The sequence below is a fragment of the Embiotoca jacksoni genome, unplaced genomic scaffold (assembly GCF_022577435.1).
Source record: "Embiotoca jacksoni isolate LCO1_2020_lvr unplaced genomic scaffold, fEmbJac1.0.p SCAF_5, whole genome shotgun sequence".
Lineage (NCBI taxonomy): Eukaryota > Metazoa > Chordata > Actinopteri > Embiotocidae > Embiotoca > Embiotoca jacksoni.
The window spans coordinates 15,167,506-15,232,454 of record NW_027185403.1 but is presented as its reverse complement, the minus strand read 5'-3'; the positions used below and the strand labels follow the sequence as shown (position 1 = coordinate 15,232,454).

The following is a 64,949-nucleotide window of genomic DNA, read 5'->3' as shown; positions in this document are numbered from 1 at the left end:
AAAACAGTGATGTGAATTTTTGCATACGACATACAGAACTATATAACAAAGGGACATGAAAGTGTCCTTACAAATCCCTCAATTTACAAAGTTTACAGTTGTGTATAACAACCCTCAGATATCGGTTTCCATGCTTTGAGCCGTTTAAGTGAGCAGATAGTTATAATCCAGGAAGACAAGTAAGCACATTATTCTGACAGTCTTTCCTCAAACCGTCACCCCCGGCAGAAAAAAAAAAAAAGGAGCTGACGCTTCACATCAGACGGCCTGACGGACAACCGTGTGTGTAAAATCCTTCAGTTACTCCTATCTACCCATCAGCAGAGCACAATCTGACAGACATCATGTAGCATCATGTAACTCTGGACCGCTGACATCTACAAGCAAAACAGAGCTGGTGCATAATGACTCACTTCCAGCTATCACATTTCAGATCTAGGAGAGCAGTTTCATCATGCGCTTTGCATATTTGCAAATCAATCATCAAGGTCATCTTACTGGCATAATTGACGCTTCTTGACATTTTGTAGGTTTAAAGTGGATGGATGGAGAACGGCAAAACATACTTGCCAGCTGATCCATGCAGTTAGACAAGGAATCCAGCCCTCTCAGTATGTCTTCCAGATCGGTGCAGGCAGGGGGAGTAGCTGGCTCCGCACCCGTCTCTGTGTTTTCCATCTACAAAGGGATACAAGTTTTTGCCAATTATCATTATATATGACACACAAAATTCAACAAACCTGAAACGCGATTCTGACTGCTGTTATTTTCCAATCAAAAGTTAGTTGAATGAAAAAAAAAAACTTGACCACACATTTAAACAGAACAGAAAACAGTCCAATTTCAATGAATTCATTTATTGAATTGAACAGGTTAAACAGAGCAGAACAGCGCAATACCCACAAAACAGGTGTAGGCCGTGCTCACAACAACAGATTACCATCAGTAACCATCAAAACCTTTTGAATACAATCAAGTCAAACAGAGGCAGGTGATGAATACCCAGTGCTGCAGCAATTACAATATTAACTTGAACGCAATACAATCACAGTTTTAATTGAACAGCGCTGAACTCCGCACTAGTACAGTGAAAACTCGGACGGTAACGTCAGATTTGAGCCAGGGTTGTGGCCGCAGTGTCGGGACAGTTGTCCGCGTGTGTCTCTCGGTGGACGTCTCCGCAGACAGCCTCTCTGCACCCGTGATACGCTTCTTCCAGGTCGCTCATCGCGGCTGCCAGCTCGGGGCTGGTCCGCAGCGCGACCACGTCATACGCCATCCAGGTGAGCTGCACTGCAGGTGGACCAGAGAAGAACACCGCCGCAGTCAAAAACTGGACGTTTACATCTGAATTCCCATTTTTCCCGCCACATTAAACGAGGCTTCAGTTTTCTCACCCGACATCTGCTCGATGTCTTCAGTCAATCTCTCCAAATTCTTGTTCAACTCCGACAAGTCGTCGTCGTCGCTGGTTCCCGGAAGTTGGGAGGGCAAAGACGAATCGGACATCTGAATTACAGACAGGTGCGTGGATTTAATCCCCTCTTTCGCTCGTCCCACAACATACAAACTAACGTTAGAGTGCAGCAGGTGTGAATCTGTCCCGGCAGCAAAGGTCTGCGGTGAGTTACCTGTCTGTCAGCGACGACATCACGGACAAGTTAACAACGTGACTTCTTCTAAACATTCAAATGTGTCGAGAGCGAAACGCGGCTCCCGCATTTATTTGCTGGGATTTTATTGTACTTATAAGCTTCATAAATATTATTCATTTTAATGAAGTAATGTTTAAAAACCAACGACGTGAATTTACCTTCAGAATTTGTTTGATGTTTTGAAAAACGGAATTCTCGCGCTGATTTGAAGGGGGGGGGGGGGGGGGGGAGAAAAAAACACGCATGCGCATTGTCAATTTATAAAGTCTAACTTCGAGCTTTTTGTATTACGACCGCATACAGTCTGTGATTACAACTCCGTTAATATGTGTAGGTAGGATACTGTATACACGGTGGTGGTAAGAAGTTGGATAATCATTATGTATTTATTTAAATGGAGGATTAAGTCAGATCGAGGGAGAATTTAATAGTTTACGTTCAGTTGACACTAAATTTGATTTTAAATAATAGTCCTGTTTCTGTAACGCTGATTTTAGCCCATTTGTTTCAGTACTATATATATATATATGTGTGTGTGTGTGTATACACAGTATATACTGTGCATTTTATATTTAATATTGTTTTACTGCTATTTTATTGCTTTTTATTATTCTATTATTATCTTATTGCTTCCTGTGTGCTGCTGTAGCGAAAAAAAAATTCCCTTGGGGATTAATAAAGTAACTACCTACCTACCTACCTACCTACTACTGCAGTAGGCAAAACTTAATAAGTAAGTAAGTAAGTATTGTGTTGCTCATCATATTGTGTTCTTTAGCCTATTTAAAGTAGGATTTCAAAATGGAAGAAAATACCAAAGAAGTATTTCAGTATTAAATACTGAATATATCCAAATAACAAAAAAATGACCACGATGTACATAACTTGTCTCTCAGAAGGTTGTAAGTTTTCTCACAGGAAGGAAAACAATTATTAAAATGATTAATCTAAACAGGCCAAACAATTTTTTTTTTTTTGCATTTCTATTTTTCTTATCTTCTTTAATTTCAGTCTATTTAAAAATGCTTGATAGTGACAAAAAAATAAATCAGATGACTGAACTCAATTAATGTTGGATGAACAGCTTGAATGGAAAATTATGTAATTGAAGGTGAACAAAACCCCTTGAGGGACTGAACTGGCTGACAGCAGGAAAAAAAGAGGGCGAAAGCAGGAACAGACTACTTACCTGCAAAAACAACCAATCAAACCAGAGAAAGGAGAGAGGGGGCGTATCCAGGAAAAAGATAAAGCATGTGTGACAGGTGACATCTTGACACAAAGCAAGGGCAAACAGACAAGGGGTGGAGAAGAGTTGCCAACTGCTTGAAAGCTGAGAGACAATCATTTGGATGAGCTGACATTCAAGTACAAAGGACTGAACAAGAAAAATACTTTCGTGGGCCGAATCACATTGAGAAGAGTTTGGCATAGAGACGAAGGACAACCAAGGACAAAGGGTTAAGAAGAGGCTGAGAGGTGAGGAGAAACTTGACGATGTCTTCATTTGAGGCTCAGGGCCAGTCTCCTCCTCGGTGTGGCCCTCAGTTCCCAAGCCTCGGCCAGGAGCCCCCCGAGCTCAGCATGTACGGTGACTGTTACTACCCTCCTCCGTCACTGCCGAGTCCTCAGCGCACCACTCCGACGTCCTACGACCTGAGCGACTACACCACCTCCCCAAACCCTTACCTCTGGTTCAACGGCTCCGGGATCAACACACCACAGTACCTGGCTGCCACCGGCCCACCCGGTAACCCCGGCCCTCCATTTGTTCCTCAGCACTACGGCATGCAGAGGCCTTACCTGGGACCAGCTGGAGCTGCAGGTCCAGGAGGGGAACTGAGCTGGTTCTCTCTTCCCTCACAGGAAGACTTGATGAAGTTGGTCAGGCCTCCTTACTCCTACTCTGCTCTGATCGCCATGGCTATCCATGGAGCTCCAGACAGGAGACTGACACTGAGTCAGATTTATCAGTACGTCGCTGATAACTTCCCTTTCTACAACAAGAGTAAAGCAGGTTGGCAGAACTCCATCAGACACAATCTGTCACTCAATGACTGCTTCAAAAAAGTACCAAGAGATGAGGACGATCCAGGTAATTGTTTAAAGTCATTCTTGTGTTTTTATGGCAGTGCTTTGAATGTTTCTCTCTCGCAAACACGTGCTTTTATGATTAATTACATTTTCTTACACATTCTATAACCTAAACTGAATCTCCCCCTCTATTTTCTCTCTGATATTATAGGTAAGGGAAACTACTGGACACTTGACCCAAACTGTGAAAAGATGTTCGACAATGGAAACTTCCGCCGCAAAAGGAAGAGGAAGTCTGATGCCATCCCAGGTGGTGAGGCTGGTTCAGGGGCCCCAGAGTCAGGTGACAGCGAGAGGGACAGCCCCAAACACTCCGGCAACCCTGCCCTCAACATGTCCCCCACAGCAGACAGGATTCCCTCACCGTCACTGTCCGGTGCGGCGCCGTGCCTGAGCAGCTTCTTGTCTGAGATGTCTGGAGTCTCTGCTGGAGGAACCAACGAGTTGGGAGGTGATGGGTTAAACAGGCCACTGCAGATTAACCTTGCTTTGGATGGGCCTCATAGACCCGCACAGCCAGGAAGCTTCAGTAGCTACTCTCCCAACTCAGGTGGCCCAGAGTGGGTACCACAAGTGCCAGCTCCCCCTGTTCTCTCCTCCTCACCCAACCACTCTTCCTTAGGTTACACCAGCCCCATCCTCAGCCAGTACAGTGGCTCCAGCGGGCATTTCTATCCCACACTGGGCTCGACAGGAATCATCTATCATCGCGAAGGCACAGAGGTGTAACAAGACATTAAAAGGGGAAAAGTTGTGTTTGAAAAGACTCTTGACAGGAAATTTCATCTGTCTGGTTACTTTTGTTTGAGAGAGGTTCTGTTGTGAAGGACAAACCGCGCGCGCGCGCACACACACACAAAGTATGTTTGCGCTGACTGAGATGGTTGAGATCACTATAGCGTGTGACAGCAGAATAAAAAGGCTTTAATTCCCACAGGAACAGCTTAGTCAGCTGCGGTGGACTAAGATAGTCACTCCCATGAAACCGCATTCAGTCTCACTATCAGATCCTAAGTCAGCTTTTATTCGAAGTAAAGCTTGTCTCTATCAGATCTGACTCATTATTAACAGATCCCAGATCGGATCTGCTGACACCAAGCCATTCCACTCTGCTATCTGTGATTATTTGATGGTATCACCCTTACAATGCTCAGACAGCACATTTAGAGGAGTAGTTAAATGACACCATTGTCTACATGCTGTGTGTATTTGCTGCTGTAAAAGAATAAACAGCCAGTGAAAGTTGGACTTTTTTTTTTTTATTGTGCTAAAAGGTAACCTGACTGATTAATTTACAGTCTTGGAGTGTGATACACAGGTGATAATTATACTTTGTAAATATGTTAATGTGTTGTGTAATGTTATACATGTAGATTGCTGGTTAGTTGGTACAACTTTTATTGTGCAAAATGGATTTGTAATGTATGGCACGCCATACATGTTGTCTTTTTGATAAGAATAAAAGGTTTTAGAGTTACGGTTGTGTTTTTCACTTTATTTTTAAGAAGATTAAAGGGGACGACTCACCATCACCCCCACCTCCACCCCTTCACCACCCCAACACACATAAACACGGAGAAAGACAAAGTGAAGACAATAAGCGCTTACTGACAGAAAAAAGTCCTGTCAGAAAAGCGATGACCAGTAGTGTGTAATCTGCATGTCAGTGTAACATGATCTCTGTGTGATGGATAGTTAACTGATTCTCCTAAATGGTGAAAATCCACATTCCCATGCTGTCCCTCTCCCCTGCGCTAAACGGTGAACTCCCTCTCCCTTCACACCGTCCTTACAGAGATACTGCTGACTGGATATTATCAGTTGTATTAGGGGAAAGGGGACCAACTGTTAAATAGGCTGTTAAATAAAGATGCTGATTCATGATTTAACTCCTAAATGAAACAGCCATGCATTACAGTTTCTATTAATTCACAAGTGCTGGATGATTTTACCACTATATACTAATTCAGATTCAAAACTGTAGAGCAAATAAAGATCCTGTACAAGTAAATGGCATTCATAAAGTCAAAGTTGACGGCTTTACTGTCATACAGAGAATAAATTCATAGTTTACTTTCTTTTGTGACAACCACTCATACTGAAGTACTTAAGGGGAAAGTTTGCATACACGAATATAGCATACAAAGAATAAAAATAATGTAAGGTAATAGAAAAAGCTCTATGATATAAATTAAAAAAAAAAAAAGATTTCAAAACAGATTTCAAAACTGCATTTGTAAAGTCAGATGTAGCTATATAAGAAATTGGTAACATGCTGCTGTAATATGACTTGGTATGGCAATAATATCATGTGCACATTCAAACACTTGGAATAGACCCTATATGTATTCTGTATAGTCCTTTGCTATACTGGTTAAACAACAAAAATAGGCTGACAGTGGTTAAAAGTATCCCCCGATCATTTTGGCTCACTGTTATTTAAATACATATAGACCCGTTGACCGATGACACCCTGAGGCCTTTATTTACCCTGAAACACAGGCAGCATGACAGTCATTTACACTAAACACAAAGAAAGAAAGAAAAAAGGTGAAAGAGAACAGAAACCTCAAACCCAGATCAAGTGGAATTTAACATCCTGGAACAAATAACAGGAGTGTATTAGGGGTAGGAGGTCAACCTGCCAAAATTTGCATAACTGATCTTAAAACAAGAGCCCGGGTTTATTAGATGTTTATGTCAGATTTACAGGCATATCTGGCTTAACAGTTTGAAAGGTTCTATCTCATAGCACAGTCCAGTCAAGTAATCATGACTGGCATATACAAATATTAGAACTTTGTCTGCAGATAGAGAGAAGACACGGGAGAAAGGTACAATAAAAATCATTGTACCAACATGTCACACTTCCATCCCAAATTGTCTAGGCAATTTGAATAGTTTGTGCAGCCAATTAATTTACTTTTTTTCCCCCTCCATATCGTGTTCAGACTTTGTGCTGGCAGGTGAAAAATGTGCCATCAAGAATAAGGGAGGCTTCTCGCCTCTATTCTATTTCGAATGGATCTGCCAACAGAAACATTGTAGGGCTTTTGTCTCAGAGACTTAATTAACAGCAGACATCATCTTCTGCCATCTTATTCAGACAGTTTCAAACTGATGCAAATTTGTAACTGTTCAGTGGGGGACTGTGGGGTTGCAGATGGAGCTTTCCAGATAAGAAACGTTAAAAAACCTGAGGGATTTACCTGATCGACTCCCTGAAACCAAAGTCACTCTGCTTCTATTGAAACTCATAACACTATCAGTATTTTGGAACTTCCCTTGACTGTTTTTCTGTTTCTCAATCTGTACGGAGAATTTTCTTTATGTGGGCAATTAACCTCATTCACAGATTACGCACTTGTTGAACTTGGTATAACGTCCAGTTATTATGCTATTTTCCTTCTGGCATTTCTTCTCATCTGCTTTCATCTTCTTCCCAGTACAGAGAAGCACTTCCACTTGACTAAAACTCCCATCAGCTGTTATGATTTTCTATCTTTACCATGAAGTGCAAAAATAAATATTGCTGCAAAATTAAGAAGGCATGCAATTGAAGTCCAAACTTAATCTACATATATCAAGGGACTCACAAGCTCACTTTATGATTCAGGGATACCCAGCACACCATCCATCAATCATGTGTTGCTGTTGCTATGGATCTTCCTTGCCTCAGGCGATAGAATTATTGCTCAACAGTGATACAATTAAAATCTATAAATCCTCATCTCCACCTGCCGCCTGGCTCGTGGCAGTCTTCCACACACCTGTCAGACTAACGGAACGCACCCACATGCACACACACGCACACACGCACGCACGCACGCACACACACACACACACACACACACACACACACACACACACACACACAAATGAGGTGTGTGTGCATTTGTGCAGTGCAGGGCATACAAGCGTGTAGTGTTTATAATATAAACTCAGACAGAGAGCGATTACACCAGAGCTGTTACGCTTGAGAGATTTGTGTGCGTGTGTGTAAGAACTGTCCTGATTCTTGATCTGTTAAAAAAAAAATCCCACCTCCCTGTGTGGTGGATAAAGCCACAGTGACAGGTAGTGAATATAAGTTCATGTTATTCCTTCAAAGTGAAGGGATGCTCGACTTCACTTTGAGTAACTGCTACCTAAACAGAAAGCTAACTGTCCTGGTACCGAGTCAACCCAAAACACACACAAATGCGCCTTCTGTATTTACAAAAACAGTCGTGTCCTATCAATGCTGTTTAGTAAACGGCAGCAGAAAACGTCAAGCCTGGAGACATGTTGTCATGCCCACTGCCACGGCACTGCATTACCAGCTTGGTGTTATGTGTAAACACCGACACACACTCCAGACACACGTATACAGGTGATGAAAGGTATGAAGAAGGGTTTGACAAGTCTGAAAGTCATTAAACAACTTTTTCAGTTTTCTCTTTAGAGGTCAGTGGAAAATGCCAGACTTCGTGCAAGTTCTATTGATCACAGAATTCAAGTGTAGTTGGCAGAGGTTTGACACACAGAAAATGCTCCTACATGTAAAATCTTTCCATTTTTAAATTAACATTTGGACAGTTCAATGCAACTGATCCTAATAACATTACTTAAAACTAAAAGAAAACCTCTTTTCAAATATTTAGACATGCGGCAGCTTCTCATCACCAACGTCCTGCGACCTGTAGTCCATAGAAAAAGTCCCAGTTTGCGCAAATTCCATCAGTTTTCCATGAAGAAGTGTAAAAGCAGCAGTGCATCCCAGTGTCTCAGAGTCCAGAGAATAAGGCAGCGAGTGATCTCCTCTGCCTAAACATGGTTTATATACACGATTTGGGGAAAAGTGAAGTTTGAAGACAAACACAGAATGCACTGAGACTGTGTATATATGAATCATTGCTATTTCACCCTAAAATATTTTCCATGTCAACATGCAGTAAACATGGCGATATGAACAGGGCTTTGCAGTGAGGGAGGGAGAAGAAGGGGGGAATAAAGTGGATACGTCTCACATCTGCTGAGCTGAATGAGGAATCCAAGAGCCTGCTTGTCATGTAACTCTAGTATCCTTTTTTCCTTTTTCCTTTTTCCTGGTTTTTGACGAATGGCTCACTGAGCATTTTACAGTTTACCTGACGGGATGGGCTGATAGCACATGCAGCATTGAGCCAGGCCAGAGTTGTCTCAGCCAAAATGTTATTCACAATGATTTGGAATTAAAAATAAAATCCATCATAGTCTTTTTCAGTGATGCTATAGTCACATGGCTCAAGGGATGTGTCAGTCCAATCCTTTGGATCTAACTGAAATATCTCAACAACTATACAAAGCATTGCCTTTAAATTGTGGTCCCTTACAGAAACAACACGAGTTTACCATGTTTTCCACATGGGACACCCGGGATGTATGACACATGTTTACCGCATGTTACAACATATGATAACATGGGGAAAATATGTGTAAAGGTTTTCGCATTGGAATCTACGTGAGCGTCACATATTAAACCATGAAAATGTTCCAAACCTGTTCCCCATGGACAAAACACATGTATCACATGTGCACAGTCACGTGTATTTGGTCACGTGATCACATGAGTTTTTGCATGTGAAATGTATGTGTTTTTTTCGAATTATCTTGACAGTTATGACATTCATAGTGCCCACAGGATTATGGTCCTGATTTTTCATATAGTGCCCCTTGCAGATCCACGTTCATTCTTCACAAATTTACACTATAAATAAGAGGGAGGTCACATCAAGTACAATACAACATTCCTGTAGGACAATCAAGACCAACGAGAACAATGCTTGAAAAATGATGCGGTAAGAATAAAGAAAAAAGGAAGGAAGCGTTCTCTCTCCCTACATATATAGAGGTACTTCAGTTATTATCGATATATTGTGGCTCCCCAGCAATACCTGGCAACCCTGATGACGGCAAATAGGAAATATACTGTAATATGACAAGTGCCATTATTATTGTTCACACAGAGGTTTAGCTAATATTACTCCCTCTGGAGCAAGACATGAAATTCCTTTCAGAATACAAAGCTGAGCTGATTGCATTCAGGTCTTCTATGGCAGCTAAATCCTGCAGATTGTACGGAGCTGTAGTTTAGCATGCAGAGGGAGGACTATATCTGTTTAGTAGACAGTGTGTATTAATGTCTCTTTGGCCGCAAACGTTTGGCCAAAGAGACTCAGATTTATATCCATTTACAATGTTTGAAACTGAAATAGGCAGCATGACAAAGACCCAGATTTAGATGATGAATTGCTTCAAATGAAAATCAAACCCTCCAAAATAAGAGGGAAAAACAAATAAGAATAGATCAACATCCAGTCTGCAAATGTGGTAATTAACCTTGAGACACTTTCATAATTTTGCCACAGGCAGATATGGCTTAAGCAAGTCCATGCTCATGCTTAAAAATGCTAAAATAGTAATTAATTCGGTACAGAAACAAACAATCACAGGGTGACAAAGCAAATCTGTAACTTAAACCTCAATGTTTTTAATTTTCTAAAAATAAGATGTGGTTTTGTTTGTATTATGATTATTTGTTGTTGTTTTTTTCTGATAATATTTGTAGTTAGAGGTCTCTTCTCTGTGTATTTAGACACAATGCATTCAGTAATGAATTTGATACACCTCAAAAATGATATTTACAACAATATTACTTTTTGCTCATTGCATTATCTAACAATGTACATAAACTTTTATGGATTCATGAAAGTTTAATTAATGTTTCAACTGGTTAAGAGTTCTCCACGCTTCACATTTGGTCACTGTGGGGCCTAAGTTTGTTGATAATCATCTGTGCTTTGTATTTTCTCATTTTTAATGTTTAAAAAAAAAAAAACCAAAAAAAAGATACAGTACTTTTTTACTTTGAATTTAACCGTTCTGTGTTCTGTATTTTTCCACTTGTATGGAACAAACAAACAAAACTTTTTTTTTTTAATTGAATTTCTCCAGAAACGTGTGAGGAAATTGTCAGCACTATGACAGGGAGAAGATTGTAACAAAAGTCATGTGATATCTTTTTGTCTTTGTAGGATGTTTTTTTCCTTTTTGTTATTATAAAACATGCCGGAGACTATTTGTCTCTGAAGCCTGATGTATTAGAAATATGTTGTATTTTGTTGTCGGTGAATCGTGGGGCATTTGTTAAACATGTTTTTGTTTGTTTGTTTGGTTTTTGGCAGAAAATGAGCAGCATACCTGACGGTGACTGACAAACGTGAAAAGCTGTATATGTGCATGCTGAATGCTTATTGGCTGGTCTGCCGCATTGGTCACACTGACAAATCAAAGGAATTACTTGAGCGTGTATGAATACCGTAAGATTCATATTAATGATGAATGAGTCTGTCTTACCCAGCGAAAATGCATCCACAATACTATTGCTTCAGCTTCTTTACTGCCAACCTGTGCTTGCACATAGGTGTCTGAGACAATATGTGTCACCACAGAGGGCATCACTTCTGATCAAAAGGCCTTCAGTGGGAAGCCGTTCTGTGTGTCAGTGTTTGCAGGTTGCCGGAGATGGATTACATGTCACATTCACTGTGAGAATAACAAGAAATGTTCTGACAAAACTGTTGCTGCTGCATGCTCAACAGCGTCAGACAGGCAAATCTTCCATACCCTCATATCCCGTGTGTTATGACACACTGTTCTGACTTCAGTGACATAAAAAAGTCCCCTGACTGTACTGGTTCTGGTTAGACGGCTACTTCGACCCTGTTTCCATGATATGTGGGATTTTCCAATACATTTTTAGAGTCCTCAGTTAAGAAAAATATCCTTTATACTTTAAAATTTAGTAAGAGGATATGTTTGCTAAATATGTAAAGATGTACAAGCTTGTACAAGTCCAAGTTTTGTTTGAGATATATAAAAGACAAAGTAAAAGTATTTTTTCTTGTCGTTTTGTTGTGTTTTGACATGTACTGACACTTATCTTGCTGAAGTTAAATGTCTAACATCTGCCCCCGGGTTGACTGTTGAACAGCAGTTTTATCATTTATTTATTTTGACAGTAGATTGCCAGTATTTAATAGGCCCATATGAGATTTAACAAGGTAAAAAGGTTTTTGTTTGTTTTCTTTCCTTCTTTTTTTTTTTTTTTTTCGTCTGTCATGCCACTAAACTGTTAAATGCTCAGGATGAGTCATCTAAAGAATACTTTTCCATTTAATATTGGTAAGCAGGTGAGTAAATGTATTCACAATGTACTTGAACAAAATTCACAAATTATGTTGTAAAATATAGTAAATAGATTTCACAGTTAAGTATTAAAAACACAATGCTGAGTTTTAGGCAGGGTCCTTAAGGAGTGTGTTTACATACACATTAGTAAAGTGTTTAGGATTGGATTTTTGGAGTATCGTAGTTTTGTGTAACACGAGTCATATCTTCATTTTGTTTTGATAAGCTACCTGGAGTAGTCAGATAGAAACTAAACTGTTGCATGTAAGCACCTTATTCAGGTGTCTGAACATTCTGTGCCGGTGACAAACATAGTGGTTGAAGTGTGAGAAATCAAAGCACAAGCATGTACACACCTGAATTAGCTGTGGCAGTTTTTGAATTATTGAAGGTTACAGTTTTTGCATTGTATGGTTTCTCTCAAAATCACAGGAAATGTCTTATATCCAGTCTCTCTTTATCCATCCTGTAGGACCACAAAACACACAGAAAGAGTTATTTAAGACATCCTCAGACATCTGATATGAATATGTATCTAACTATGGGTTTTTGAGTAGCATAGCGGGGCTAGTTGGAACTTTATTGACTCCTCAGATCAATACAAGTGCAAGTTACCTCCGTTCAATACCAGCAGTTTGTTGTAGCTCAATCAGTCATATGGTTAATAAACACCACTTACTTGTCTTTACATGAGGTGGAGCAACCTGACCAGGTGTTAAAACAGGTATCTTCAGTGGAAAGAGACCATCTAGTGGTCACTGAAAGAACTTTTCAAGTATACACGAGACATTCAAGAGCAGTGAAGCAGATTAGTGCGTTTAGTGCGTGTTTACATGAATGTCGACCTCTGGCAATATTAACTTGGTGAAATTTTAAATAATGATGTGCTGTGGCGCCATATTAAAAGGGTACCATGCTACAATATGTGTCCCTTAATAAGGTTACAAAAGCCACTGACCTGTTTTAAAAAGTCCATCTCCTTTTTCGTTACTTTGCAGATGTGTCGAGTTCAAAGTGAGAATCAATTGGAAATTAATTGTCTGTTTTATCCGAGTGAAATGAACATTTCACACATGACTAATCTGGAAAGAAAATCAATACACTGGAAGACTGGACTCCTTGTATTGCAGCTATATTGAGTCTATAAAAACATCATAAACCAGGATATCAAAGAAATGCCAACTGGGACATATTGTTGTGAATGTATTAAAGATGCATTGTGGGTGAAGAAGAATATATGATCCACACAGTGATGTTTGTGTTGATAAATTATTATTTGGGGGCATTTATTCAGTGCTGTTTGTGAGACTTATACAAGTAGATATAGCTTAGTAAACTGTTCGATCAGCATGTGGATGCAAGGTTCGACTTAATGTCTGCATCACATGTACTGTTCCCTGCACTGCTATCACACTTTTCTTATTGACTAATTTACATATAAATAAGGCACACTGAAACATTCAGAGAACATTGCAATATTGGAGGGTCATTTGAGCCTTGAGGACGATGAGGAAAATTAGGTAAGAGAGGGAGATAGGATGAGGAGACTAGAGGATTAACAAGTGTGGGTGAGGGAAAGAGAAGTATTCACAACTATCCCATGAGGTGCAACTGAGAAAAACAAATGGTTGGGGGGGGGGAGGGGGGGATTCAAGCGGGACAATTAAAACCCAAAGAGGATGAGAATTTACATTGACAAAGGCCACTGAAGTGTGACCACCTAGAGAAAACACCAGGGAGTGCAGGTTGCTCCCAAAAGTGGAATAAATGAATTTACTTTCCACATTAAGGTTGTTAAAACAGAATATATTTCCCCAAGACTATAGTAGGACTCCAGTGCACACCTAAGTAGACTGCTAGCAAATATAGTCTGTAAACAGCATGCTGACATCCACAAGAGGTAATTACCAAGTGAAGTGTAGCACAAATCACTGTCACTCTGAATATATGTTGCAAAGAGAGTGACTGCATGTGTTCACCATTTATAATTAGTCAAGTCCAACAAACTGGTGTCCTCTCTCCGTTCATACTGGTGCAGAAATTAAAAGAACTACATAAAAAACTACAAATGACAAAACAAACAAATTCTGCTCTGAAGCTTTTACCCTAAACTTGATCAAACTTTGTAGATTGTCACACAGGTCTGATTGACTTTAAACCACTTACATGGTAACAGTGTTTGCAGGAAACATTTTGCATCAGTAGAAATTTCTATTTAAAATCCAAATAAAACCCCATACTGTGTATGACCAGCAGTCATTGAGATAATAAAGCTGTCTAGGTTTCCCAGATTCCTGAAAAGTTGTTTTTTCGGTTCTATAGGAGGTTGTATAATACATCATCCGTATAACATGTGGGAGAAGCTGAAGGGGAAAGGGAATTTGTTCATGTATTCACATCAGCATTCTCAAAATGTATTGTGGCCACAATGAGGAAGGAAAGCTTGAGAGTGACTATATGAGTTTTAGTGCCCATTATCCAGCAATTGTCTATTTAGCTGAAATTCTTGCATAAGTCATTACACATGAAGGAAACGACTGTGCGCCTAATTATTCATACTCTGATGTCTGTCCAGGACAGACATGCAGCTTTAGCCTCCTGAACCTTCTTCTTCCCAATGGGCTTTCCTTCAATTCCTAAATCAACTGGTGCATACTAATTGGTGTGTCTTCATCCCCGTGGCAAAATGTGCATATGGATGCATGTGTGCATACATGTGTAAATGTATGTGGGTCGGTGGAGGAGTCTACTTGACCATACCAATGAGTTGGATCCTACAGTTATAGGACAAATCCTTTCAGTTCACATCAGTACAGTAGATCTATTCAGACAGAAACACACACAAACACACATTCACTTAACTCCAACCCTATGACCAAATCTCAAAACCACAAGGTTTAACCTGGGGAGATTTGCATTTTTCTCCTCTTGAGCAGTCCTCGTGGACATTCAGGTTAAAGACCCCACTGGGTGACACACACACACACACACACACACACACACACACACACACTCCAGGAAAGTGACTATAATGTCATTCCTAATGAGGATACATTTAAATGCATTTTCCAGCATTGGCCGTTATTCCCTCTCTGTTTTCGATCATCAAAAACTATGCTTTTCACAAATAATCTCCAGAGTGCATGCTGAGAGCCCAGAATCGTGCAACTTAAAACACAAGCAAAATTATGAAACACTGAGAAAATATCATCACTGTGGTGGCGGCGTGTGGTTAGCTCAGTTGCAGGGGGTAGAGAGTGGGAGGAGTGGTTCTGGGAACGGTGCCGGGAAGGTGTAATGAGCACGGCTGAGCCAAATACGAATTGATGAGCACAGCTGAGCTGGAATGAACTGATGAGCTCTCCCCTAATAAAGGGGAGCAGGGAGAAGGAGGAAGGGAGGAACACGGTGGCACAGAGACATTGTTGTGTGGGCCGGGCAAATAAAGGCATTTTACACCCGAACGTCTGACTGAGCGCGCCGTCTGTCTCCAAGGAACCCCCACGGCAGCTCAGACCTGCTACAATCACCAAATCAAAAACACATCATTTAGAAAATGTGCCGCAAATGGCGAGAACACAACCAGAGGCAGAGAGACAAATACAGAAACCAACCAAACACAAAAAAAACACAGAAACATTGCAGCCTGACCAGCAGATGTGGAATCATTTCTAAGTTATTCAATCAAAATGTTTAAACAAATACACAACAAAAATCTACACTTTTGCTAATTTTCCAACACAACTGTTTGATTATAGACTCCAGGAACTTCCTGAATCACCATAGCAACAACAAGAAGTAATCATGTTTTTGAATTTGGTTCTGTTTTCGCAATTCTCTACATTTTTCCTAATTGCTGTGCATTGTGTCATTAATGTGGCCAACATGTTCTGTTCATGTTTTGCACGTTTGCTTTTGTTTGCTGAGGTTGCAGTGTTTTTGAGCTCTTAGGGCCACCATAGGATGACATTTATAGTAGTATAATAGTATCATAGTATAATAGTTTGGACAGAAAAAGATTGCTTTAAAAACAAAAAAGTCACATTTTGTCATCAACCTTTCACCAACATTGCTGGTAACTTGTTCTGAAAAGCCAACTTTAAGTTTCCTCCGACTCCTTTGCACTGCTTTTTGCCTTTAAAGCAAATAAGAAATATGTTTTTAAAAGGCATTTTCTACTGCAGCACACAAATTAATAACAGTAGGTGGGTGGTAGCATTCATAATACGACTGTATTTGATCAAGCAGTTCTCATTAGTGATAGAGCTGTTTTGCAGAAGCTGTTATTGAGACTCAAAATAAATAAGTGATCACAAAGAGAAAAAGAGATCACAGAATTATTACTGTTGTCGGTCATGACTCTCTTATCTGTCCATTAAATGTATGAGGGCAGCCTGAGAGTCTTTCTTAGTATAAAGACTGGAAACAGAAGGAAACAGCTAATTTGCTGCCAGCAGTGTAACCCACGGCAAAAAAACAAATAAGCCTCCCCCACTGTTTCAAACTATACCTTTCAACCAAAATTTAAACAAATGGAAACACTTTCCGTCAACCGACCAATAAGAGATCTTTTAATGTTACCGTTGTTGTTACACATCATCTTTTCAATAACAAACATAATTTTCTATCAACAAATTTGCAGCAAAGCACAAAATCTGTCATTTCTTGGCACTGGGATTATCACAAAATTAAAAACATTTGTGATGACAATTTAGTTGCAATATAAATCAATCAAAATTAGCTGACAGAAAAATAAGAAACAGCTATTTTACAAAATAAAAAAAAAAATTGAATAATGAAATCAAACAACACAAGACAAAGGCAGAGCACAGGCGTCCTGAAGCCTTCTTTCCTGCTTCTCAGTGTTGGCCTGTTGGCTGATAGGATGACGGTGATAGGGGAATAAATTCCCTGCTCACCTCACCTCCCTCCTGGTGGAATTGAATGAGATGCCACCCAGGACCAGACGATAACCACTCCTGACACTGCATTCATCTGAATTTTAAGTTGAAATACGAAAGGAACAGGACATGCTCCGGGGAGAGGGGGTAATTCTGGAAGGAGACAATATGGGTCAGTGGACTGATTTATAAAAGATAAGTGCCATGAGGACGGAAATACGTCTGAGATAAGCAAATATTATGAATCCATAGATGCACATCCAAAGAAAAATTAATGAATGGAGAGAAAAGAAGTTATAATCTGGTTGAGTTGAATTGTTATAATAAGCATAAACCTCATCGTCATGGTATATTTTATAAAGATAAGATAAGATAAGAAAGATAGAAGAGATTTTTGTTACAAAAACTGTAAGTGTTGACAGCCTTCACCTGTACTCTTCCCGAGTTGCTGCCAAGGCTATGGCTGATTAGATGACACAAATCAGCATTGAATCCCCCGAGATCTGCCGGGTTGGTTGATGGTTTCACACTTCAGTTAATAAAAATGGACTGAGCACTTAAAACACAGGACAAAATGTTACACTTGATTGATCAAACAAGGATTGACCAATGAAAAGACAAAGAAAAGTGAGAAGAGGTAAAAGACACAGAGAGAGATGGAGTCAGAGAGTGTAGATGGTTGTACTCGGCTGTCTTGACACTTGAGTGACCGTGTTTGGTGAGTCTCTAGAGGGACGACGAGATTTTTCTCTCCATCTTACTGTAAACATGGCTTCCTGGCAGACTCTACACTTCATAAACACTTCAATCCATGTGTCAACAGAAAGATAGGTTTAAACAGGATTTAGAGCAAATACAGAACTGAATGGGAACTTTGTTTGTTTGTTTGTTCCTCATGTACTAAAGTCTCTGTATGACAAATAAGCGCTACAGTCATTGTAACACAAAGGGCTCTATCTTACTGCTAGCGCCAAGTGCAGCGCAATTGTCTAGTGTCAGTCCAGTGCAATTGTCATTTTCCCATTCAGCACCCACATTGTTTAAATAGCAAATGTACTATTACCCATCTGAGCACCACTAGGTGTGTTGGTGTTAAAATGAGGTGTAGTTAGGCACATTGCTGTCTTGAAGTGTTTCTGCAATTGACCAACAAAAACCTGGTCTGAAGTCAATGCCACAGTATTTTACTATTATTTTAAGGAGAGTAACATGCGGCTACATTGGTGGGTGCACAGCACACATACGCTCTGCTTGCTACACGCATGCAGCAGTGCACCAACATGCAACAGATTCAAAATAATAAAAGTTTCTAATGTAGAAGATTATAATTGTGTTCGTCACTCTTCTCTGTACATTGGCAGATCTGCTAAGGTGCAAGTGCCCCCTTTCTTAAAGGGAGTGGAAGATGACACACTGACTGGTTTATTTTATATCATGCCCACAACACACTGATGATTAATTAGAGCATTAAGTACCACCTCTTTGAACCATGCTCCTTACTTTGCACTCAGATTGTCTGTAGTTTAACCAGCAAAGGTGGATATGGATAAGACCTAAATGCACCACACTTACAGAAAAAACACATGAATTCCACATGCAAAAACTCATGTGAGGACATGTGACCACATAAACATGCTTGTGCACATTGGAAACATGGTTTTGGAACATTTTCACAGTGTAATGTGTGAAGCCCATGTAGGTTCAAATGTGAAAACTTTTCCACATGTTTTCCCCATGTTATCATATATTGCAACATGTGTCATTAAAATAAAGCCCAAAGACAGAAAACGGGGAAACAGCGACCTTGGCCCTGCTCAAACGAAATAAAATTTGCCAACCAGCACATAAAGCCCTGTAATTGCCAATTTATATCACATATGTTCTACTGTACAAAAGTAGAAAAAATAAGCATGCTTCCAAAATGTCAACAGTCAGAGTATTTGTCTAACCTTACAAGAGAGCTGTCTCATTAGACAGCATAGCAGTGTCAGAAAAGAAGAGAAAAAGAAGAAAAAGGTAAATAAGCTTGATTTAATGCCACAACCATGACAGCAAAGTCAATAATGGAAACAGGAGGATTAATGGAGGTAGGATGCAGACTGGTTGAAATGGCGGTGTTGGTATTGACCAAGTTTCCCCAGCAAGGCTAATAACGGTAAGAATATGTTTGCTGAAGCACAATTATGCATTCAGGAATGTCTCCCACCTCGGTTTAACATTTCATAGTGTTTATTATCGTAATATTTCAGCTTCTTTTTTCCCCCACACCACATCCTCATGCATTAACTAGCCCCAATGGTGCCACGTAGTTTAACATTTCCATGTGCATTTAAAAGCATTTCCTTGCAAATGTAAAACCCTGTTTTACCATTTTCTTCTCGTCCAAGTTAAATGATTGTGGAATCATCTCTTGACAGAAGAGATTGACTGATTGAATGAAAGATTGCATGGTCTAATTGGCCCTAAAGTGATTCAGATTCCCAGGTGGCTGGTGTGATGGCTTGGGGAATAATGGAATCAAACAGCTCTGCTGGAGGAATGTAAAAAATAGAATTTCTTATAGGATAGAAGGACTTTCATTCCTGGTGGGTCTTGATGCATCCTGGCCATAATATAGGAGCTTTGAGTCTTCTCTGCTGCTGGCTCCTCTAACAAGTAGAGTTGACCTATCCCTATAGGTCAGAGCAGGCTGAGCTGTGTGGGCAGGAGAGAGTAGTTTTTGTACACTGCGCATACACACAGTCCCAATAAATGCATTGCGACTTGATGTAATACAGTGTAAAATCCATATTATTATTGAAACAACACAAAATTTTCCTATTAACAAATGTACAAATATATCCCAGAGGATAAAAAGACCAATGCTAGTTTGAGAAAGACAAGATTTGAGACGGGTAATTACTTCTTATTATCTAGTGACTAAGATTAACAGTCTGTTAAAATCATGCAAATTTTATTTGCGCTACCAGCTATATTGCAGATCAAAGAGTAAATGACTCATTAGTTCAGGTGGATGCCTGACTTTCTAACATGTCACAATGTCAGTTTGGCTTTCTCAAGGTAGTTATCGCACATCATTCACAACGACATGGAAAAAAAACAGAACTCCAGCTGTCTTCCAGTTTTGGAGATACGAGGGGTTAACACTTAAATAACCTTGCAGCCATTTTAAGTGGTCGCTGGCTTAAGACAGAAAACAAGATGTTAACATTGAGGGAGTAAAAAGCTTATTTCACTCGGGATTTCTCTTTTGAGCACTCTTCTGGGCTAAACTCCAAATCCCTAAATCATCATGAAAAAGCAGTGGCACAGCAGCTCTTCTGATAGTTTCCTATGTTTGTAGCATGGGTCTCATCCCCAAAACAGTGTCTATATGAATATATTATACTCTGCTTCATAACTTCCACACTCCTCCACAGACTCAGTCACTCCTCAGTGTGTGCTGTTGGCCACACAGTACATAATTCATTGCGTACACAAGGATAAAAAACAAAAACAAAAGTGACCTTACATGAATTTATTCAGAAATGTTCTCACCTATTCACTGGTGTTTGTTCTTTTTGAGACAAAAAGAAGACTTTCATAACTTTCGACACTAAAAACTACTCTGAGTCAAACAAACTTTGCGGAGTGAACCTAATCTTTATTCTACGAAAGAGTAAACTGGTTGGTTTTATTTTGTTCGGCTAATGGTTGCAACTTCTGTTCAAATTGATTTGTGTGGAAAATTCTGATATAAAACACAGAATTATACGTATGAACAAACCTGAAAATATCACAATTGGGTCTAAATTGCAAACCTACAGAGCCCCGAAGTGGCCATAGAGAGAACAAAGAATGTAATCAAAAAATACAAAATCAAGGCCACGATTTACTATAGCTGTAATGCTAGGGATGAAAAGGATTTTTGTTAGTAAAAGGCAATAAAGATGATATTGAGAGCTTTTGGATTATATCACTGGCAACATACAACTTTGAGGATGCTATCGACTTTATAATCAATCGAGTCAATTGACAGTTGGAGCAGGTGCAGTGCACTTCATGCTGAGAGGAAAATCCTGTCGTGCTGTGCTGTCTCTATATAAAAACGTATCTCGTGTGCATGAATTAACTGAAACGAGCAAATTAATGAATTAAAAGGTGGTAACGAAATGCTATTTCATGTACACGATTTGGTATCTTGTGGCCTCGATTTAGTATTTCTTGCGCACAATTAATTTATTCTTTTCTCTCTATGGCCACTCCCTATGGCTCCCTACAAATCATTTGAAGTTCATGTATGTCAAATTAAGGAAAATCTGCTGAAAGAAAGCATAGATCAGAATGGCATTTCATCATCCGGGGCGGGCTCACCCCGCCCCTTTCTGGGGGAAAACATTGACAGCAACGGAGAATCTGAGGTAGTTGAGACTTATCTTCAAATTTCTGACTTAAACTAACCGGTTTAAAGAATAACGCTATGCCAAAGAGTTGCTCTATAGTTAGTTTCACCAACAATGATGTGAAAAACTTTTATTTTCGTTTTTTCCCCTGTCATGTCCTAAAAAAGATCATGATAGAAGGGGTCTATAGACTTCAGTCTACCACTCTATAGAAGGTAAGACTGAAATGACGTGACTAAGGAGGGATCAAATTCAACTTTTTTTTTTAATCTATTCAGCGTGTTCTATGGCAGACAGAGTGGAAATATGACCCCTAGACATAGTGCGGCTGTCATTTTTAAAGTAATTTTGATCCGGTGGTTTACAATGGATTGGTTTTGTAATGCTATTTTACATTGAAGTCTAAGGAGAGAGTCATATGTTTTCCCCCAAAAGGGGGCAGGTATGTTTCTGAAAGCCAAAGTTCCCGGATGTGCCGGTCTGATTTATAGGCATGTAAAAGACCAGTAAATCATTGGCGTCTACAAAAAATATGTCAAGTTTCTGTTATTTCACTGTTATTTCAGTGACACAATGCTGCTGTCAGCGCATTGATTGTTCAACCCTAACCTATATTGATTCAAGTAATGCAGAAAATTGCAGGTGCTAATGTAAACTCTGATGTTGCAAGTGTAAATCTATTAGCATATAGGCTAGTCTGTCTGAGCCAGCGGTTCTCTGCAGCTGTAATGTTTTCATGATGTTTTTAATTGTGTGAGGGTCTACTTTTAATAGTTACAGATGCACCATATACAGTTGTGTTTAGAATTCCTTCAGGTTGATTTTTTTGCTCCCAGTCCCAAACAGCATGATGTTGCATGCTCTGTGAGCATTGCTTCTTAAAGAAATTTAATTATACTTTTGTGGATATACTGTTCTTCAGAAACTCGACAGCAAACATTACACAAGAGATCACACAAGAGAACGGGATGAAAAGACTTCACTGAAACTTTCACAGCAAAGAGATGAAAGGAAGAACATTGTGGAAATATAGCGGGAGCTAATAAGACAAGACTGTCTGAGTGATTTTTGTGTTTAACAAGAACTAATACACTGAGAAACAAGGGAGTGAAGACTGGAGCGAGTTGATACTTTGAGACCAATAAGCGACAGAATGAGGATACAAAGAGACAGAGTAACTGCACACAAATTGAATTGTCATGATCTTTCAGGACAATTTTGTGCAGTTATTTTGTGCATAGCTGCCTTGAGCTGTGTGCCACAGGTAAAACCTGGGCACAAGCAAGGAGCGTGGACAAATAGACCTTATTAAGGATGCAAAAAATGTTCAATTACAATTTCATGCTCATATCTGAAGTGAGATGACAAACACTTTACCCGCCTCACAAGTAGACACAGCAGTCACAGGGAGACAGCTGTCTGAGGGCGTCTACGCCACATTAATTCAAACGTGTTCCTCCTGGACACGGCAGCCGTCACAGTCATTTAAGAGAGATTCATCTCTGTGCCTCTCATGGGCAGTCCTGTGACATTTCCATTTGTCACATGGCAGCAAATCACTGGGACAATGTGCAAGCAGTAACGTTTCCATTTTCTGGTGCTGCAGCAAAGATCAGGAGATGAACATTACTTGAAAATCCTCAAAATGCTCATACGTACTGATAAACCGACAGAGATAGGAAAAAAGAAAGAAAGAGAACTTGATGGGGAGGCAAACAGATTCAGAGAAATATGTTTTTTTCAAATGGGGACTGATGGGAAAGAAACCAAAAGGCAGACTTAAGTTTTTGGCTCGATGGAAGATGATAGAAGATGGATGTATGAGTAGATAGCTGGATGGATGGATGGATGAATGGACGGATGGAAGAGGAAGCAAGAAATTGAAGGTTGTAAAGGTAGCTTGATTAGTTGTGGACGGAGCAACAGAAAAAACAAGAGATGACTGACAAGTGATTAAAGGAAGATCACTGTGGCAGCAGGATACTGTCAGCAAGGTTAAGTGATTGCTTTTAAAATGAAAAATGAACTAAAGGAGTGATCAAAGGGGACCTGCTAGTTGTATAAAGAACTGAGGGAGAGTGAGACTGAAGGAAACCAACAGAATAACATTCAACCCACAAGCACAAAAATGTGCATCCAAAACATCTGAGGATTATTATAATGTGGAGTGGGTTGTATCAGTAATTCATAAAGCCACAAATTAACTATATAAAGTCTCCCCTAAATTGTTAGTCATGAGATTAGCAATTTATTAAAAAGGAATGCATTTTATTCAAATGTAGGTTGTGTCCCATTAAGTTTTTCTATTCCACTTGTGGTAAATTGCTAATATATTAGCAAGCTAGCATTAGCTTTGTCAGCTACAGCTGATATTGCTGGATTAGTAACACCGACTCAAAGGTTTTGTGGTGCAATATGTCAGCCCAGTATCACACCAAAGCATGTAAAACACCCATCAGTCCACATGAGGATAACGTATCAGTGTGCCCTAGGTGTGAAAAGCACATGCATGTATGACCAGCCTGTGCAAAGAGAGATTAAGTCCACTTAGGGACAATGTTGGAGGTGATTGGAGGACTTTCACCTGGGTGACTGGTGTTAAAGTCTGCAAAAAAAGCAAAAGCCAACAAGGATGAACATAAATTACCTATATAGTGCAACATATTTAACTTATTTAATGGATGTTAAGTATGTTAAATGACATACATAACATGACTAACATAAACCATGATGTTTTCCTAAACCACGTGGTTTTGGTTGTCCAAACTCAAGACACCTTACTTTCCATGACTAGGTGAAACAAAACACTCACACCCTGTGGTGGGCTCATGGGGGTAATACAGACTTTGGTGTGATACCCGGTTGGACACGTTTAAACTTAGTTATGTGTTCATTTCTACTTAAAAACACTTTGTCTAAGTAAGAACCTATGCACAACCTACGGCTGCTGGTCCAGAAGGCTATTTGTTTGGCTGTTAGAAACCTACTAATGCCACTGGTGCTTCAGCCAGTCTCAGCCCTCATCAGCTATTGGCCCTTCTTTAAAGCCAGGACATTAGGTTTTAACTACAGCCAATACCAGACTTTTTGATGAGGTATGTGTAGTTTTTGAAAGATGTTAAAGTTAAATTGACCCAGAAAAGCAGCCATAAGGGAACATGAAACTTATAAATACGTAGTCAGAGAAGACTTAACAAGCAGAGACAGATTGAACATTTAACATTTAACATGTAAAGTAAGCTAGCTCATAAAAAAGTGAGAAAGATTGAGACACATATGAATAAATAAACAAGGAATTTCCAGGCCTGTAAGTAGTGCCAGGAGCAAACTCAACATAGGCAAATGTGAACGAGAAATGAACATGCAAACACGTAGGAGGAGGCAGTCAGCTGGATGCTGACGAACACCAATCTGTCTAACATAACTGCTGTGGCTATAATTACTCATTAGCGCCTTAACTGACAGATAAAACAGTAACATCCTCTCCTTCAGGTGCCTCACAAACGTCTCCATTTGTCTCTTTTACCGTCAGGGACTGTGTGAACTCTGATTCACGCGATTCTCAGGGTGGATGTAAATCTGATAATCTTATGTGCTCCTCGCCATCATCATTAGGAGTAAAAGACAAGTCTATTCATTCCAAACGTGCAGTCATGACAGCGTGAAATTAAGAATAAGAGAGCTTTTCAGTGTGCTCCTGAAATATCGCATATAAATAACCTTGGAGAGTAACATATCAGCTTGTTAGTGACCAGTTGGCATCATTAGTGAATTCTGGGGGAGAGCAATGTGCTGCAGCAGGTATTAAATACTTACACTGAAATCTCATAAGGTGTTGCTTGGCAGTATACCCCGAAGGTTTTCTCACACAAACTGGAGCTCCTACCAGTGGGCTCTCGGGGGTCAGGCATTATAATTGGAGATGAAGCTCAGCTACAGAGCCAGAAGAGAGCGAGGGGATCATGAAGATTTATAACACAATAGCAGTGCTAGAGATGAATGACTGACCATTTAGCACACAGCGCATTGGCATTTGGGCTGTAGCTGACTGCTGTGTTTGTAAGTCATCACTATTACATTTACCATTATCAATACCAGCAATCAGCTCAAGTGTACTTCAAGCATTAATATAAAACATGTTAACGGTGAAATTCATACATTTTTAAACAAAAAGGACATGAAGACTGGTATAAAGTATTTAACGGAAGTCAAGTCTACAAAGCTTAGAGGCAACTATTTCAGGTGAAGACACTGATGCAAGGGAACGTATTTGCAGGTGAGGACATGGAGGCGTGAAGGAATGAGATGGAGGAGAGCCGCGAAGCCCACGAGGAGGTGGCGTGTCAGTGTAAATTGATAGTGAAAGGGGGGTAGATAGAGATACGGGCCAAAATAATGTGTGTGTGTGTGTGTGTGTGTGTGTGTGTGTGTGGAGGTGGGGGTCAGTGAAACGAGATGAGCAAATGAGATGCTGAGTGGCATAAACAGAGAAGGGGGTGGGGGGGGGGATGAGGAGGAGGGGGATGGGGAGGCGGTTGCACAGAGGCTCTGTGGGGAGATGAATGTAGCTGTGCAGAGAGACGAGGGGAGTTGCACAAACAGTAAAGCAACCAGCAGTTAGCCCACACACCAAGAAGAAAATATTAGACGCAACTGTGGTTTTGTTGGTAGATGGAAGAAACACCGGGATATAATCATAAATAACAGAGGAGGGGGAACCAATCTAAGCCACTGCCAACACTTGGGATAGAGGAAGAGCAAGAGGAGAGGAGGTGGAAACAAAGGAGAGCTGAGAGGGGAGAAAACCACAAGGTGAGTGTGGCAAGACCGAAGCAGGTAAGAGAAAGGAAGAGAGCAAACTTCACAATGAGAAATTTGAATGTAAACAATGTGAAGGGATGGAGACAATTTCAGGGCAAAAAGGTGAGATGTTCTTTTGGATGTGCATACAGAAAAAAGAGAGAAAATGAAAGGGGAGGAAAACAAAGAGAGTGTTGGCAGCTATTCTGTAGTTCAACATACGGCTTAATGGGGGGGAAAAAAAGCAAGGGGAGGCTGGAAGAGGGGAAACGTGCATAACGCAGCGCAAAATAACAAATGAGACTTCAGCCTACAAGCTAAAGAGCAGCAAAGGAGAAGAAAAAATAAAAACAGATTATTATATTTGCATGAATTAGTAATAAGTGTCATGCAGAGAAACAAATACAACCTAATAACATTCTTTGGCTCTTTAACTTCCATTTTGGCTATTAGGGAATGAAAATAAATATAAATCATCATTTGGCATCACAATTCTGTGTAAATAATACACTGAATATTATATATATATTTGTTTAGTTTCTGGTAACATGCAAATGTAATGTTTGCAAAGATTGCTTTGGGAATAGCTGAATGACAAACGTATGGATGTCATATTTGGATGACACGAAGTGGCGAATACCAGACAGGGAGCCCTTGATGAGTTGGTGACAGACTTGGTCATCAGGGAGGCTTTGTGAATAAACCATGAGGCAGTGGTCACATAAATCAGCAGGTAAATGTCATACAGCAAAGAAACATGTAAATATGGAAATGCATTCTGATCTCATAAACAGTCTTCAATTGTTTCTGTGTGCATGTATGTGTGTGTTTGTATGAATGTTTGTGTGTGTTTGTGTGTCTGTGCACATGAGTGTGTGAGAGCCAAATGGAGCAGCTAATAATATATTAATGGCAGCAGGGAGACGGGATCAATACAAGTTTCCAGCGCATTTTACAAGTATCGGGACCCTGTTTTATAACATCAAAGGGTGAGAATGGCTGCTGCGCTGCAGATTTCCCCTGAGGTTTGTGATCACGTTCGGTTAGGCGCTGCCATCCTATGGTGAAAATGTGTCAGACCACACAATGTAATTGGGCAGGAGAATGACTTGTGGACAGCAGGTTTATGTGTTCTCTCTCCGAGCAGCGTTGCTGACCTCTGCCCGCTGACCCACGATGTGCGTCCTGGTGCACGTGCTACTGATCCTCTTCCTGACCTTCTTACAGGGGTGAGGGACCTGAGATTGAAAACAAATGTAGTGTTAACAACAGATATTGACATTTACATTGATTTAATGCAATTGGTTTGTTCCGTGTTCTGCACCAACACTTGTTTTCCATTTTCCATCTCCTGTAACACTTGTTTGTCATCTCTCTACTTTTATCAGTAGTTGTATGTTCCCTAGCAACCACTGGGGTGAATGGAACGGCTCTCAGCTTCAGCCAACAATTCAGAAGCTCATGAAGGGATACAACCGCTACCTCAGACCTAATTTCAATGGTACAAAGTAGCTTGAGAAGTCAATATTGAGCTTAAGTCCTCTCAAAGCAGTCTCTGCTTGTTTGTCTCTTTATTGGAAACTGACATGTTACCAAAGTGTCCTGTGTCCCTGTCTCATAAAGAGGGTCCTGTGGAAATTGGAATGAGCCTCGATATCGCCAGCATTGATGCCATCTCTGAAATCAACATGGTATGCAACTCTTCCTTCTATTTTTGTGTCAGTGGGTGAATGAGGGAGCTGATGACTGAATACAAGCCTTATCTTCTTCTTCTTAGGACTACACTGCGACCATCTTCCTCCGTCAGCGCTGGCGTGATGCCAGGCTGGTATTCCCCGGAAACGAGAGCGTGAGTGTGGACGGACGCCTGGTGTCACTGCTTTGGATCCCCGATACCTTTATCCCAGACTCCAAGCGCTCCTTCCTGCATGATGTCACAGTGGAAAACCGCCTCATACGCATCTTCAGCAATGGAACTGTTCTCTATGCCCTTCGGTAAATTTCTTTATTGAAGGGTTTTGACTTATTGATTTGACATTTACTGACCTTGTTAATGTGTCAGAAAATAATCTTTGCAAAATCTGCTGAGCTTGTTTCAGGAAACACACAAACACACAAAAGTAGAAAAGCAAACAAGCATATCTAATTTTGTTTTCATGATTACTGTCGTAATCAACCATGAACTGGCTTCAGGTTCTACTAAAAAAAAAAAAAAAAAAAAAAAAATCACTTATGTATCATCAGCCAGTCATATAACTTAAGGGCATTGAGCTACATTTCAGTATGTCTCCCTTCAAACACTTACGATTTTGTCAGTGAATATTTGCAGAGTCCCTTTTGGCCACAGAGAAAAACAAAATAAATATCTGTGCTGCTGTTTCATCTGTCATGTCACAATGCTACAGAACTTTACTGGAGCAAGTTGGCTTAACTGAGGACAGAAAGGGCAGCTTCGTGCAGGGGGCTCTGGGTATCCTTCATTCTTCCTGAGTCCACAGAGGCACTTTAATGCATGACTGTTAACAGTGTCTGATGTTATAGTGGTGATTGAATACAGCATGAGTCAGAAACCTGCCCTCATTTCTGCAGTACATCAGAACAACAGTGCCACAAGTAGTGTATAAGAAGAAGATTTTCAAATCTAAAGATTATCACAGGATCCCAATAAGTCAGCTACTTATAATTAATGCATCAGAGACTGACATATAATGCTGACACTTCAGATCTTTGTTCTCTTGACTGTTGCTCAGGGGAGGAGCGTTCTTTGTTATCAGCTCTGATTAATTGCCATGTCCCACATCAAAAGAGTTTTTTTCAGGGGAGGTTTGAGGGTTGTTCATGATCTTTCTCTGAATATTCAACAGCATCACAGCTACGATCGCCTGCAACATGGAGCTGACCAAGTACCCCATGGACAAACAGGTGTGCACCCTGCAGCTGGAGAGCTGTGAGTACTTCCTGAGCGATCCATCAACCCTCAATCAAGTGGGTAGATGGACATAAGTCATCATCATCTCATCATCACGCCCTCCATTTTCATCATCATCATCAGTGGAGTGAGTATCAAACCGAAGAGGCTATTTTATTCTGAGCAGGTCAGATTCACTGAGAGTTGATTAGTGTTTGTGTTGTTAGGGGGCTACAACATCCAGGATGTGGTCTTCTACTGGACCCGAGGGAATGATTCAGTGAAGGGTTTGAACACACTGCGGCTGGCTCAGTACAGTGTGGAGAGCTACTACACATCAGTGTCAGAGGCTGTGTACGAAACAGGTACTTCATCTCCCAGGATTCCCCTCGCACCTGGAGCACAATCATAATACAACACATTCAAAATCTTTATCTGTTTAGAAAGCTGTGTCCTTTTGTGCCTCCTCTCAGGACAATACCCCAAGCTGGTGCTGCATTTCGCCCTGAGTAGAAACGTGTTGTTCTTCATCCTGGAGACATATGTTCCCTCCATTTTGCTGGTGGTTCTCTCCTGGGTCTCCTTCTGGATCAGCCAGTCATCCGTACCAGCTCGGACATGCATTGGTCTGGACCGAATTTTGTACTTTTACTGCATGATTACGTATCTCCATTTTGGTACATTGGAGTGCATTGACTTATCATTACAGTATCATTGGGCTTATAACATTGATTCATAGTGTCTCTCTTTGATCTTATAAGTTTAAGTGGTGTTATATAACTATCATCTCATAACATTATCTGCTTGTACCATAAATTGATTTTCATCATAATTTTGTCAAAGATTTAAACTGAATATTGTATTATGCTCTAAACAGAACACTGCTCGCTTAAACATTTGTATGCCTGAAATATTCTGGACCACCATATCATTTTCTCTGAGGAAGACTTAACTCTAATAGCAAGTTGTTTTTCCATTTGAAATTGAAGCTTTACAATGTGTAACATTATGACCTATGTCAACAAATGGATGACTATGACCATAGCCACTCAATAACACCTCTTCTTTTGTCAACTGATCATCAACTGAAGCAGTCAGCTGGGAAGTGGGAGTCAAAGAAAATAACCTACATCACACCACAGACAGCAAGACATTCAAACTATCCTGGCCTCATGAAAACACAATAGCAAACGACAATACAACATTGGTGCATCACTGATTTAGCACATATTTTACCTTTACGTTCCCTGCAAAAGTCATTTATGTATGTAGTGAAAACAATTCTGAAGTCATTAAAATACTGAAACTAAAGGAATGCAAAAGCAAATTAAAAATAGTTTGGGAAGACTGAACAGCAGGGAGCAGACAAACACAAACACCTGTAAACCATTATCTTACATAAACTCTGATCTGCCCCTCAGGAGTGACAACAGTCCTCACAATGACCACTCTGATGATGGGTGCCCGCACTTCCCTGCCCAATGCCAACTGTTTCATAAAGGCCATAGATGTTTACTTGGGCATCTGTTTCACTTTCATTTTTGGGGCTCTGCTGGAATATGCCTGCGCTCATTTTTGCACCATGCAGCACCAGACATTAGAGGACCTACACAGGGTGAGCAGCATGCTTACATTTAAACGAGATGAAGAAGGCACATTTCCGTGTTCATGAAAACATTTCAAGCATCAACACATCTGTTTATCTATCCATCAGGAACTTCTGAGGGAGTGCAGTGAGTCTAATGGAAACGGCTCAATCCCCGTTGTCCGCTCCAGCCAACCAAACCAGTCCGTGGAGATCGGCTCCACTGCAGAGGAGCCCACGGAGCAGGCAGTGAACAGGGACACGAAGAACCATGCTGGATCAAAGGAGAAGCTGCCAAATCAGGGCTGTGGTTTGTCATCTGTGAAGAATGCATCACGAAGGGTGGCAGCCGTCTTCAATGTGGAAAATCCCCACAATATTGATCGCCATGCCCGCACTGTTTTCCCCACGGCGTTCCTGTTTGTCAATATCCTATACTGGCTTTACTATCTCTTTTTCTGAGGGCTGCCGCCAAGCTGCTGAATAGTTCATTTCTCCATCCTGAAGCTGCTCTATAACCGTCACCACACCCGGGATCCGAACTCTTGTGATGCAGCCGTTTTGTACCACACCTACAAAACCTTTTTAGGGCTACATATTGCTGAAAATCAGTTGGTTGGGACTGCAAACTGGAAATTCTTCTTTGTAATACGCTGTGCATTGAAATATACTATTGGTCATGTATGTATGGATGGCTCCATTATATTAGCATGCAAGCGTGGTGATACAAAGTAGCTGTTATCTATTGACAAACCCATACATCAAATGAGGATGAGATAATTTGCTATAAACAACAGGCTGCCTGAACTGCACCACACTATACGGTGCAGCATTAAATTGCCTTCATGAAATGACTGATTTAAATGTTTTTTTTTCCTTCTCTTTGGCTCTAATGCATCGTTTGTATGAGATGTACTTCACAGCATATCATTGTGAAATTAAAAGAATACATCAGTGACTGGCGTTTGTGCATTTTAATGGGAGGAAATTCAGTGTGTGTGTATAGCAAATGATTATAGATTGTTTCCTTGGAAAATAAGACACACAATTTATTATTTCCTTATCTAGGTAAGAAGACAGTAAAGTGCAAAAGTCGACCACAGGTTCAGAAGAGAAGGAGTTAAAATAACATACTTCCTCACTGGGAAAAGATTGACTTGTATCACTTAATAGCACCACTTTGTTATTAACTCATTTATCTATAACATGAGTTTCCAACTCTATTTGACTGTATGCCAAAGAGGTCAAGTTGACACAGGCTTTTGTTCTGACCAAATAATTCGGCAGGTTGAATCACTTAGTAAAATAGTTTCAACCTAATCTAATAAGTGCAGTCATAAAATAAAACACAGAACGCTCCATGGCACACAGCTGAATACATCAGGTAGAGTCATACGCAAAAGTTTTAGGCACTTGAAATACTTTTTATCCATCACGCAATGCCATCAGGCAGCATCTGATTGGTCCCAAACACAGCCACAGTCATTAAAAACCAGCAGCAGGAAGAAGAGGGAGTGCAGCAACAGATGGTATGATCTCATTAACACGGAGTCCGTCTACATGGAGATGCAGAAGTGACTGAGACAGCTGAAATCCACAGAGGAACTGACAACCTGCCTGATAAGTAAAAATCTAGTTTTCTTTCTGTTTGTGTGCACTTTGCATGAAGTTGACGGATAGATAAAAAGTATTTATCTGGAAAACTATTTAAGTGCCTAAAACTTCTGCAGTCTTTTATGTCTTATGAAGATGATGAGAAATGAAACGTTGCACAGTATAAAAGTATAAAAAAAAACATACAAAACAGTAGTCTTGGCTCACTATGTACAAGCAGAAAAAAAAAGTCATAAAAAAGGCACTTTGTGGCTTACATCGCGTTTCATTCTCTATTATTTAAACACATCACATTACTTAGGTTGTCTTTTCCCACATCACACTAACAGTGGTGCCAACACAATGTGTGCTTTTTTAACACTCCTTTTTATGCACTCGCTGTGCTTTCAAAACACTCTTCTTGTCTTTCTTTCATAAACTTTACTTTCTTGCTTCCATATTTCAGACTGTGTCACTCAATTTACAGTGAAAAAGTTGAATACAGAGTGAACAGTCCTTGTAATCCAAGTGGTCCGAGAGTAAATATTCAGTGAGTTGTACCTCCATCTAGTGGCTGATTTATTTCATTACAGTTTATGTACTATTTCCTCTTAGTCTAAAATGAAACAAGTGTAGTGTTTGGGATGTTGATGGCAGACTATCATTAGTGAGAGTGAAGGTCAAAAAAGTCACATCCTTATATCTCCCGTTCTTACCATGAAACTCCTCTTAGGTTCCTTTCTTTGACTCCCATTCCTGTAGAAACAGACAGTCAGGCAGGCGTTTCAGTGACAATGTGAAAAATGAATTTCAAGTAATTGTTCAGAAATGTACATACATAGAATAAAAAACATAAACATCCCTGCCTATAGATGTTTGCACGGATAGTAGTGCTAGGCAATATCATTGAAACATAATTATCTTAATCATCACGTTAGTCAATACTTAAAATATGAACCATGTCAAGAAATGTTCTCATTGCTTTCCATCTCAGCCATTTGCAGAATTGTTCCATGCGTGTTCATTTGTTCTCAAAATCCAAAACACAATGCTGCTATCTCCATCCACACATCATCTATTACATCTATGCCTAAGTGCTTAAGTTCTAAGTTCAAACCCAGAGCCCTCTTGCTGTGAGGCGACAGTGCTAACCACTGCACCACCGTGCTGCCAAAGCTACTACCTTCTCCATACTGGTTTCTTTCAATCTGTACATCGCAGTACATCAACATCTGGGTGACAGTGCATACAAATGCAGTACAGTCTTTGTGAAGAAATACCAGTCTATGTATTAGGCTTTTCATTTGCTGCAATTGTCCAAAATGACTGCACCATCATACAAAGACTTTCTGTTTATGTTTGAACTGTGACACCCCATTAGATGCTGGCACATGCTGCTGTTACTCAATGTGAGTGGAGACCGACAGGAAAATCTGTCCACAGTGACAGGCAGAGGAAGTGTTCAGGGGATAAATTTGATCAGCGTTACCTTTGCTTTCTGCATGACAGTCCCAGCAGAGGACGCATAAACAGATGGAGGTCTACGACGCATCTCTGAGGCGCAGTTTACAGGTAAAGACTCACTGTAGATATTCTGGATCTTTTTGCTGGATGCCTACACAAAAATATTTTTTAATAAAGACGGAAATAAAAAATGGGTGTGTGCAAAAAGATACCCGTCTTTCCACATCAAGCTACAAATATACCTTAGCAGGTGGTTTAGCCTCCACTGGTGCGCCCAGCGCTCCACCTGCCAGACTCTTCTTGAGGTTTTCTTTGACCCGAGTCATTCGCAGTTCCAGGTCCACCCTCTCTGCCTCTTTAGCCCAACAGGCTTCCTCCAGCTGGGCCACACGCTTATTCAGGAAGGGCTTCCTCTTGTCTGCTCCACAGAAACACAATGACGCATAAACACAATAAGATGCATGATTACAAACACACATTTGTACCTTTATGTCGTCCTTTAGATGTTGTTAGCCTCCAAATTCAGGATGGCTTTCAGAATAAAGTACACTTACTCACATGTTAGGCTTATTCTTGGTAGAATTATGGGATATCACTTTAAATAATGAATATTTCAGAAGTAAATTCTGTTTTTACAGCATTGCATCTATTTGGCACCTAGTGATGTTTTTTTTTCCGACCAACTCTTTACAATTATTACAGAGCTAAACTTTATAAAATATAAAACCTGATTAAAGATACAACTATGCAAAGTAAACGAAAGGATTTAAATGCTACCTTTAGGTTAATACCGTTTAATTAAATGATATTACCTCAAGGTTAATACCATTTTAATTGCATTAAAAATTACATTTTTAGTATGGATTTTAATCTGAAATGGACTATGTGTAGAGACAGGGATACTACTGCTTCAATTCTAAATGAATGCTACTCGACTGCTGGCTAAATACTAAGTGGAACTAGAGGAAATTAGTTCATTAGACATAGAAAACATTTTCATAAACATGTTGTTAGTTTTAATAATAATACCAATGAAAAGTTGTATTTATCCCGACAGGGGAGTTGTAGTTTCTCATGGCCCTCCAATCATGGAGGTCAGACTGCAGGGTCAGATAAAGAGCAGGGATACAGTATGTACACTAGATATGAGTCATCTTTGCAAACAAATATTGAACTATCCAGCTGCCAAGAAATGATTTTATAAATTAACTAATACCTTCTTTTGTTCTCCTTTACAAAACTCTGTGGAACTATTTGTCTCTTCATTCTTAAGATTATCAGCAGGAGGGGACATAGATGCATGCTATAGTTGTGTTGTTGATTTTGAGACAAGAGTAACTCGTTATTTTTTTTAATTTTTATGTAGTGGAGTCGATTTGTGTACCATCTGCACTCTGTTATCTTTTGTATCTTCTCACCAGAGGCCGTCTTCAGCTCTTCCTTCAGCTCTCTCTTTTCCTGTCGGAGGGTCACAAGTGCATTTCGTATCCCGTCCCTCTCTCTCTCCAGCTCCTCCTTTTCTCCGAGGTAACGCTTGGCATCCTCCTCTGCTCGCATTTTCCCATACCTTCCATACTGGTTGGCATCTGGGTGGGACCAGAGGTCAAAAGTCAGACGTGCAAGGGTTATGGGAAGAAGACAAACCCTCTCAGTGATCTGTCTGTCTGTCCTTTTTAATGCTGTGCTCTCCAGGTGAGACACATGATGTCACCTCTACAGGTCACATGAAAGTGTAGCACAGTAATTTGACTTTATGTTTAGGATTAAAACAAATAATTTGGGTGAAGAACACTAATATAATGCAGGAATAAAAGCTAAACACACACGGTGCTGCAGAGTTAGAGGTCAGGAGGTGAGACAGCGGATCTAACGTGAATGTCCAATAAATCTCAGGTTACATCCTGAAGCTCTCAGCCCTGCAGATCGCCGACTCTTTGATGTGTCAGAACATGACAGTGAAGGCCACAGTGAGAAAACGGCGTCAGGAAGAGCACTGTACGAGACAAACACACTGATATCGCTTTCCTAAACCCAGGACAGTCATCTCGTCTACTTGTGAAAGAGAGACCGAATGACACGTCAGCGCAAATGGGAGGTAAGAGAAGAGGGATGAGATTATAGATGGTAAGTGAGAAGATGATGAAGAGAAAAGAGGAATGGAAGAAATATTGAGCCAGATGAAAGCTCAAATTTTATGACTGTCAGTGAGCTGGTCCACAAGTAAAAGGAGTGTATGACGAGTGTAAGTTATAACAACACCAGAGCATTGGAATGTATCACTCCTGTGTGAAACACATCTACATGAAGGAGCCATCTGTATTATTACTTCTTTCCCTTCCCAGCAGGCTGTTTTTTTTATATTCTATTCTTGTTATGGTCTCTGGAATTACACAGATCGAAACCAGGGATATAAAGCTGAAAAAACAGGTTGCAATATAAACTTCCATATGGATCAATTTGAGGTCCTCTCTTAAATTAAGACTATATTAATACACTCAGTCGATGACACTTTCTTATATGCAAATACAGACACAACTGACCATGCATTAATTCCTATAAAAGAGCCCTAAAAAAACAAAAAAACAAACAAACCTCAAAATCTATCCCACAAAGTGAGTTTCCACTGTATAAAAGGTTTCAATTAATCTGTCAGTGTAGTTCATGGGGACGTGTTTTACTTTGGAAAACCAGCTAAACACACTTACTTGAATCTGCCTGCTTGAGGCAGACTAATGGCTTGGTCCTGTCGGAGTCGCTGCTTGAGAAACTTGAGCGTCGCTTCCCTTGATTCCCAGACTGCTGCCTGTGGTTCTCCCCTGACTGGGTGGAGTAGAGGGTGGGTGGTAGGGGGGATGACAGATGTGAGAAGATGAGGGCAGAGGAAAAACAAGAAAGGCATAATTTGTATATCAGGCTAGGCACTCTTCAGATTTATTGATTTGAGGCGGCTGAGGTGTGTATGTTTCAGGCTGGAGGTGGTGAGAGGTGGGTCGTGTGTTTAATTGCATGTCAGTGGGGTTAAGAAAAGGGTTTAAAGGCTGTAAAGCTGTATGACCTCTTGCCTTCCTCGTTTTTTCCTTCTTTTATACTTCTCTTCTTCTCCCGTGCTTACACTCTGCACTTTCCTGGCCTACAAAAAGTCGTCATTGATAGCCGTGTAACAAAGCACTGTCTGTTTATTCGGGTTTCTGATATGGGGTGTCACATTCAGACAGAGAAAGTCCTTAACAGCTGCACACACTCACACACAGACACACAACTTCTAATCTGGCAACATCAAAGTCAGGAGTCACACATAAGGTTTAGCTGAACTTGGAACATGCATGTGTGTATCTGAGCATGTGTATCCCACCTGCATGTCCTCACTAGGGACCTCATCATATGTCCTGGAATCTGTGGAGGTGCTGCTGGAGGAAGTGGCCCACCTAGGATCAGAGAGAGAGGAGGAATTAAGTCTGCGTGAGGTCAAAACATCTCCGCTCTGGTCGGTGGCCTTCCCTTGACTTTGTCCAACTAAACCCCCAACTCCCCCATATCGCTGTCTCACTCACAGGAAGGAATGTCGCGCAGCGTCACGAATGTTAGCAATAGTTTCCACATCAACATAGTCGTAATGCAGCGACTCTGGGTCTGTCGCCGAGCCCGTTTCTGCCAAGAGGACACCAAGCCACCGTCCGAGCTCCTCGGAGCTGCTCGCCTGACAAACAAAAAGAGACAGAATGAAGCAGCTTTGAAATGTCATTTTTTAAAATCTGAAAAATCTGAAAATGAAAGTATTGTTAGTTGATTGCTTCTTTTTCCTTTTGGGGGCGGTGGGGCGAGCTTTAACACAAACTGGACATATTGTCAGCACATACTGTAAGTCCAATTTTTACTCTTCTTTTAGTTTTTTGGTCTCCTGACAGACTGAATCAAAACATTAGTCGAAAATCCCCATAGAGCCAATGGGAATTCCATACTCAGGTGATCTGTACGTTTGTCGTTATGAAAGTTTTTTGGATATGACACATACGTGTTGACCCCTCTGATCATATGAAAACATTCAACTCTTAGTGCAGCTTTAAATTAAGCACATGAACAGTGTCTTACCTCCAGAGCTGCCACCTCTGTGCTGTTCCGCAGGATGCGGAAGGCAAAGGGGTGTATGGGTCCGAGCCCTGGATTCACCTCACAGCCGTGGAGAGGAAGGGAAGGCAGGGAGGTGCGAGGGTCTCCTTTGTCTTGGTAGAAGTGCAGGGAGCCTCTGCACATACAACACCACTGTTCCCGCCACACCTGGTTCATCAGCACTGACAGGTAGCCTGCATTGTGAGGAAGAGGAGAAAATTATGTGTATGCAGACTTGGGACAGATGAAAAGTGACAATGAAGCAGGCTCTGACCTTGTCGGGGGTCGCTGTAGGTTGTCCGGGGATCACCGGGCCGAGGGGGCTTCTTCTTGGAGAAGCTGATGATGCGTGTGATCTTACGTCCTGCAGCGAAAGCGCCTCGTTTCACCTTACCTACATCAACATTTCAAGGATCAATCAGGTGCCTTTAGTCCAAATAATTTTTTTTCATGTGAGAACTGCAATTCACCTAAGACAAGAAATAAATGTGATACAGTAAATTGCATTACACAAAGGGCTGGTTAAACCTAAAACGATTCTGCAGTAAAAACTCGTTTTCCAGAGCTTTTATCCATAACTTCTTTTTTTTTTTTATCACGCATATGATACAAACATTGGAATCTTTCCCATCTCTACCCTGCATTCCACATGCACATGAAAGTATGGGAAGTGTCAGACAAATGACAACTTTGCATCCATTGATGCAGACTGTAAAAAAGATGCAGTTAAAAGCAAAACTAAAAAGGAGGAACTTCAGTTAATATTCCTTCATAAAACAGCTGCTATAATGTTTTTACGGCCGTGTCTGTCTCACCGTTCTCTCTGCAATTCTCTCCAGCGGACACACCCACACTGTCTGAATCAGATGTGTTCCTCTCTGCAGACAACCTCTGCGGAAGAAGCAAGCAAACACAGGTTTAGACTTTCAACAGCTGAGCCCAACACTGGCCCTCTTTGTCTGCGGAGTTCAAACTGGAGCCAAGCCTGTCTCCACTTGTCATTGACTGATAAAAAGCTTAATAACTATACTTAAGACAATTCTTCTCATATGTATCTATGTCTGGATTTTGTCATTCTCCCACATGCTGCTTAATAACAATGAATGCATGACATAATGAGACAAACAAACCTGCAGAACAATATCCTCTGCTTTCTTCTCCTTCCAACTCTCTTCAGTGTGTGCTTTATGTGTCAGGGTTTTGCAGTTTATGCTCTGACAGATTAGTAAGCTTTAAAAGAGGATGTGTTGGTTCCAACACTGACTCACCACAATCCCTGTCATTGTAGTCTTAACACCTAATTACTCTAAATAACTCTTCTTTGTTCTGCAGGCCAAATACAGGTATTTCAGTGCACTGCGTTTGAGCCACACAATTGCTTCGGGAAATTGATGGTGACAGCACAACTGCTGCTTACTGCCAACTTTTCCTCACCTCAGCTGGAGAGATAAATTATGACTTGGGGAATAAAAATGACAAGAATGTGTTGACATAAACATCCTTACCTTGTCAAGTTCATTTTTTCTTTGTATGACGGGAGATGCAGATTCTTCGGGTCCTGCGCTCTGACCGCTCACCTCTCGAACAACCTGCGGGGACATTTTACACCCGTCACTCTGGACTGTACTGTAAATTGTCCCACAGACAATCCCACTTCTAGTGAGGATCAATGGCTGTCTCACCAGTTTGTACTCCTGAAGAAAATGCACACACTGTAGCATGTTAAATTTACCGTAAGCCATCTGTGAGCCTGCTCCTTGCTCTGTACGGCCAGCACCAGTGCGTCTCCATTTGGTAACGTGAAGCGAAGCTCATGGTGCTTTCTCTTGCTGTCTTTGGGTATGTAGACTACAGTGCATTGGGGCAGTAGTAGGTCCACGTAGGGGCATGTGTCCTTGGAACTCTTATAGCACTGCAGAAACAAGGAAACATAGGGGTGAAGAAGAGAAACAAAGACATTCAGAGCATCATATAATGATTATGTGAATGTCATACTTCTTACCTGTAGTCTGTTCTCACGTATGACAGTGAGCTGTTTGGCCCACTGTCCAAAGCGTTTTTTTCGCAGCAGGAAGGCACAAATGCGACAGTCTCTGGCAGGAGGCATGGAGCTCTCATCCGAGGGCCACTGGTGAGTGAGTCGGACGCCGGGGCTCCTCTCTTCTTCATCCTCTTCGTAGGACTCATACGAACTGCTCAGAGCATCAGAATCATTGTCTGAGGGAGCAACAACAGAGGAAATAAGGTATGGTTTACCTTTTGTAATAACAAGGCAGTGTTTATCTTGTATCTCTGGAAAATTTGTGGGTATGGGTGTTCTGAGCTCACAGGAGTTCTTGCGGTGCGAGTTTATGCAGGTAGTCGGGTAGTGATTTTCAGCATCTTCATACCCATCTTCAATAGAGTTGGGAGGGCTGGGCCTGACTGGAAATGGAAGAAAAAATATCATAATTTTGCCTCATGTTCCATCAAGCACTTTAATGTAACTTGTACTTTGTAATTATGTTTCAAACAAAGTGCTATATGATTATGTTTATATATAATTTAAGTCCTGAGTAATGAGTAGTTTTTGCAGAATTGACAGGAAGGTCAGTGAGTTCAGCTGAGGTGGGAGCAAACTGACCTCGTGTGATTATGTACTCGGGCATCTTGCCAGGACTGAGGGGCGCTGCTTCCTCGTAGTACTCCTCAGGAGGAAGCGTTGTGGGCAGAGGCGGAGGAGAGTCAGCTGAGTGTGGGGCTGATGAATCTGCACAGCTCTGCTCAGGGAGACACGTAAACACAAACATAAGTCTCAGATTTATACTATAACCAAAGTCAAAGAACTACATAATCAAAGAGAATAAACATCAAAATGATTTCCATGAATTACACACGTGGGCTGTGGGTGGATCCCTAAACCTTTCATCCTTTCAACAGCTTGCAGAGTGATGAGCATGTGAGGATGGGAAAACCCCACAACATGGAACACAATCTCTCAGCTTTTCATCACCTTTTCTCCACGAGTCATGACAAACCGGTGTCTTTTATAAAGTTGAACAGGTACATGCATCAACATACAACCCACACACACCGTGTCATTTCACCTACAGGATTTAAAGCCATTGTTTCATATGTAACTGATTCTTATGAAAAAGGGATCCGTAAGGATTTTACTGTATTCTCCACTTGCCTGTTTTAAAGTGTCAGCCTGTGTTTTCTTATCTTCTTTCAGATCATCTGTAACATCCTTTAGGTCTCCCAGCTCGCAGTCTGTAAAAGACAGAAACACATTCTAACTCACAGTTAGCACACATTGGGAGCATATTTGCATCTTATGTGCACATTTTACATCACCATCTGAATTCAAACGCACCAAATGTCTCAAAGAGAGACTCGACAAAGCTCGTGCCATTTCTGTACACGGATGAGTTCATGTAGATGTAGTCTTGTCCTGACACTGGAGGAGAGGAAGAGGAAAACACAGACATGTATTGTAGCACTTCCAAAGCCTCACATAAAAATTGATGAATAGATTATGATCATTCAGATAAAACCAGGTGTTATGCATGCTGTTATTATTTAAAAAAAAACATAAATCAACATCTATGCACTTTTTAACTTCTAACTGTTTTACAAAATACAACAAAATTATGTGCATTCTGCCTGTTTTTAGGGTGTAAATGTTTTTTGAGTTTAACATTACACACAAATCATGTATAAAAGCAATTTCTAGTGATAATACTTTCTGCAGTTTTACTGAGTCAGTTTGTCTGTCTTTTTCCTCTCTCTGACCTGATGGCTGTATCTGCTGAAGGAGGTTCCACACGGATGTCTTCTTCTCCTGGGTGGAGGAGCTGAGGTTCTCTTGGTCCAGCATCTTCAGCAGCGCGCCTAGCTCACTCACCAGCACCTCCATGGCTGCACAGGGGGGAGGCGAAAGGTCATGGAGGCCACGGGTCCAGTGTATAAGCAGAGAGGGCAAAGGTCAGACTGACACGTCTAAACAAACCCTGGGTGGATGACCAGGAGGTCTATTTCTGCTTTTCTTTCCCTGTGTCCTTCTTTCATTTTCTGTCACTTTGCTTCACAGTTTGTCAAAATCCATCTGCCACCCCATCACAGAGTCTCCCTCCTCTTCACCTCAGTGTAACCAGACTAAACAATGACAAGACGCTTCAATTGCAGGAAACATGTGAAAGCAAATTGCTCATTAACCCAGAAAGTAAGAGGATCTGAAGCTACCAAAAATAATAACACTTACTTCCTGAATAAAGGGAACAAAAACAGTTCAAAAATACTGTTGGCTCAGACAGATGGGCACAAACACTAATTCCAATTAGCTGTCAAATTAATTGTGTTGAAAATACTGTAAAGATGTTGGCAGGAATATGAGATTCTGCCCTGCAGCGCTCTTAAAGGAACAGCTAATGGTATGAGGCAACAAGAGCTCTCACTTTAGAGAGCTCGGATTGAGCCAGAATCGTTTACAGGGAACTGATCTTTATCTAACAGTTGGGACGATTTAAGTCACAAAAACACAAGCTGGATCAGACAGGCTCTCCAGGTATGATTCACATCATATGTTGATCTGAGAGGTGGAACCGGTCCGCTCTGTGCTATGAGAACCAAACGTAAATAAACCGCCTCACTCCCACAGCTGCTGGACGCCCTGAGAAAGGGTTTGCAACCTGCTGCTGATGTATGTATTTTGTTTCCTCCTTTTTTTAATCTTTAAGTGCCACCAAGCAGCCCTTCTCGATGATGTCGACCACATCTTCTGCAATCACGTTTCCTCTTATCACTGCCTCCTAATGCACATCTTTCTACCCCTTTACTCCTACAATCCTCAGCGAAACCTGACAACTGGTTGAGTCACTGCTGGCACACTCGCCCGCCTCTCTCCCACTTCCTACTCGCTCCATCTCTTTCTGGTCTGCCTCCCCCAACCCCTCCATCCCCCCATATCCCCCCACATCCTCCTCTTTCCCCATTTTCACAGTCCAGTCGCCTTAGACCTACTGAGCCGTGCATCTTGCAAGGGTCAGCCACGGGACAGCCGCTGAGCCAGAAAAAGTCTTTGTTCAGTGGGCGGTCATATGGCAACAAGACCTGTTGCACTAACACACACACACACACACACACACACACACACACAGAGACATACACACATGCAACAAAAACCCTAAAACACACAGGCAGGTTTATATGTTGTGTATTTAGTGAGGGTTGTCAACGGTGAAATCTGCTCACCAGAAAAGGCACTCATGTCAACACTGTGTGTGTGTGTGTGTGTGTGTGTGTGTGTGTGTGTGTGTGTGTGTGTGTGTGTGTGTGTGTGTGTGTGTGTGTGTGTGTGTGTGTGTGTGTGTGTGTGTGTGTGTGTGTAGATGCAGGTTTAAAATAATGAGTTCAGGCATCATGTTGGATGTATTACTCTCACACAGCGATCTTGCGATCTTGTATGTAATCACCACTGACAAGTAGAAAGTCCAGATAAGTTGGAAGATGTATCCATTTTTTGTCAGTGATGTATGTTCTACATCTCTGACTGCTCCCACTCCTTTAAGACGGACATACTTTCCTGAGGTGGGTCTTCCTATGGGCTTAACAATGCCCTGCCAAGGCTACAGCCAGGAGAAGAGTTACAGTATGTATGTGTCTGTTTTACCACTTCTTTCCTAGTGTGGTTTCCTTCCATTGTAATTCTCTGAGAAGTGGGCATGAGGAAATAATTCATTCAGGGACCTGGAATGTCACCTCATTAAGATTTGATTCACCCCGGGGAAATAAGGAAGTGGATTTCATGGAAGTAGAGGGGAAACTCATGATAGTGGGATGTCTTTGGCCGGGTGGATGTTGTCTCTCTGCCAGAGGCTCCAGCTGTTTAGATTCTGGCTCTAGCGTACCACTGGGCTTCCCCTAACCGAGCGTAAGACAAAACCTTGTCCACAGCATGACTCACTCACAGCAGAGAGAAGTTGAAATTCACACCAGTCAGCACTAAATCAGATATAACACAGAAATTCAAGGCAGGGCTTTTGAGGAGCTGGCCTGAGCTCACTCATAAAAACTATTTCACTGTTTCATTTGGACGAGTGCTTTCAAAAGCTGATCATCCAATTTGACGATTACAGTGCTGCTCCGCTTGTGCCAAAACAAGCGAAAAAGAATCATTTCGTAAGTGCATAAGACCACCCTAAAGCCTTCATGATCAACACCACACCACTCGTAAGGGTTCTCGCCAATCTAAAACAGCACATGATCCTTTAAATCCATGTTGCACCTGCGTTTGTACCTTTGATGTCCTCTGAAGTCAGATAAACTAGTTTTTGAGTTCAGCACCTGATGGTAAGCTTCCACAGTAATGCTGCATTCAGTAAAAACAGGTTCAATATAGTTTGATTCAAGTGAAATTTAAATATTAGCAGATACAAGAAGGACAAAACACCATAAGCTTTTTAAGTCTTAGGATAAAAAAACACCCAGAAAATAACATTTTTAGACACCAGTAAAGATGGTGCAGGAATGTGTAAAGCCATTCAAAGCGTTGGACACACTCAAACATTAACCATCTCACACTTGCCTGACAATTGTTGTCAAACACCAGACACATTGCTCACCTTGTTAGAAGTGCAAGACTCTGCATAGTGCATTTGCGTGTGAATGTGTACACAATTGTGAAGCAGTTTGTTTAAGACTGCAGTCTCAGGCCTTTAAAAAGCAGCTTACATTTTCAGACTGTAAGGGACAGAGAAAGGAGGGGTTGGGTGGGCAGGAGGGGTGAATAATGTCAGCGAGTTGAGCACCTGTGCTAACATGTCCAACAAACTCTGATCTGAAGAATAATGGAACCTCAATTGGATGCATGTTGTTCTTTGCTACTCCCTCGTCACACTAAAGTGTTCCTTTATGCCAAGTTTACTTTTCTCGCCATGCAACAAGCACGCACGCACGCACACACACACACACACACTGTTTCTCCAACAGTATTTGAATTTTGTCTGTTTATCCTTGTAAATTATCATAATGACTTCAAGGTATGTCAAAAGTGACAAAATTTAGTCATTTGGGAGCAGCTCTGTTTCACAACATTATTGCAGACAGACATTCCAGCTAATCCAACAAGAATGTGCAACCAACAAAGAGTCCTTATTGGCTTAAAAAATGACTATGTTTCTCTATTGTTTCTGGGTGGCAAACAGTTGTTTTCTCAACAACTCAGTATACAATGTCATTCTTGTTAATTCAGCGAGCTCGCACAATGCTTAAAGCATGAAGTAAACATCACCTGATTTCTGCTGTGCTGTGACTGAAGGCAAGATGCCATCAGTACCTTTCCACAGTTTGTTATGTCTCTACTTTCCTCTATCTACAGACTACACTATAAAGAGGTTGTTTCAGCACTTACCCTCAACATCAGTGGATGAGAGCCCCACCATTCTCCAAGGTTAAAGAGGAAACAAACTGGTTCATTCATACAGAAAAGAGATACTGTAGGAGGTAGTCCAGAGTCAAAACCTCCCTGTGTGCTCCGTCCTCTGAACTCTTTGTGGTGAAGGTGAGCTGTACTCTGTTGAATTCACACTCCCTTTACCTCTCCCTTCCTCCATCCGATCCGTTATCTCCCTCCACCTTCCTCTCCCACTCTGTCTCCCCTCCTCTCTTTCCTTTTTGGGGGGTAGAGTACAGGGAGATGGTGGTGCTCCATGTGTGTGAGTTTGTGTGAGTTTGTGTGTGTGTGTGTTGGATTCCCCTTCGCTGTAATCCTTGGGATCATATAGCACCTGGGAAAGGCTTGCTGTGTAAACACACACAGGTCGACTGCACATTCTTTCTTCTTTCACATTCTTTCCCCCAGTTAACATTATTAACATTTAACTAGCTGTACACCAGTGTCTGCCATGTAGAAGATGACAATGAACTCACAGACATACCAGCCACAGTATACTGAATTGTATTACTACTTTACACTAGAGCATCTTCACGACTATTACTTACCTACAAAGATAACAGTAAAAAGTCCCCAGTGAAGCTGCTGCTGCAGGTGGAAATGTCTATTTAGGAACATTTATTTGAAAACATAAAGTAAAATATATACATTTAGCAATTGCTGTGGATTGGAGGTACGGGCAAGTTGAGACCTTTCAGAGTTATACGTGGATGACTTGTTGCCCTGAGGCAGACTCATGTGCCCCGACACGATGCAACACGCTGTCTTCAATCACGCTGGCACTAACGCTACACAAACAACACTCATGCACACACTACACAACCAAGACAATGCAGAAACACAGACATGACACACTGTAGGCTTTTACTATCAGCGGCCTGGTGCTCAAGAATTCATAACAATCACTGTGATGTTGCAAGATCAGAGTTATACTGAGTGGGCAAGATATGAGATCCCATGTTGTTTTGAATCTTGGTATGACACCTAATGAGATTGTTTTGATCTAACCTATTAAATACACTTTAGAGGATGCCTGTTGACTTTCTTGCTAAGAGTTAAAAGAAGATTAATACCACTGTCATATCTGTGCTGTAAGTATGAACATGGCTAGATTAGCTTAGCACAAAGACTGGAAGCAGATGGAAACCTGTAGCCTGACTCGGTCCAATAATATTAAGATCCACCAGCCAGCAGCACGTCTGTTAACTAATTAACAAGTCATGTCATAGCTTTAACCCATACAAAAACCAAAGAAGGAAAACATCAAAATGTTTGGGTATTTTTTCTTTCACAAGCCAATGAAATAGTAGCTGTTTATGGTGTAAAACTAAAATTATTGCCTCATAAAAGAAGTGAAGAAAAATTAAAAGTTAATGGCCTTGCAGACAGGAACTCCAATTAAAATATAATGATAGAAAGGCCAGACCTTCCCTGAGGCACATACTGTATATAGTGCTTCCCAACTTTTCAAAAATGGTCTCAGATACATCCAACTCGGCTTGCTTATGTCCTGACAAACTACTCCTCACTGTGACTAAATGTGAACTCTAACCTCCCCAGTGAAGCTGTGACCCCATACAGGGCCGTGGAGGCCAGAGGAGGGACGAGAAAGCACACTAAACTGTAAAATTGGCATCACTTTGCCTCACATTACAACTGGGTGCAACAGATCTGAGGTGCTCTTGGAAATCTAAAACATTCAGGACAGAAATGTTCAGGTAATTGATAAAACAAAATCATATTAAGTCCACAACACAAACCAAAGGTAGAACCATAAAACGGTAAGTCCAGCGAGACAAAGCTGCTGTGAGAACCTCAAAGGACTCGGACATCTGTGACTCCACAAGAGATCAGTATCTAATGAAAACTGCTGGATTTTTCTTGGAAGTCTCCCCTTCCTTATTGTCTTTGGACATGTTGGATATACAACCTGATCCGACATGAAAGAACGCTGCAGGTCGAAAACATTGAGGTGTCCAGGAACATAGTGTGGGAGTCTGTCTTAGTCAGTTGAAAAATATGAGCCAGTCACTTTTGAACGGTACAGAAAAGCACATTTCTTTTGTGAAAAAGGTAAATCTTATCTCATGAGTCAGAGAAAAGGAGACCGCACGTTACAGTGTTATCTTCATACCATGTGAGGGTTATCTAAATACCATCATCCAACCTGGTCATCCAAGCTGGGACATGCATGTTTAAAGAAAATAGCTGAATCATAACTTTAAGAGACACGGATGAGGAAATAGATATCTCTATTTGTGTTCAAAAACCACAGGATATTTCACACTTCTTTGCACAAATATATGTGTGTAGCTTCCATTCTAACAAAGGTGAGGTAAACCAGATGGCTTTGAGGATTTTAATTGCATTATGAGCTGTGCCAACAACGTCTTCTCTCACCAGCATGTGCCCCATCATGATGAAATCCCCTCCCACTCGACTTCTCAGATTCCAGGCATTTCCCGAGAGTGACGGTTCTCCTCTCCTCTCCCCAGCAAGGAGCATGTCTGGGCATTCACACACTGATATCTCCGGAGCCCACCAGAGGTAAACAATATCGTTAGAAAGATGATACAAATCAGGATGATGACCACAACTATGACCTAATAGTCTTTTTGCTACTATTTGGCATCATTTGTGGGAGGATTTCTGGAGGAGGAACAGATAAAAAAATATGCAGATCAATTGAAACCTGAAGGTGTGGGACTTCTGAACATCTGTTACATTCAGGCCCTTGCCAAACAAGTCCACACAATGCTGGACAAACCTATGACCTCCAGATAAATCTCAGTATTTTTACAGAGTTTTTCAATTTGGTGTCTGGTGAGACATTTAGCAGTCTTGTTGTCATTACTCACAGCTGGTTTAACATCCATTTACAGCACAATGCACGTTTCTTAAAGCTGCTAATTGGACGGGAAAACGGAGCTAATGGGAGAGTAAATGTAGGACCTTCATCCAGTAGAAACATGACAACAAATGCATACTCATAATGTATTTGCCGAATCTGTAAACTTAAAAAGTGATAGTATGTAAGTGTTGCATTTATAGCTTTTTTCCACGGACCCTCTCAAATATTTAACTACATCTTCTCATTAGTTATTATTGCCGGAGCTTTGCCTATTTGTCAAACACACAGAGAGGTCATTGAAGTCGATCTTATTCATTAATTTGGGAGTTCAGGAAATTAGACGAAAATGCCAGGAGAAACAAGACAAGGGGGAAGCACATCGGAAAATGGCCATCATGTGATAGAAACCAAAGCTTGACAAAAACCCAGTACCTACAAACGTGCCATACTGTGTCACATATATAGAAATGTAGCAACAAAAAAAACACCAAAGTGGATATTCAAAGGGTCCTACTAAATCTGATAAGCTAACTCTACTGAAAACCCTCAGAGACTGATTTCAATCTTATGCTCAATACTGCCAACAAAATGCTTTTCCTGTCCTACATTAGTTAATGGGCTGACCAACTGGAAGGGGGTTGCCCCTTATTCCCCCCTATAGAGACCGACTTCCTCCCTCTGCTAATGACATCACGTATCACCTCCGGCCTTCTGTTTCCACTTCCTGTCAGCTGACCCACTCCCACTTTTACTGCACTGTCTCTGGTGACCCCATTCTCATCGCACTGTCTAGATCCTACATCAGATAGAATTGAGCTTGTCTGCTTCATACAGCTGTATTTCACAGACATGACAATATAATGGAGCTCCTATATATGTCTTTATTATAAACGTATATTTAGCAACTGCAGGTTGGCCCTTTGAGAGTCAGAATTCCTTTCTCATGGTTTCAAAGTGTACATTTATTATGCGGGTTGACATACTGTATATACCAAAGGCAAACTACAAATCTGGAGTCGAGCAGCAGGTGAGGCGAGCATGTGGAAAAGATTATTTGCTTTGGGGGAGCTGTAAAGGTATATAAATTAAGGGGAGAGGAGAAATAAAAACATGTTCTCCCCACTGTTTTTATTGCACTTGGGAAGATGCTTCAGGTTATCATAAAATACAGCAAGAATCCCAAACTCCTTTCATTGAATGAATACACTGGAGATCAAAACTGCTTAAACGTGAGGTATTATTGTATCCAGGATGTCGGCTTTTACCGGCTACTAAAACACTGACTTTAAAACTGAAAAATTAAGCTGATTTATCACTTCAAAACACCATCTTACATTTAACAAAAACTTAAAGTATTTGGAGCATGCATTCCACAGCACAATTACTTTCCAGACTTACATCTGAGTTTAAATCTCGTACAGGTAGAAGAAGGCTCAGATTGAATTCTACGCCACTTAAACAGGGTGTGTATTTATCCTGCAGTCAAGGTTTCTAACAAATGTCTGTCTTAACCACGCAGTCTTGCTCCTTCTAATTAGGCCACACTAATGAGCTTGTCCCTGAGAGAGAAGTCTACTCAAAGTAATTTGGCCTCTGAGGGCGGCAGGGACATTTCCATGGTGATGGTGTGGGAGAATTATGGGTGCTTAAGCAGGTGAGTGGGAGTGCCTGTGCACTCCCGCTCACCTGCTTAAGCATTAACTGACTTTTGAAGGCCAAACCATGAAGCACTGGGGCTTTTGATGTTCAAACATGCATGCATGTACACACACACAGGTCTAGGCATGGCTTCAATGTGTTTGAGTAATCTCGGAAGCAGTATTGATAACCAGAGCTGCTATCTCAGAGGCAAGGCTTGTAGAGCACTAAAAAACTAAATTACAGGTCAGGTCAGCAAAGCATTGCTGCTCATTTTCCCGCCTGACGTCCACCATGTTTGTTCAATGGTTTTAGCACTGTTGTAGTATGCGTAAGCCTGAGATAAGATTTCATGTTATCAGCCCAAAAATAGCTAAATTTGCTAGATGAGGGGCAACAAAAACAAAGACGTATGCCAGTGACATTATTTCATTATGTATAGGTTGACATGGCACAAAAAAGACGATAAGGGGAATTTTATACAGCATGATACACTGACACAAAAACTAGCATGTCTGAATGTTCTTTTCATTGTGTTGTCTGGCATAGCAGAAAAAAATATTGACTTCAGATCCATGCCTCCTGTAACCTTTTATTTCCTGTCTATTGATGCAAATCTATTGTCTGATGGAACACACAAATGAACAGTGGGACAATCAGGCAAACCTTACAAGGGATTTCCTGTCTTTCCCCAATGTATTATGGGATAGGCTGATATTCCTAATAATGCAAATATGAAAAAAAGCAGGTAGAAACAAGAGGACAGATGGGTAGAGGTAGTCTGATCATGGAGTAGTAATACTGACCAGGTGTAAACAGTTGCATCTGGGTATTTCTCAAAATGGTGCAAGGTCAGAGATCAAAGGCCACAGAGCTGACCAAGATGTGGGGATGCCCGTCTGCTAAACCTCCGTAGCCTGTCTCTCATTTTCCATTTTTTGGTCTGATTTATTCGGTCTGGGATGGCACAGAGGGCTTGACTCAGCCTGCTGCCAGACAAAGACCCGACAGTGTAGTCAGTATTATTCAGATCCCATATCTGCCCTGAGTCCTATGAGATCACCACAGTGCAATGTCTTCCTCACAGAAAAGTATTCACACACTGAGAAAGATGCCATTTTATAAGTGGAAGCACTGCTTTACTGTAGTTGCACAGACAAGGGAAACATACATAGTGCAGACATGCGCGCGCGCACACACACACACACACACACACACACACACACACACACACACACACACACACACACACACACACACAGTCGCACATTCACACAACGGAATAAAAGAGGCTGCTTTGTCTTCATTTTACATGTTAATAGGATTTTGACAGGAAAGCTGTCTTCAGTTCTTCACCAGATAACTGAGTTGCACTCTGTCTCTTTTTTTTCCTTTTGTCTGAATCTAACATCATGTTTGGTAAAAGTAGTCCTTGAGGAATGTCTTTGTATTGTCTAAGAGCTTTAAATCTATAGTGAGGACCTCGGTAAAAATGAACAAATTGCAAAAAATAAACTCTGACAAGGACTCAACAACACCACTGTTGTATTATACAGTGTTCAAAGGTATCATGAGTCTTCACAACACAACACATTTTTTTTTAATCCCCACTGCACATATGAATATTAAACAATCATTATTAAGTCACTACAAAATGGCTTTTGTAAATATAGTTTCATCCAGTGTTTTTGTTGAACATATGGATCTAAAGGTTGATGCAATTTCAATATTTTTCACTCACAACATGTCGTCAATTTATAAAGCAGATTGAGACCAATAAAGTAAAGAAGACTCAAATAATGAGGAGTAAAAAGAGATGGAAAGTCCACAGTGTTGTAAGTATCATTACAACATAAGGCAAATAAGACAAGCTGACTGTGTCAAAAGACGCTCAGAGAATTGTGTCAGCAGTTTCCAAATTATGCTTTAATAGATGTACGCTCCGGGCCAATCAGTGACAGAACAGTCCTCGGGTCTAATGAGTGCTCTGTCACGATTCTGTTACATCAAAATGTAGAGCAAAAAAGCCATTCAACAGCATCTGCTACCAACTGTTGAAGCTGGAGGCAGAACTCTGATGGTATGGAGGGCTGTTATGGTGAGTCATGACAGTCATTTAAAGAATGAGGGAATTTCACAGTCTGTCCATTGTGTTACCTAATTCAAAGACAATAAATAAGCATAAAACCAGAATTGGATCAAACATCTTTCACAAATGTCCGGAGTCATATCAATGCATTACCAACAAAAATTAAAAACCATAAACTTAACTAGAGTAATAAGTGTCAGTTTTCTTGCTGAAGAACTGTCGCATATTACCCTACATGCACTGCCTTTATCAAATCTCCACTCACAGCAACTAAATCAAAAAGACAGAACATGGAACTAGTTCATGCACAGTAATTGTTATAAAGATATATTGCATGCCTATCTTGTGCTTTTTCAAGTATCAGGTATGTAATCTGCTTGTTTTTCATTTATATCATCAGCCTACAGAATTTTTAAATAACTTCTTGGTAACACATATAGATACTTGTGTTTTTTTGGGAAAAAAAAGATTTAACACCAAAGGCTATTTTCCAGGAATTCGGTTTGAATAGCTGAGTGCATCCATGGTCTCAGTACCATCTGTACAACTTTACTTTTTCCTTAGGGCCAAAAAAGGTGAACTTCTATAACTGTATATTAACATTAATCATGCTAAATTATGGCTGTTGACAAGTAATATATACAAACCCTAACTGATAACAGGTTAGGCAAGTCATATTCTGCCAACTCTCTCCATTAAATTTGAATTTTCCTTTTGAGCATTGCTTGTATCTGCGTGCTTGCACACCTCAGGCACAGTCTCCTTTCACGCTCAGCAGTAGCAGAAGAAAACATGATATTTGTAAGTGTCATATAAACTCAATAGTCTCCTGCTGCAGTATTGAGCAGCATATTTCCATAGAAACCCTATACAAAAACAGCTGTGCAGAGAATGAGCATTGTCCATAAATAAATGCAATGGTGCACGCCCACACGTGCACAATTACCACGCGCAGATACACTGGACACACATGAATCATATAGTGATCTCCTCATCTCAGGGTTGAAGAGGGGAATTCCACTTCTTATAGGGCTGGTCTACAATCATCCATTATTTACAGCTCATGCAAGCAGGGCTCACATATACATATATATATCATACTGCATGTGTTATTATATACTGTCTGATCATCACAGGGTCTGCACAGCTTTTTTATGTCCAAAAACTCTTGATAGGGTCTGATAGAGAAAACAAAACGTGGGACCTTTTGAACCTTAAGTGTATAAATACAAATTATGTTGAAGGGAGATTCTGTCTCTATATACAGAACAGTATGTAGCATCATTGTAAAAATAATGCAGTGCAGATCTCTACTGGAAACAGCTTTACAACAGGGAACAGGCAGCTTTAAAACATCCTGATCACAGTCAGAGAATCCGTTACTAGATCTGTAAAAGAAGATAAACATTGAACTTTATCAGCCATATGATTCATTAAAACAGCCCCCCATAGAGAGAGGGTATGCTTGTATGATTTGCAACAGGATGTGAAACATAGAGACCACACTGAACTAAAAGTTGCCAATAGACTGAAACACATGAAGGCTCCTTGGCCTGTTTGATTGTTCAACTGGAAACAGTGTTGAGATTTCAGTTATAAACCTGACAATAAGACCCAGGTTGTAAATTATTGTAGTTTAAAAGATAATTTAACATTGGAGTAAGGTTGCTTTTGCTACTTGAAAAGGCAGATCACCGAGTATGCAATGAGAAATATGGCATCAGTGCACAGACAGCGAGGTCACTGACCACTGGGCCACATGACGACAGCAGGCAGCATTTCAATTCTGCTCTTTCACCCTGCAAACTTAAACCCACTGAAGTTCCGCTTTAATTCAAACACTACCAATTGAAATCTCTATTGTTTCTCAACAAGTGTGAAGACTCAGCTTTGTGTCATGAAAAAATACATTTCTATTTGAGCTAAAAACACAGCTTCTCCTTTCAGAAATTTCTCAGTGGAATGTTGATCTACATCGCTCTCCAACCATCTCATTAGTAGAATAGGTTTCATTTATGAATCATTTTTGAGTCCTTGTTTTGTCCACCAGTTTTGTCCACATGCTCCAAAAATTGCGGACAATAGCCTTTATTCATCATATATCTACTGGGCTAAATCACTGACAATCCCAGCACTGCAATGCATCTCAGTGGGGACGGCCTCTCCCCTCTCACACCCACCTGATGCTCTGATTTTCAAAGTGTACACTGACACGACTGTGGAAACTAAACTGTCATGACCCTAATGCTCCAGCTGGCTCAGAGAGTGAATATTAAAAGGCTCCCAACATGTAAGCTCCTACCTGCCTCTTAACAAAGTAGCCAAGCCTGATATTTGAACTCACGAAACCCCACAGAGCAACCTGTGATGGTCAAAACAGAAATGAAATAACCTTTGAGATAAGCAAAAACACAAATATTTAATTAAGTCCATCAACAGAAAATGAATTAACAATACTGAAGCTGTGCTAAATGAATATTTCTATATTAACAGCAGGTCAAACCAATGTAAAAGACTGTTTTGGTTTTAGATCAAACAATTTGTTTTGTTTCCTCTCACTGCTCTAACAATTAATGTTTCCAGCCACTGCAGCCAATTGTTTCAAGTGAGCACAGTGGGGCATTTAAGAGCTACAGAGCCAGACAAAAGTTGGGGGATGAACAACAAAACGATACAAAAAGGGGAAGAATTTTGACTTAAACTCATCAGTTGGAAAGAAAACAAAACTCAAAATGAATATGAATGTATTCCCATCCATAAACACCTTTGGTCAATGATCTTTGTTATGTTCGCAGCTTGCTTCAAACCATTGTTCAAACAAAATAAGCAAATGGAAGTAACACCTTGTAATAGGTATCGGTTTTCATTTTCTGACATGTTACCAACTAGGTCGTTAAAATACAGATTAACTGACATTTAAAGTAAACATTACTTCCAAAGTTATTTAAATAAAAGTCCATTAGTAGCAGCCATTTAGGAGACCATCTGAACAATGGGTTGATCCCCGGGATCACAGCATATTTACTCTGGTAAACACAAAGCTCAGTCAGTCAAGCTACATTCTTGTGCATTTGTGTGTGTGCGTCTAAACAGATAGAAGTGGCAGATGAGGATTTCTCCCATCCTGGACAAGACCGACAGACTTCCTTCCCAACATACTTTGGATACACACCAAACACGTTCCTGACACACTGACAAGGTGAGGACGGATGGAAAAGGTCAACTGAGGAGATAGGCAGAGGTAATAAATGTGGCAAAAACACTGGTTTTTGGTGCTGGAAATGAAATAAAGCACCCCATGTGTGGTTGGTGCCATTTCCTTCCAGCTGTAGTCAGTGGAGTAAAAAAAAAAATGCCATTAAGTCGGACATTATAATCACTATCACATGTTTACCTGCCTTGCGGCTGGCAACAACTCTATGAAAAACGCTTGAGATTTTACAGCTCTGAAAGCATGCAGCAATATCAGCTGAAGTGTAGAAACAGATCAAACTAACTTAACATTCATATTTGAAATGCTGCATTGAGTCACACCTTGTGTGATTTAGGCTTCTGATAAAGCCCTGACAGAGAGCTGTTCTGCTTTTTTTGTTGTTATTGCAATGTGGAAAAATGTTTCTGTGCAGGGGGGAAACTGCACCCCTCCCAGAGAAAACACAAGGCTTGAAAACACATTTGTAGTTATTTCAATGACATTACATTTCGACTGTACAGCGCTTTTGGCTGTAATGTCTCCGAGGATCTGTATGAAGACCTGACTGCTGGTGGTGTCCAATATCAAACAAGTATTAGCAGGACCGCCCAAACTGAGAAGATCTCATCTCTCCACATCCAGACAGTTCACTTGACTCAAGATGAGTAAGATTCACTTTCTAGAACAACAATCAGAAGAGTGTGAGTGTCCTGGCTCTCCAAGCAGATGGTGAGGAGACCTAAAACATGAATTATGTTTTTAAAGTGGACTACAATTAGATGTGTAACAAGAGGTCTAATTACATGTTAAAGGGCCTGAATGATAGTACATTCCATAAAAAAAAAAAAAAAAAAAAAAGATAGATCAGAACATGTTCATATACAGCAGTAATCTCATAGTAAAGCACAGAGCGTCCTGCAGCCAGAAGTGTGTGAGGAAGGAAACACACACAGTGGGAGAGGGTGGGCCCACCACTGTTGTGACAGCCACAAGAAATGATCAATTAACACATAAAACAAACATGCGCATCTAAATCTACTCTAACAAACATCACAAAGAGATGTAAACACTCACTTACCAGTCACTCGGTTCTGCAGCAGTGTTTCAGGAGTATTAAAGTAGCTTGTACTTACATGTGGTGCCGTGTGTGTCCATTGCGCTGCTGATGCTGTTCATGTGAGAGGGGTTGAAATTCAGTGCAGGTCCATGAATGAGCGCTTGAAGGCGTGTGGAGCGGAACAGCTACGGCCGCTGACAGCTCCGGTCGATACGATACAGATCCTGCAGGTCGGGAGTGTGAGGCAGGCTGCCTCTCTGCTGGGTCCTAAAGGCTGCAGCCCCTTGGGTAATAAGTAGCTGAACAGGGGGGAAACAGCTCATCTAGCCCTGTTCAAAGGTAACTAACCCTTACCGACCAGCTATAGTAAAGCCATTTATATTCTATTTTTATATTATGTATAGTATATGAGTAAAGCTCACTAAATCAACAGGTGACACGTTCTAAAAAAAAATAATAATAATGGTGATCTTACACAGGTGATGTGACGCCGTCTGTACTTGGGTGGGAGGAGCCTCTACAGGTTACCGAGCACTGCTCGCCCGAGTTGTATTAGATAGCTACACTTTGTTGATCCCAAGTTTGCAAACTCATGTCACAGCAGTAAATGATCAACAAAGAGAGAAACATGTATCAATAGAAAATAACTTGAATGAAAAACAAAATTAATAAAAAAAATGCTCAATATACAGTGGGTACGGAAAGTATTCAGACCCCTTTAAATTTTTCACTCTTTGTTTCATTGCAGCCATTTGCTAAAATCAAAAAAGTTCATTTTATTTCTCATTAATGTACACTCAGCACCCCATGTTGACAGAAAAAAAACAGAAATGTAGAAATTTGCGCAAATTTATTAAAAAAGAAAAACTGAAATATCACATGGTCATAAGTATTCAGACCCTTTGCTCAGTATTGAGTAGAAGCACCCTTTTGAGCGAGTACAGCCATGAGTCTTCTTGGGAATGATGCAACAAGCTTTTCACACCTGGATTTGGGGATCCTCTGCTATTCTTCTTTGCAGATCCTCTCCAGTTCCGTCAGGTTGGATGGTGAACGTTGGTGGACAGCCATTTTCAGGTCTCTCCAGAGATGCTCAATTGGGTTTAGGTCAGGGGTCTGGCTGGGCCAGTCAAGAATGGTCACAGAGTTGTTCCAAAGCCACTCCTTTGTTATTTTAGCTGTGTGCTTAGGGTCATTGTCTTGTTGGAAGGTGAACCTTCGGCCCAGTCTGAGGTCCAGAGCACTCTGGAAGAGGTTTTCTTCCAGGATATCTCTGTACTTGGCCGCATTCATCTTTCCTTCAATTGCAACCAGTCGTCCTGTCCCTGCAGCTGAAAAACACCCCCATAGCATGATGCTGCCACCACCATGTTTCACTGTTGGGATTGTATTGGGCAGGTGATGAGCAGTGCCTGGTTTTCTCCACACATACCGCTTAGAATTAACGCCAAAAAGTTCAATCTTGGTCTCATCAGACCAGAGAATCTTATTTCTCATAGTCTGGGAGTCCTTCATGTGTTTTTTGGCAAACTCTATGCAGGCTTTCATATGTCTTGCACTGAGGAGAGGCTTCCGTCGGGCCGCTCTGCCATAAAGCCCCGACTGGTGGAGGGCTGCAGTGATAGTTGACTTTGTGGAACTTTCTCCCATCTCCCTACTGCATCTCTGGAGCTCAGCCACAGTGATCTTTGGGTTCTTCTTTACCTCTCTCACCAAGGCTCTTCTCCCACGATTGCTCAGTTTGGCTGGACGGCCAGGTCTAGGAAGAGTTCTGGTCGTCCCAAACTTCTTCCATTTAAGGATTATGGAGGCCACTGTGCTCTTAGGAACCTTGAGTGCTGCAGAAATTATTTTGTAACCTTGGCCAGATCTGTGCCTTGCCACAATTCTGTCTCTGAGCTCCTTGGACAGTTCCTTCGACCTCATGATTCTCATTTGCTCTGACATGCACTGTGAGCTGTAAGGTCTTATATAGACAGGTGTGTGCCTTTCCTAATCAAGTCCAATCAGTTTAATTAAACACAGCTGGACTCCAATGAAGGAGTAGAACCATCTCAAGGAGGATCAGAAGAAATGGACAGCATGTGAGTTAAATATGAGTGTCACAGCAAAGGGTCTGAATACTTATGACCATGTGATATTTCAGTTTTTCTTTTTTAATAAATTTGCAAAAATTTCTACATTTCTGTTTTTTTCTGTCAAGATGGGCTGCTGAGTGTACATTAATGAGAAATAAAATGAACTTTTTTGATTTTAGCAAATGGCTGCAATGAAACAAAGAGTGAAAAATTTAAAGGGGTCTGAATACTTTCCGTACCCACTGTAAACCTTGTCCAAAAAGATCAACTTTTATAGAATATTATCATGTGTCATGTGAAGTGACGAAGCAAAACAGTTCTTAACAAATACAGTGTGTTTCAAGTGGAGCCAGTAAATTAAGTAGATGAATAAAAGAGACTGATTTGATTTGAAGTTTAATTTTAGTGACAAAATCAAAAATAACAGTATTGAAAGGAAGTAAAGTCTTCAACAACCCTGGATCTTCATCAGTGTGTTAAATACCTCACAGAGTGTTTCTTTGTGAGTGAATATAATCTCTGTAGCTACAAAATTATGGGATTATCATTTCAAAAGAATATAAATAATTGTGAATGTAAATGCATTGATAACGACAACCCTCATCCTAGAATATTTAATAATCATTCTACTGTAATGAGTAGAAAACGTGGAACAGGATGACAGTGTTTCCTTTCTCTAATAGAACTACTGGATTGCACTGTTAGGTTACCGTACAGCTGCACAGTGAACTGTATCTACTGTTGACCTTTAACTATTTAACCAGCATTACATGGAAGTGATCTGCTAAACTGTATATTCGCATTCTCACTTTGGTTTTCATTTTCACACAAATCAATGCAGGTCACGTGTAATGAAAAGGTTCGGTCCACCTCAGATTATTTGTTTATTCCTATTTCAATTAATGTAAACTAGAGGGGACATATTTCATGTGAAAGAGCTAAATATGGGCGAACAGGTAAACAAAAAGCATCCTGAAACCAAAGCAAAGTGATGCTGTATGCTCACACTCATTCCTCTCATGTGGTCATTCATGCTGATAAAGTGTCATAAATGATATACTGTATCTACATTCTACTCATTCAGATTGCTGGTGCTGCACAGTCATAACTAAGAGAGCATAACAAATAAGGCAAAGCCAAAATTTTCCTCATTATGTTTTAGTGCTGCAGCTCTGGTCACGGACACTCTCATGTGGCCTTATAGGGGCTCACTAATGTCTTCCTCCATCATTTAGGCTTAAGAAAAGCACAACACTACTGTATGACAGTCTCTATTGCTTACACTCCACTCCACCACACAGACACAGCTGCACCGGCAACCACGTAACAGTTTATCAATCCGTCTGTGCATAATGTCTCTGTGGCCCTCCGTCAGTATCCCAGAAGTCCACTGTGGTGACCAGAATTTGGTTTGTCATGTGAGGAGATCTAGAACAGGTTCTCAGGCATGGCAGTGTAACTGAGTGGACGTCCTCTCTGTCCCTCCAACAGTCAGCCTCTGGCTCTACTAATGGCAGATTTCAACAGACGCCGTGTTTTTAAAACAGTCGGGCCTGTTTCTTTAGCTCATTCCTCTTCCATAGAGCCAGCCGGTCAAAGTCTTCCATGGTCATACCAAACACTTGGACGAACTCATCTGGGGACAAGTGGCGCTGAGAAAAAAAGAGACAAAGAGATAATGCAAAGTTATCACATTTGACCACATTGCAACATTATCAATTAAGTCCCACATTTCACTATTACATACTAGTATTACTAAAGGCTGCTGTTCTTTTTAACAGGGCATATCCATCGTCATGTTTCTGGACATTTTGACATTAATGGTGTAAAGATGAGTGAGTTCAATGATTCACACGGTTTAACTGTTGTTAGATCATTGAATAGGCACTTATCATCACACATTTGTACCAAATACATTGACTGGTAGAGGCCTACTAAACCTACTAGTAGCTTCAGGAGGCCGTCATGGTAACTTGTGGTTAACGTTGTAATAGTCACAGTTTGGTTGGTTTAGGCACCAAAACTACTTGGTTAGTTTCAGGTAAAGCTCACACTTTGGATTCAAATATGTACATTATTTACATAAATTGCATTATATAACTGATGTACCTATGTCATGTAATTAATGTTACTTGAAAACATTACGTAAGTTAACTTACAAACTTAAAATGAATTCCCATACGCAGAATGAAAACAACAAACAGAGTATATTAGAATGAACAAATTATTTAGGATTTGCAACCTCACATATCAGCACCTGACCATAATTTAAGAAAATCAAATTTAAAGAAAATATGACAGAACAGTTAATTGAGCATTCCCTTTAAATACTCAAAAACTTTGTTTGATAGTTTGGCAGACCTTAAAGGTGAGAGAGGCTCTGACAGCAGAGTGCATTTTAGTATTTTTAATCTCATTGTTTCAGCTCTGCTTTATAACTGGAGTAGAGAGAATCTCCTCTCAGCACAGTTAAAACTAGCATCTCATTCATAATTTACCTCCAGTCTGGCTCTGTCTGCATCTTTGGGCAGCCTGTTGCGCCCTCTGGTGGTGACAATGAGCGATTCATAGGGGTAAATCTGCAGGGAGGGAGCGGCAACCTTGCTTAGAAACAATTCAGACACCTTCTGGGATTATTCAACATACAGACCACCTCACGTGAAATGAATTCTTTAAAAAAGTGGTTGTATTAAGGCCTTACCTTGTATTCAGCTGGGAGAAAAGAGAAATAATTAGGTCAGTAAAATGAAAAAAACTAAAACTTAATTAATTGCTTGAATTTAATGAGGGGTAGGTGTTGTAAATTCATAGTAAATTACCTCTGCTTCCCCAGTTGACCTCGCTGCCACTGTCGTACTGGTACTGATAGCAATCTGCACTCTGAGGCTGCAGGTACAGAGAAGGACTTCAGGTTAACATAAGGAGGGAGCGTTGTGAATTTCCAAACAAAACAAGCCTAATAAAACAGGCGGAAGATGAAAAAAGCCATAATATGATGTATAATATAACATGAAAACTAAGCTTCTAATCATGTTCACTGGGGTCTCACCCGCTGGATGCCGTTGCGTCCATATCCTGGTAATGATGCTGACTTACAAACAAAATCTAGAAAACAGAAAAAAAAGCCGCAAAATATTATCCAAGGCAACAGCCTCTTGGAATTACAGTTCTTTTCATGCAGTGTGGAACATTAAAATCAAATAGCAGTCCCTGGTCTGTGCCAGAAGATGGCGCACATGACTAAACAGAAAATACCTAAAGTTCCAGATGTGTGCACGATTCTTAGGCTTGGTTAAAGAACCCAGCACAAACATATCATTTACCGACCGATACCAGCTTCCACTGAAAAACTTTTAAACAGCTACTATTTAAATAAACCACAACCAGACAATTTACAGTAAAAGCTGCAATTAAAGAAAATAAGGATGAACTCACCGCTATCAGTGCTGTACTGAGACCGGGGAGCTGTGAAACAAACAGATCATACAATTACATGACATCTCACCTAGTGCAAATGTTTTTTTTTTTATAAATTCTTCAAAAGAAATTCAGTAAAATTTGCTGTGGATAGTTGGCAGCCACCTAGTTAGAGGCTTAACAAAGAAACTGAAAAGGAGCAAGTTGGGAACGCATCAAGCCCCGGGAGGAACACAAAACATCAAAGGGGCAATAAGGCAGAAAGAGGCCAGGCAACAGTCAGAGAAGACGGGGTGAGGGTGGGGGGGGGGGGGGGATAATCATTTATAAAACCACACACACCAGCATAAAAACTCACTGCACACTTCGCCATCTAATCGCACAACACGGCTTGCATGGTTACAAGCCTTTGTTGCTTCTCAACCAGTTCCATTCAGTTGAGCCCCCTCCCATTTGAGAGGCAGCTTTAATGAGAGATCTTACTGCTCATAAATAAAACAGCTTGTGGGACACCAGCTGTGAGAGCGCGAGAGTGAGATAGATACACAGATAGATGGATGGATAGATAGAGATATAGCAGAGTAGAATATAGAGAGTGATCCCTGCAGAGTGAGAAGCAGAACAAATCTGTAAGCAAGGTGAAGAGGAAGTAGTTTTATAGAGATAAAGGCAGGCTGCTGTCTGGATGTGAGAGGCTAAAACAACAATCCCCAACACGCTGGCTGACAATTGAACCTTGACCCTTACAAAGCGAAAGAACTCTGGTAGCATCAGCTCTGACTTAATCACATCTGGCATTTCTGCACACCTGGCTGACCCCTCTGTTTTCAGTGGCTTGAGATGTTCAGAATCAGTGTGATAAGATATCCACACAACAATGACAGGCCACATCTGCTGCTGCTGCTGTTGCTGCTGGCCTACCGCAGGTTTAGCAGCAGCTGTTAAGCTCACTCATCATCTTTCCATCTCAAAAACCCACCCAGCCTGCAGCGGCCATGACCCTCAGTGACCTGCGTCAGCCACGACCTGACTCCCCTCGCCTCAAACCCAATGACAGCACATATTGAGGCTCATAAAAAGCCCTCGTAGCAACATATATGATCACATGGCTGTACACGGACATACAGTCGGGAGACGCAGGCATCTATGAACTTGCAGAAACAGAGAACAACAGACAAAAGAGGGCGATGCATTGTGGGGGGTTGGGGGTGCAGGGTGGATCCTTACAGCCGTTGATGGTGTTGTTGTATGCCGTGGTGCCGTAGCCTGTAGTGTTCAGTGTTTCCTTGCTCCCACTACGAGAATTCCTCGCACTGCCCCAGGGGTCGTTGTCATAGGAACCAGATCTGGCTTTCATCTCCTCCTTTAGGATCATCCTCCCGATGCCACTCCCAATCTGAGAGGAGAGAGCGAGTAGGGGGAAGAAAAATGAAAGACATAATTTAATGTACAGCAAAGATCGTGAGAGAAGCAAGTAAAGTAAAGGACGGTAGTTAAAGTGTCATATCATGAAGAGTGCATTATTTATGGGTGTTTTGAGAAGGGAACTTATTTTAATATGATGCTGAAGAAAGAGAGAGAGAAAATAATGAAGCTCTTACTCTTTGAAGACCGTGGCTCCAACTCTCTTCATCTCCCCCCGTTGAGAAGCGTCTTCTTGGCGTCCGATAGGCTGAGAGAGAAATGAGATAAAAGGGATTCCTATGTATGAATATAGAGCTCAGAGAGGAACAGAAGTGGGTGAATAAATATGACAACACGGTTACAAAATGAAGTGCGCTGCTCTGTCTGTGTTTGGTTCAGTCCTAACAAGTGAAATGACCGTGTGTCCTACCCTTTGGGGAGCTGGTGTATGGGTAATAGTCAGACTCTGACACGGCGTATGGCTCTGGAGAGAAGGTGGACAGTCTCGACGATCTGAGGATATCCTCGCTTGTCCTGCTTTTGGTGGCTGCGTCCACGTGATTGTCTGTGAAGAAATGGATCAAGTTAAGAAAGACAAGATAAAAAAAAAAAAAAAAAAAAAAAAAAAAAAAGAGAGAGAAGGAACCATCTCTGAGTTTGACATTTTGAAAAAAATAAACTTACATTTTCCCCCCCAAAGACTTAGGTGAGACATTTTAAACCACTGTAGGCTCAGTATGAGTCTGGAGTTATTACATGGTTAGCTTAGCCTAGCGTAAAGGCTTGTTATCATTTCCAAGTATTAACAAGCCTCTAGTTTTTCTGTACATCAAACAAACACGGCTGTGTTCCAGATGGCTTACTTCCCTTAGTTCACTACAATACTCTTACATTTTAGTACACTTACTTGCGTAGTACTTAAATTTTGACAGGGTAGTGTTGCCTCGAACTGTACACTGCCGTTCTGCACATACCGGAAATAACAGTAACATTTGAATGCATCACCTGCCAACATAACTACCGGCTTTAATAGTTTTACCCAGAAATGAATGTGTTTTTGTGCTTTCTGTTTAGTGCACCCAATAAAAACACTAAAGCTTGTCAAACAAAAGTATGTTGGTGCTTCATGAACCCTTGTGTGAGGTGTTGTGCAACAGCTGCAGCTTCCTCAGATGCATTTATTTAAAAATTCTGTATGTCAGTGGTCCCTCCCTTTCGCTACGTAGCCAAGATGGCGACTGTTGAGTGTGGATAGTGTCCGGTGTTTCACACTCAGTTTTTTGGACCGTTTTGAGTTCATCATCCGGGTACTTGTAGTGCACTGCCTGTTTCTATAAATGACAGTTTGAACGCACTTAGTTACTCAAAATGGTGAGTGTTCGTACATAAGTATCCCATTTGGAACACATCTGAGATCGAATGTCTGAAGCTGAACTACCTCTTAACTTTAATAAGGACCTTTACATCCAGAGTGTAAAAACAAAAAAGTCGTTTATATCTGCAGAGACCCCTGGCTGCCTAATAACCATGACAAGGCCACACAAATACATTGTTGAATGGATTAAACAAACGTTTTAATTTGTTAGCTTTGGCAGTGTCAGTGGATTTATTTCCTTTTTAAAGAGCTACCGTTTTCCCTTTGCTCCTTCTTGTTTCTTTTGCCAAGCTGAGGCAGCTATCTCCAGGCTTCATATTGAACCGTACTTCATACGATTGGTATTGATCTTCTCATCTTGCTCTCAGTGAGAGTGAATTTCCCAACATGTCAAGCTATTGCTTTAAGACAGCGCGCAGTAGTGCACTAAGGAAAGCATATTAATAAATATTACAAAGATGCACGGTGAGAGAGTGCATTGACACTACAAAATTACAGTCATCATATGCACCATTCCTGTCAGAGGAGATCAATATTTCAGCCAACAGTGGGAGAATAACTTGCAGTAAAGTAAGTTCAGTTACTGCTCAGCCCGAGGCACGCAGTCATTTTGTGAGCATCACGAGGTGATGATATTGATGCCATTCTGAATTAAAGCACAGTCAATGGAAGTCAATGGGGGTGGCATGCAGTGTAATGTTGCATAGATTGCTCT

General features: G+C 40.9%; 5 protein-coding genes across 6 annotated transcripts in view; 2 read left to right on the top strand and 3 right to left on the bottom strand.

Moving 5' to 3' along the window:
* Window positions 1–860: 860 nt before the first annotated feature.
* syce3 (synaptonemal complex central element protein 3) lies at window positions 861–1,860 on the bottom strand. The gene is made up of 3 exons (XM_069171416.1): window positions 1,814–1,860; window positions 1,398–1,509; window positions 861–1,293 (listed from the first exon to the last, which is right to left on the bottom strand). Exons 2-3 carry the CDS (start codon window positions 1,507–1,509, stop codon window positions 1,109–1,111), a joined length of 297 nt encoding a protein of 98 aa, XP_069027517.1. The 5' UTR covers window positions 1,814–1,860; the 3' UTR covers window positions 861–1,108.
* An 884-nt stretch (window positions 1,861–2,744) lies between these two features.
* Window positions 2,745–5,226, top strand: foxi3b (forkhead box I3b). Its single transcript, XM_069171031.1, has 2 exons — window positions 2,745–3,750; window positions 3,901–5,226. Exons 1-2 carry the CDS (start codon window positions 3,153–3,155, stop codon window positions 4,476–4,478), a joined length of 1,176 nt encoding a protein of 391 aa, XP_069027132.1. The 5' UTR covers window positions 2,745–3,152; the 3' UTR covers window positions 4,479–5,226.
* A 20,580-nt stretch (window positions 5,227–25,806) lies between these two features.
* Window positions 25,807–31,494, top strand: gabrp (gamma-aminobutyric acid type A receptor subunit pi). The gene is made up of 10 exons (XM_069171382.1): window positions 25,807–26,055; window positions 27,191–27,272; window positions 27,432–27,544; window positions 27,667–27,734; window positions 27,821–28,038; window positions 28,908–28,990; window positions 29,179–29,316; window positions 29,425–29,577; window positions 30,373–30,566; window positions 30,666–31,494. The coding sequence occupies exons 2-10, from the start codon at window positions 27,220–27,222 to the stop codon at window positions 30,996–30,998; spliced, it is 1,353 nt and encodes a 450-aa protein (XP_069027483.1). The 5' UTR covers window positions 25,807–26,055; window positions 27,191–27,219; the 3' UTR covers window positions 30,999–31,494.
* afap1l1a (actin filament associated protein 1-like 1a) lies at window positions 31,487–56,149 on the bottom strand. 2 transcript variants are annotated; one of them, XM_069171380.1, is made up of 19 exons: window positions 56,037–56,149; window positions 41,475–41,600; window positions 41,056–41,139; window positions 40,873–40,952; window positions 40,324–40,459; window positions 40,029–40,124; window positions 39,703–39,917; window positions 39,433–39,612; window positions 39,206–39,289; window positions 38,516–38,591; window positions 37,975–38,094; window positions 37,683–37,894; window positions 37,145–37,290; window positions 36,946–37,018; window positions 36,299–36,413; window positions 35,012–35,179; window positions 33,836–34,011; window positions 33,619–33,744; window positions 31,487–32,885 (listed from the first exon to the last, which is right to left on the bottom strand). In XM_069171380.1, the coding sequence occupies exons 1-19, from the start codon at window positions 56,077–56,079 to the stop codon at window positions 32,859–32,861; spliced, it is 2,283 nt and encodes a 760-aa protein (XP_069027481.1). In that variant the 5' UTR covers window positions 56,080–56,149; the 3' UTR covers window positions 31,487–32,858. The 2 variants fall into 2 exon arrangements, with proteins under 2 accessions (XP_069027481.1, XP_069027482.1); XM_069171381.1 differs by lacking the exon at window positions 56,037–56,149 and adding an exon at window positions 45,091–45,462.
* Window positions 56,150–58,417: 2,268 nt separating this feature from the next.
* Window positions 58,418–64,949, bottom strand: part of ablim3 (actin binding LIM protein family, member 3) — a 42,361-nt gene continuing 35,829 nt past the window's right edge. The window contains exons 15-23 of the mRNA XM_069171053.1: window positions 63,290–63,406; window positions 63,057–63,127; window positions 62,683–62,851; window positions 61,474–61,503; window positions 61,088–61,143; window positions 60,858–60,924; window positions 60,740–60,750; window positions 60,537–60,617; window positions 58,418–59,690 (exon numbers count right to left, since the gene is read on the bottom strand). Of these exons, the coding sequence (XP_069027154.1) occupies window positions 59,577–59,690; window positions 60,537–60,617; window positions 60,740–60,750; window positions 60,858–60,924; window positions 61,088–61,143; window positions 61,474–61,503; window positions 62,683–62,851; window positions 63,057–63,127; window positions 63,290–63,406 (716 nt within the window). The 3' untranslated portion in view covers window positions 58,418–59,576. The remainder of the gene's footprint in view (window positions 59,691–60,536; window positions 60,618–60,739; window positions 60,751–60,857; window positions 60,925–61,087; window positions 61,144–61,473; window positions 61,504–62,682; window positions 62,852–63,056; window positions 63,128–63,289; window positions 63,407–64,949) is intronic.

Coding starts and splice junctions, on each gene's coding strand:
- syce3 (XM_069171416.1), bottom strand. CDS start 1,509: ATGTCCGATTCGTCTTTGCCCTCCCAACTTCCGGGAACCAGCGACGAC. Junction 1,294..1,397: donor AGACATCGAGCAGATGTCGG/GTGAGAAAACTG, acceptor GTCCACCTGCAG/TGCAGCTCACCTGGATGGCG.
- foxi3b (XM_069171031.1), top strand. CDS start 3,153: ATGTCTTCATTTGAGGCTCAGGGCCAGTCTCCTCCTCGGTGTGGCCCT. Junction 3,751..3,900: donor AAGAGATGAGGACGATCCAG/GTAATTGTTTAA, acceptor CTGATATTATAG/GTAAGGGAAACTACTGGACA.
- gabrp (XM_069171382.1), top strand. CDS start 27,220: ATGTGCGTCCTGGTGCACGTGCTACTGATCCTCTTCCTGACCTTCTTA. Junction 28,991..29,178: donor CACCCTGCAGCTGGAGAGCT/GTGAGTACTTCC, acceptor TTGTGTTGTTAG/GGGGCTACAACATCCAGGAT. Junction 29,578..30,372: donor ACCAGCTCGGACATGCATTG/GTCTGGACCGAA, acceptor TCTGCCCCTCAG/GAGTGACAACAGTCCTCACA.
- afap1l1a (XM_069171380.1), bottom strand. CDS start 56,079: ATGAACAGCATCAGCAGCGCAATGGACACACACGGCACCACAT. Junction 38,095..38,515: donor AGAGAATTGCAGAGAGAACG/GTGAGACAGACA, acceptor ATGTTGATGTAG/GTAAGGTGAAACGAGGCGCT. Junction 33,745..33,835: donor AGGCTAAACCACCTGCTAAG/GTATATTTGTAG, acceptor ATTTTTGTGTAG/GCATCCAGCAAAAAGATCCA.